The following is a 72089-nucleotide window of genomic DNA, read 5'->3' as shown; positions in this document are numbered from 1 at the left end:
ATTAGAGAGTATCACGAATCCCCTTGTGATCTGTATCTATGATTCACATCACATTTAACAAAGCCATACGCCTTCCTAACACCTGAAATGTTCCTCACCAGCTAAAACTGCTTCCCAGTTAAACAAATGATTCATGATTATTACGTAATATCAAAACCCTCCCTTATCCAGCCTATACCGGTGATTCGATCTGTATTATGTCTGTGTGCAGTGTTCTCTACAGTAGAGAGAACAATACACCTCACAAAAATCATTGACTGTCTGCTGCCTCAAGTGAAAGTGACTTCTGATGCACCTTCAGGGAACGTGAAGGCAAAACAAGGCACAGACTGGTAATCCTCTTGGCCAAGTGGGGGCCTCCAGCGGGCCGACTTCCACTCCCACTCCCACTCCCACCCCCTCCTTCCCCTCTCCCCCCCGGCAGCACTGACAGGCCTCCCCGTCCAGGAACAGAAAAGCCATCTGGTGTTTGTTTGGGACAGTTCACAGGCAGGATGTTCTGTGTGTGTACGTGTGTGTCAGCAATCATGCCCGTATGAATGTTTGTATGTGTCACTCAGCGTCATCGGGTTTCGCACGCTTGAACTGGCATTTGTCTGTGAAAATCCAATAAACAGGAGCAGCAGGTAAGTGACAAATATGTGAGAAGTAAAAAACACACTGAGGGTTTACCTCAGTGTCACCGGGTGTCTTCCCAAACTCTGGATGACTTCATTTCCTAAGGTGATGTGTGATCCAGGTGTGTCCATGATGTGTGGGAGCCTATAGGTCCCTATCTGTAAGCATGTACTTATGAATGTGTGTGTATTAATTAAACAGACAATAGAAGGTTGCCCATCACCCCTTGAACACAAGAGGTCAGATTGTAGCTGTAGGGTTAATCTGTGACTAAAGTCCAAATATCACATTAACCTAGTTCACCACACACACACACACAGCTGTTCACAGGCATCTGTTATTATTGCAGTGATTATCGATGCACCCTGCCTCCACCTGACTCACAGTGACTAATAGTTGCTCTCACAACTAAAACCGCTGAAATTCACATGTGTCATACAGGTGTGCCGTGACTGAGACACAGGAGATGCTTTTGAGGGAGAAAAAATAATAAATAAATCACGGCAGAAATGCAGACTGAGACCTTCACATGACTTACCAAGCAGCGCACAGGCAAGAAGGAGCGCACCGGTTGCCATTGTATGTTGCCCCGCAGATTCACTTCCAGTATGAGGGAGACGATGCCTGGCCGGGGGTTTTGACAGTGTGCTTGACCGCTTGTCCTGAATAGGAAAGAAGAGGAGGATCTACGAATCCCGGACGACAAAAGCTGCCGGGGGGCTTGTCTTTAAGAGTCAAATCCACAGCCAGTGTCCGACTCTCCTCCCCCGGTGTCCTCCTGCTTCACAAAGCCTCCGGTGCCGCTTCCCCCCTCGCTTTCACCCTCACCTATCTGCTTTTTTTTTTTTTTTTTTTTTATCGCTGACGACGTGTGCGTGTGCCAGGCGCCTGGGCGACCCAACCCACTCCCCGTTTACTACGCATCCGAGACTGCGGAGGCGACTCACGCTCGCAGCCTCCTCGGCGAAAAGACAAAAAGTCCTGCGTGACTTGCGCGTTATTTGGATACCTGATTAAACACAGGGCCAAGCGTGTACAGCGGATCTGCACGGAGCCAAGCTGCAAATAAAGTCCTCGTAAAAATGTTCCTATCCAGCTCTTCCACTGATGAGAGAGAGAGAGAGAGAGAGAGAGAGAGCGAGAGAGGGAGCAAATCGCAGTCCGAGCAGGCTCCGGCTTTCTCCACGGCAAATCCCGGAGACTATAATCAATCTCCCACTATCGCTCCGCAGAAACCCCAATGGGCGGGCGCTCTAGATGAAGCAGACAAGGCTTTGTGCTCTGACACAATAAATCTGATGAATCAATAAATACTTTCACTTCACAGCTTTGGCTCCTCAGTTGTGCCACTACTACTGAGCCAGTGTACTAAATCATGAATAGCACTAAAATAAATCTACAAACAAAAACGGTTTAATCGTCAAAAAAAAAAGCTTGAGCACGAGTCCAAACACTCCTGCTTAATTCTGTTTTGGCAGTTTTCTGTGATCTGATCCCTGATTCCAGGAAAAGAAACAGTCCAGCGTTTCTACCTCCAAGGTTATTTTCCTGTTTCCTGCTTGGCAAAGCACTTTGTTTGACCGGCAGTTTGAAAACTTCACAGCGTGCTGCCTGCCTGCCTGCCTGCCTGCCCCCACCCCCGCCTCACAGAGACCACGCCCCGGCCGTGTGGGACACCAGCCACTGTAGGGAGAGGCCATATTTGCATTTCTGAATTTAAATTCTAGGCCAGGAAGTAGATGGTTTGAATAGGTTAAACGAAGTGGAGGGTAATTAAGCCTGAAAAGGTGGCAATTTTCTCTGCTTTTTATTTGCAGGCTAGAGTTTAACCACCTTTTGAAGCTGAATCATGATGCCACAAAATCACATTATACTGTATAGCCTAGCTATTAAGTACATAATGATAGGGTCTTTCTAAGAAAAGAGACACTAATCATTGTATAAAATACTAGGCTTTTCATTCCTGGTGTTTACTTGTCTTGCGCTGATCACAAAAGTCACCCTCTCATGCATAATTTACCCAGCAGTCTCTGTGTGTTATAGACAGAAATTTTATATCACCACCCCCCCACCTCCACCAGCACCACCCCCCACCCCCCACACTTCCATAGACACAACAGGCAATACACATAATGAGCTGTCACTCTGCTTGGGAAACACTTTTTCCTTTCTCAACGTGTTCAGGGGATGAAAGTTGCAAATTCCATCCCTCTTTTATTCACATCATAAGCAAGCATTACTTTGACATACAAGTATGCTCAGATTTATCGATTTGCACGACTCCGCTGCGTTATTAGGAGGATCTCAAAATAGACAGAGTGAATGGGAGTTTGCCGAGAAACAGAAAATAGCACAGTGAGATAATACAGCTTTGGTGCGAAGCTGTGAAAGATTGCTGCTTTTGGGAAAGGACGGGAAATATAGAATCCAAAAAGCTTAGTGAAACCCAAAGCTTTCTCCTGTGTAATCCATAAATAAATGAGCAGGCCTTCGCATGTGCATATAAAAAGTAATTGCGATGGACCCATCTGGTGTTCACTTTTTCATCTGGGAATTGCAAGTTTCGAACACTGCCTGAATGCAACATGAATACCATTTTTTTCTTTTCTGGAAGCAGTAAAAATGATTCTTCTCCGTTTGCTGCGCTCACGGATTTCAACTCAGATAAAACTTCCTGAACAAACGGTGAAATGGGTCTAGGCCCTGAGGCACCATGAGTAATGTTTACAGAATACAGTCCATTAATTAACCATAACTTCACATCTGAATTACAATTTACCAAACAATTTAGTGAAAAACACTGTCCCTCCTTCTGTCTAAAACTGTGTCATGGTATTAAGAGAAAAGACAGACAGCTTTTGGCATGTTTGTATAGAGAAAACAAAGGCTTTAGCACACATTGCTGCCAACAAAAAGTAAGCCAGAATGGGACTAGACACTGTTATAGAGCATATTGGCTATTGGTTCAGCCTCTTCAAAGGTCTATCCGGGTTCGACGCTGCAGAATTAATACACGGGCAAACAGAGCTGGCTAGGTAGGCCATGTGCATTACACCTGGTCTACATATTGCTGCACCTAAATTTAGCTCAGTTCTCCACAGACTCCTCCTTGCATGGCCCAGTGATGGCACAGTTTTCACAAGCGGGCAGCTAAAAGTCTCCAATAACATTGGCGATCGGATCACCTTTGGCTCCTCACGCCAGTTTTGGCGACTATCCACGAGTATGTTTGCTTCAAGGGTTGGGGGGAGGATTCAGAGGAATGTTTGCAAATATAGTGGGTGATGGGGATCACAATAGGTCTCCATGGAAACAGAGAAGTCTGCTTTGTGTGTACTTCATAACAGAGTCCATCACCCAGATGAAATCTTGGTAGCCACAGCATTCCTCTGATGCACTGTCTTAGACTTAATTTTTGAAATTCTTAATATTTTAGTACCCTTACGGCACTATCTGTTGAGCTGGTGTCAGCAAGGTTACACAGGAGAGCTGAGAGAAGCTCTATGCGGAGAGAGAGAAAGATTTGTTCGCTTATTTCATCATTCACACAGTCTCAAGTGAATTTGTGAGTCTTATTAAACAGAGGAGGCAATTCACACAAAAACATATACACACACAGATGGATACATTCATTAAAACATGCAGACCAAACCAAAAAAAAGCATCGAGGGAAGTTTCTAATTGAGACGGCGCACTTACATGTGAAAACATACTATTCAATACACACACTGCACACACACATGCAGCCACTTTGTTAATGAATCCTGACTGTAAGATGGCGCACGCAGATTATGCAATGAGTCCTGTTAAATAAATGATCTCTGAAACAAATGAGAAATGTATAAATAAGTCAACAAAAGCTCTTTGTTCTGATGGAGTCAGAAAGCAAGAGGAAAAAGCGTTTGAAACTACTTCTGACCATATTCATACTAAGAGGCTTCTCCAAGAGGAGTGAGCCAGGCAGGGAGGGATGTGGAAATAAACCAGATGGGTAAAGATAAACAGAAAACAGATGAAGCATAACTTTTCATTGTCAAGTGAAACTTATGTTGCCATATGTGAATTAAACATGAGTGCAAGTGAGGTTGATGAAAAAGAAGTGGGCATATGGACACATTCACAATCAAATAACATTATTCATAATCCAAAACACGTGACAGGCTATCATGCCCTGATCTGGATAAGGTCACAGATTTCAGGTCTGTCTAAAAACAATAGTATTGTGCCCATATGAACATTGAAGCAGGTTTTAGTTGCTATAATCATTCCATCTGTTCATACTGACCGTTAAAAGATCCCTTCCTGATGTGCTTTCAATGGGAGTGATGGGGGGAAAAAAATCCACAGTCTTTGTTTGGTGCAAAAATATACTCATAAGTAGATTTGAAGTTAGTATGAGGCTTCAGTTATCCAAATTAAACAAATCAAGTGGATATCTTCTAAAGTTACAGTCTTTTTAATACAAAATTCCCTCTTTGTGTTTCCCTGGACAGTGTTTTCTTGCTGAGCTACAGTGGAAGGATGGTTACAAAAAGAGGGAATTTTGTTCTAAAAAGGCAGTAACTTTGGATGATATCCACTTGATTTGGCTAATTTGGACAGCTGGAATCTTATAGTTGCTTCAGATAAACTTTTGAATACATTTTTTGCACAATAGGATTATGGATTTTGTCCCCATCACTTCCATTGAAAGCACATTAAGAAGGGATCTTTTAATGACTAGTATGAAAAGAAAGACTGATTATAGCTAGTAAAATCCTGCCTAAGTGTTCATTTGGGCACCTGGCTATTGTTTTAAGACTGACTTGAATACTGTCCTTTAACTAGTATTTGTCAGGGGGTCATAAGTGCATGTAGAGAGTATAGTGACAGGTACCGACCTGACATATTGACAGCAGCCAGAAGGCAACGCTCCAGCTGGAACCAACCAGATTCAACAGTGCCATTATTCTATCGAGGATTTAATGTGTGCTGAGTCACTAACACAGTCAAAGTAATACAGTCCAATTTCTCACGCCACACTTCACATCGGCTCAGAAGATTACACCCCGCATTGCCAGATAACCTGTGATTATTTACAGCTGAGACCGGTGCAGTCAGAGATGTAATTTTGCCTTCATATAATAAACAAAGTGCCAAACACAAGCTAAAAATCAAGCTCAGTTCTCCAAAACTTACATTACTACACAACAAACTGACTCTCTACAGTATATATGTTCACAGCCACTGTAACAAGGTTTTATTTTACATTGCATTAGCCTGCCAGGAGCACAAATCACTACATTTTCCAGAAGATTAATTATTCATCATGGGGGCTTTTAATGTAGGGTATTAATATGAAATAACTGTCAAGCTACCATTTTTTTTGCCTTCTTTCTGTCTGTCTCCTTTTCCATCCTTCATCTCTGACAGACTTTTTCTCTCCCTTTCTTTGTCATTTTGTGTCGCATGCTACTCAGACCCCATGTCTGTTTTTCTTTCCACTTGAAAGCTCTGATTGCCATGATTGCTTGATAATTATATGTACCGGTATTTATGTGTGTGTGTGTATGTGAATGTGTGTGTGTGTGTGTGTGTGTGTGTGTGTGTTCTTGAATATGTGTTAGTTTTTCTATGTGAATGTCATTTTTGTTCCCAATATATAAAAATACACTGCATTAGATGTTTATATGCATGTAAGCATGTAGGCTCTCAATAACACACAGGTACCGCAGTAATTACTATGCTACAGAGAAGGTGTCTAATCTTTTCTTTGTGCATTTGCAGATAGTTGAGATGGCTAACATATGTTTATTTAAATCCCCTTTGTTTTCAAATTACAGCAGCGCTGACGCTGCAACAGGACCGAACACTACATGTAATTTTCATTATCATTAGCTGACAGGTGGCTGCAAGAAATATCCTATATTTATTTCATTGCAAGTGATTACTCCAGCCGAAAGTGACAATTAAAGGCTTTTAAATAAAGTGAACAAATACGTGAACATTTGAGTAACAATAGATCCTTTCACCCAGCCTGGGTAAGCTTACTGTAGCTGTTATTACACTGTGTTACACCAGGTGTTCTTATACACCCATTGTTAGCAGCCGAGCCACCAGGCCACACTGAATAACAAAGCAGGTCACACTCAATTACGTTAAGTTAAGTTTCTGGCAGTACGATAATCCTCCTGTGTCATGAAGAAGGACGGCTGTCTACACTTGTTTCTTTCCTTGAAATGCAGCAGAAATAATAATTTTCTGGGATTTTCATTAAAATAATTCTAGTGAGGTTCATGCCTGAGGGTTGCATCCATCTACTTTCTGCTCTCCGTCTGTCTGTCTTTGTTTTTCTCTCTTATCTTGATTATGTGGGTGTTGCCCAACGTGCACAGCTGAATGTCATACATTATTCATTTGTACTGTAGTGTACTGGTCAGAGTGACACACACACACACACACTGTAGCTCATGATGACAAAGGTATTAAGGTAAGCTTAGAAACACTGTAAGATTGCTCAACTTTACGCCCCAAAACGCTGACCACATTACACAATATGCACGTTTCGTCATCATCGCTCACAGGTACAGGCTCGCCCTTTTTTGCTGTTGGGTAACAACAACTACAAAGCAGATGCTATCTATCATCTTCAGGCTGAAAAAACATTGCTTTTCATGGTCACACTTACTGAAGGTTTTAGTTTGTGTTGCACAACAAGGTGGGAAAAAAAATCGGACATGACTCATAGCTAGAAAAGGAAGTATGTGGGGGAAAAGAAAGGCTTTTGGAGGCACAGTTAATACACCACCAGATTACTGAATCACAGCATTATCCAAGCTGGTAACAAAAGAGAGTCACCACATGTGAAATGTTATTAGTTGGAACATCAAATTAATGAAATTTCATTGCTGAGTGTGTTGATGTTTACTTGTATTCACCTATGTATATCCCTTATATATTCCCTATATGTTTCACTTGATAATTTCATTCATTTAATTAAAAACAGAAGGACTATGACATTACTGTGGTTGTGTACATAGTACAAGTTCATGTTACTGTTCCAGCAGTTGCTGGGATTTCTGTAACCACAAGGTTCAATTCCAACATTTCCGTCCCTCCTTCCTCAGATAAACAACCACAAACATGGATTTAGTTGAACTTAATGTCAACATATATTGTGTTGTTGTTGAATAACCAATAAAAACACTGCAGGAACCATAACTGAAAGATTATACTCTGTTTAGATCTGGCATAAGTCTGCAATTTAGTAATAATGTGCATGAAACAAAACTGTCTATTGGGTAAAACTACTACTTTTTTTGCACTATAATTTGCATATAACATACATTTTGCACATATTGTGAAGACTTATGGATATATATAGTATATATGCTGTTTATATGTGTCTATGTAATTGTGTATTCCTTGTAGATATAATACAGTTGTTCCTTTTTATTTCTTATTTAGTGCTACTTTTATTTACTTTGCTCTATTGTACTGCCAAATTGATTCTATTCTCATTTAAAATATTCTAATATTTATAAATATGTATGTATTGTCTATGTGTGCAGCACGGAGGGAGCTACAACTGAATTTCATTGTGAAATCCTGCATTGTATAATCACGATTAAAATGAACCTTGAACCTTGAAAAGGGTCGAACCTGATTAATGTCACCTTATGTGTGAAAGTGAAATAAGAAAGGATGGGTTTCAACTTGCGCACAAGTGGGGACTGTAAAATGCAAATTTACTTCTGTCTTATACAATGTGCTTGGAGGTCAGTTGTTTTTTCTCCACTTGCTTAATACTCTTCATCGTCGTGGAACATGCAGCTCTCAATCATACACTGGGGTGCTAGGCATAGAAACACACCAGACACATCTCCAGACAGACAAACTATAAACTCATCTTCATACTTATGTTCAAGGCTGGGAATCCAGCAGTGCATAGTACTTCTTGATTTAAAGGAATAGTTTAACATTTTGGGGAATATGCTTATTATCTACGGGAGTTAGATAAGAAGATCAAAACCACTCTCCTATCAGCACGCTGAATCTGAAGCTGGAGCCAGGAGTTTAGTTTAATATAACACAACGACAAACGGGGGAAACAGCTAGTTATTGAATCCATATAAAACCAAAATATAAAAACTACTTCAAAACATTTGCTTTTTACAGTTGGATAGAGCCACGCTACCTCTTTCCCCAGCAGTTTTCAGTCACTGTGCTAAGTCAAGCTAAGCCAAGTTTGCTTTAGCTTTATATTTTTAACATGAAGATATTGATCCTCTCTTTTCCCTGCAAGAAAGAGAATAAGCACATTTTTCCCCCAACATTTTGAACTATTCCTTTGCAGTGCCAGAGCCCATCACTGAGCAACTGTGTTGCATCATTCAATTCAGTCAAATCATATTCAATAATGAAATATACATGAAAATAAGACATCATATGAACTGAACTACAAACCCAAATTCATTGTTAATACACATGGGTATAAAGCATAGCAGTATTGACCTTATGGCTGCCAATGAGGAGTAATGTGGTTACTCTAATCAGCAATGACTTCTGTCCAAGTGTCCTTGAGCAAATCCCCTATCTATCTATCTATCTATCTATCTATCTATCTATCTATCTATCTATCTATCTATCTATCTATCTATCTATCTATCTATCTATCCGCAACCCCTTGTTATGTGTGCTTTATCTGAGCTCAAGCAAGTAAAATAAAATACAATACAAAGACAATAGAGGATTAAGTACCATTATTTTGATTTAGATCAAGGCAATCTGTGCATGGATCTTTAATCAAACCAGTCAGATGGGAGTTGAGAGTTTACAGATTTCTGAGCCTGCTGTGTGTGTGTTGTTTGGTAGAGGTAAAGCCCAGGGCTTCTTAAATGATCAGGTCAGGAGAAACATGAGCTGCCTGCCTACCTCGAGCTGAGTCATGCACTTCACTCTCTTAAACAAACACACTTGCATATTCATCTGAGCGAATGGACACACTCGCACAAAGACACACCCGCACGCACAGTTTAAGACACACATACACCTGCTATGAAAAGCACTGCCTCTGATCTCATGCACCATCTCATGCTATCACTCCTATGCAAAACACATCCCTGACATGTTTTCGAGCCTGCTCTCCTTTTTCATCACACATTCATATACACGTTTGTCCTTCAATATTGATAAATGGAGGTACGCAGTGCTGTATCTTTGCACTTCATGACTGCCTTGCTGGAGAAATGTTGTTCTTGAGAGGTATGGAATCTGCAAAATATCAGCATGTCAAAGGGATTTCACAGCCTGGAGAGAATGGCTGTAAAAGTAACCAACAAGCATGGACCTGCAGATAGACATGCATGCTCATACAAACATGTGCACAAAATCTAATCTTGCCCAAACAAACTCAGGCTCACGTGTTTTCAAAAAAGAATTCCGAATCTTTTATACTGGGAGTGCTTGTGTATTAGAGGACTCTGGCTTCTATGAATCATATCATACGATACTTTTAAGTCTTGACATTCTCATCTTATATCATGAAGCAAGAAATAATTCCTGTTTGTCTGTATTGATTTTTGGGTTCAACCTTTGGCACTGTGAGCTGTTGAAGAAAGTAATTATGGTTTGGAATGTTGTTTTAGAGCAAGACTTTCATCAGCAAATAATAAATTATCATTTTAAATCAATAGGATACTTAGAGCCAGTATCAAATCATGTAATATTAGTTCTAGCAGATTAACCGTTTCAGGGGATATTAATTCAAGGACTTGTAAATGCTACAGGAAGTGCAGGAATTAATCAGATTGGCGTTGACAGATTTGGCTTGGATTGCATGGCTAATGAGCATTAACTGTACCATGATTCAAAACAATTAACGGTTGATTAAGTTTTATCAGAAGAAAATATGTAAATTGGCTTTTACTCCTTTGGCAACAACAAACTGTATTATGCAATTAATTCCCAACACTGCAAATGCAATCATGAAGTTAAATGCACACATCTAGAATAACAAAAAAGACACTATATAGGCCTATTTGGCCCGTGTCCCTTGCCTGCACACTCAACTTTGTGTGCTGTGAGCAGCACACAAAGTAAAGATAACGCTGCAGCCGAGCTATCAGAATCCAGGACTTACTCTCACTCCCCTGGCACACCCTATCCCTGTTCTCCTTGGTCCACATTCTTCAAATGACTGCAAGAGAGAATTAGTTTTTCCTCCTTCTGAACCAGGCAGGGCTGTTAGTGAAAGGGTTTTAATTTATTTTGAAGTGGTAGCTGTTGGGAATGCCTCTCACCATTAAAACATGCTTGACACACAGAAATCAAAACAGCCTATTACCACATCAAAGGGGCAACCGCCCTCTTGCCATTTGTGTAAACTGAACCGCCAATTTTGATGACTAACAGCATTTTAGAAAGATGCTAATTTATGAATTTCCCTTTAGCTGTGTCAGGGTCATCCTATTGAGTATGCTCAAGATATGCAACAGCCATTATCCATTGGGGGAGGGATTGTTGCTTCATGCTTATACAGAGACGGGCGAATTTACATAGCATAGCAGGATGTGGAGCAAAAACCAAACCAAATCTCTCTATGAGTGAATTTTCTCAGTAAAGTATTGGAGTTTGTTCATCCTCTGAGGTGTTTATGCGACTGGTGTGTGGCTCGCTATACAGGTTCAGTTTCGTGTTGTCTGATATCATATAGTCTCCTGCACAGTGTGAGGCTCAGCCCCGGGATAAAGAAGCTGCTTACCAACAGAAATACCAATTACTGCACACTGCATCATGAGGCCTAATGGACCTGCTGTGGCAGAGAGACGCTCAGGATGAAATACTTGTAAGTTCTCTTACAGTAAAACCTGTATCTCTGCAACTTGTTGTAAGAAAACTACCAGTACAGTTATGAAGGACCTAATGTGGACACTGGGTCATAATAAAGCTTCATTGTGGTTTTCTTGTTCAGCTTACATACTGAAAGAACAGCGTCTGCCATTACAGTAAGTGACCGTAACCCAGATCTAAACTCGCTTCAGGTTTTTTGCTATCACACTTTCACACAGAAAAGCGTGACAAAAACACTAGCGGGCTACATGCTTTCCTCCAGGGGTTAGCCTTTCATGTTAGCTGTGTCTGTAGCAGATCGGCTATCTTTGCTGTAGATAGGTTATTAAATGCTAAGAAAATATTTGTATTATTAAAGTGTAAAAAAAAAAAAAACAAGCAGCATCACCTGTAACCTGTGAATACCTGAATGGCCTTTATACTGTGATCACCTTATTCAACACTCATTAGTCTGGTCATGTGTATGAAGTGTGATGTACTGGTGTGAAAAAGTTATGTAATATTGATAAAAAAATATACATAGTAAAAAGAAAGTCAAAATGTTGAATTGAAAAGGTGATTGATTCCAAAAAAATGGTTTAGGACAAAAAAGTTTTTGTGATTCTGGTTGTCAAAAGAATAAATAAAAAGATAAATCAACACTGAATTCACATTCTCTGTGTGGGTGAAACTGTCAGAAGTGCTGCATTTCTGCTCACTCCCCCAGTCTGTGATGTTTTCCATCAGCTTTGAAAAGGAGAGCCACCTGCTTTTATATCTCTGATTACATTGTTCATGGAGGTGCAAAGTGATTCAAACTTTCATTGCACCTGCAATTTTCTGCCTTACATGAATCAGAATAGATTTGCCTCCTAAAGGAGGAAGAAAAGAGAGGAAAGGCTGATTTATAATAGTACTCAAAATAATGTTCCCCCATCAGCATTGCATTAGTTGCATGCAATTAAAATCCTGCAAAACAGCACCAAATAGTCATATTGTGCCAGTGCTTGCTAGGTCATTTCCTAATTCATGGTTGCAAACCATGAATGACATAAAAAGAGTAGCTTCTCTGATGTAACAGATCAGTACTGTATGTAATTAGGCAGAGACTGGCACATGATGAATAAAAGAAAACGTCGCATAAAAGTATCATGGGACCTCTCATTACCTCCATTTTGACTTTGAGTCTGCGTGTTCTCTGGACTAGAAAAAGATGATATACCTACATGTAGACGTGGACCAGACCATCTCTCTGCCCTCGAGACCTATGTGTCACACCGTAAGACTCTGATGATGTGCGACAGGCCTGCCTGCCTCAGTGTCACTTCAACCAGCTGCTCAGAACAAGAGAAGCTGCAGGACTGAGAGAGTGAGAGAGAGGCAGTGACAGATATAGACTTAAAGTCCTTTAGTTTCATATTTCTGCATATACTACTATAAAAGATTTAACCAGAGATGGAATAGTTGCAAGTGTCACAGAAAATGTAGTGATTATTAGTGAAGTAATGATTATGAATTAGATATAATAGGGCTTAATGTCAGTTGTAACTGGTTATCATGAAAACATTTATTTTTCACTTTTACTGTTAATACTCCTAAGGAGTTGGTTACCATGGTAGCCACAGAGTGGCTTGATAGGGGGGATGGTAATCATATCCTTTATTTTAGATGAAATTATTATGTGCACATTAAACCTGCAGTGCTGAACTTTTACATATAAATGAACATCTGTCACATTAAAGCCCTTGCCAAACGAGTTCACACAATGCTGATTAAGCCTATCACCTCCAGATAAATCTCTCTGTATTTCAGTCTGTCAGCAGTGTTTTTGTAATTACTCTCACTGCCAGAAGGGGGAGACAAAAGTCCCACACTCCAGCTCTAAGCATCAATATATAATGTATATTTGCAGTATGAGGAAAGACTTTAACTAATTATAGCATTTCTATAGTACTCCTGATGGTGTAGATTAAGAAATGTAAATTGAGTTATTGACTTACAGTTTTTCTCGATTGCTAAGGCCCTGTCCACACCTGGCATTAAAATACATCTTATGTGATCCGATCACAACTGGACAGCTCTAAGTACAGGTGTGAATGCACCCAAGATGTATTGAGGATGCACTGAGATCCGATCACTCAGACCACATTCGGAGGTGGTTTGGGCCCCATATGGCCACATTCTTTTAACAGTGTGTATGTGAATATGTCCTGGGCCACATTGAAGGACTGCCTACTCAGCTGATGTCCTCTGCGTAAGCGGAAGTACGCACTTGTTCACGCACCAATGGCGTCATATTTAAGTGTGAAACTACAAGAAGAAGCTACAACAACAGGCAAAATGGAATCTCGTGGATGGAGTACACACAAAACACACTGTCTGATTTTTATTTGGGCCGAAGAGTTTTGATTTTGCCCGCACACCAAGGTCTTTGAAACTTCTTCTTCTTTTAATTTTTGGCAGACTAGGCACGGGAAGTGCCTTGCTGCCTTCCGCCGGTTAAAAGCAACACATTTGGTCTTTGCAAACAGAAATGATGTACGTCTTTATTTGCATATAGAGCAGGGAAGTGAGATCCGATCACAAGTGGTTACTCGAGACACATGTGGAGACGTATACTAATGCCAGCTGTGCACTGATGTACTTGGAGCTGTCTACCTGTGATTTGATCACCCAAGACGCGTGTTAATGCCAGGTGTGAACAGGGCCTAAGACAGACTTAATGAAACTGGGATCCACTTAATCTTCATCATCACCTTCTTAGCACAGCAGAAGTCTTCTCTTGGAAATGTGTTAACACTTTTTCATTGGTTTCACACATTTTTCCACACCCTTTTTCAAAACACTTAACATAGATCTCATAGAAAGACCCAAAACTCTATTGGATTAACTGTGTTACAATTTCTCTCATTTGCTTAAACACATTTTTACATTCAGTTACATTTTCAAAACAGTTCACACACAGGCCTAAACTGAAAATGACAAATCGCTGGCCAAAATGACAGATTTTGTTTGTAAAATGGGCTAACACTCACAAAACATGAAAAATATGCAACAAAAGCGAATATTTCTGTCAAACAACACAACTTGTGGTCAAATTAAAATATTCTTTCAATCAATCATCACACAACAGACAACAAAATACAAAAGACAGCTATCAGTATGAACCAGTTCAACATGATACTTTACATAGTTACAGTATGTGCCAAACAAGGCACATATTGTAAGTAACAATTGAGATGCCCTGTTGAAATACTGTAAAAAAAAAAAAAGAAAAAAAAAGAGACATTTTCTAAGAAAGTTTTCTTCATTCATTTTATTCTTGTGTGCAGCTCTTTCTGTGCCCACTGTTGCTGACATGTAGGACCTACAATAAGCACCTAGACTAGACAAACTCGGACATTCATTATGGTGCAGCTTTTGTACTGTATTCTTTCTTCACCAAAGAACCAATAAAGAATTTCACCCACACAGAAATGCTGAATACCGTAAATACAAATAAAATAAACATAAAAGCAACCAAAGGAAACTTATGGGTGGAAATATCCAAAAAACAAAATAAAGAAAACTTGTGAAAAAGAGGTAGTGGTGTGCTCGAGGACTGTGTTGATCATATAAAACTCAAGAAAAACGCAAGTGCTCTTGAAGATAAGGGTCATCACTTAAAAGGAAAAACAAACTTCAGGCACTCATGTGTGGAGCAAGAATGAAAAAATCTAGGATTAAGTTAAAAATTTTGTTCACCATGGCTACTTACAATAAAAAAAACCCAACCGGCTTCAACCATAAAGGGTACCCTGATGAAGACCTTCATTTTCCTTTTAAACAAAATAAAGAGTTGGAATACTCAGAACTTCACATTTAGTCCATTCGTTCCTTTCTGATGATTAGGCCACAGGTTTTCATCAACATCGCCTTGGATGTTTTAAAAACCTCCTTGCATGGCGTATCCATCCCAGACAGTCCTCTGCACCTATTGACAGGAAACCAGCATTCATTGCCTCCAGGAGGGACATCTGGTTATATGGCCGGTGATCGTATACCTTCTATATCCAAGCAGAGAAGAATTCCTCAGTAGGGTTCAGAAAAGGAGAGTATGCAGCGAGGAATTGCATCATCACATGGGGCTGTGCTGCAAACCATTCATTCATAAGGCAAGAGCGGTGAAGGCAGTATGTCCCAAATGATAATATACAGAGTCATGCCAGGCCTCAACAGCTCTTTGGGTGGAACCAGTCTTTGATTCAGTGCATCAAGAAATGTGATGAGGTGTTCTGTATTGTATAGGCCGATAGTTGGTATGTAGCACACCATCATTGGCGATGGCAGCACACATGATGATATTGGCCCCCCTCTGACCTGGCACTGTAACAATGGCCCTCTGCCCAATGATGTTCCTCCCTTGTCTCCTCACTTCAGAGAGGTTGAAGCAGGCTTCATCCACATATATGAATATGTAATGTGCCCCTTCAGCGTCAAACTCAATTATTCTCTAAGAAAAAGCAAATTCATAAAGCAAATCATTCCAGTTGCATGTAACTGTATGGTATGACAAGACATTACAATAACAAATCCTTACCTGCACATACTGGAGTCTTGCCTCCTTCACGATGTCAGAGTTTATTTGTAATGGCACTCTGTACAGCTGCTTCATTCCGACATGGTTGCGTGTAAGGACTCAATCAATAGTAGCCAAACTCACATGGTCTAAATGGTCTCTGATCTGCAATTACTGCTGCCTGGATTTCACACAGTCTGATCATATTGTTTGCCACAACGATATCTACAATGGCAGCCTCCTGTTCAGCACTAAAGATCTTTCCTCTGCCACCAGTGTGTGGTAGTATGTAAAGTAAATGCAAAAAGCATGTCAAAATTGACATTATGACAGTTATATAAATGGGATTGACGAAACAACTGTATTACTTCTGTTCTGCCAGCAGGGCAATACAGTAAAGCTGAAATACAGTAACACTGTGACTTACCTATTCTCATTCAGAAAAAGTCTGGCGATAGACGTCACAGTGCTCCGACTCAGAATGGACTGGACACTTTGTCCAGCCTCTCTAAAGGACAAGCCATGATTGATCATATGGTCAATAATTGTTGCTATTTTCTCCTCTTGCTCTTCCACCACACATGCAAACTCCTCCTCCTCATGCTCCTTTGCCATGGCCTCTTACTCTCCTTGCGTGTCTTTGGCTTCTTTGATCCATGCTTTCAAATAGCAACACACAGTTTCACACATGGTGCATTAGAAATTCATAATTATGCAAGTAATTTCTATCAGCTGTGAATAGATGTTTTCCTTTTGTTTACAGTTTTTTTTTCAATTACTAAGACACGGTTAATGAAACTGGGATCCACTGTCATAATGTCAATTTGGACATGCTTTTTGCATTTACTTTACAGACTACCACACACTGGTTGCATAGAAAATATCTTTAGTGCTGAACAGGAGGCTGCCATTGTAGATATGGTTGTAGCAAACAATGCAATCAGACTGTGTGAAAACCAGGCAGCAGTAATTGCAGACCAGGGAGCATTTAGAAATATCATCAGTGTGAGTTTGGCTACTACTGATCGAGTCAGAATGAAGCAGCTGTACAGAGTGAAGGAGGCAAGACCCCAGTATGTGCAGGTAAGGATTTGTTATTGTAATGTCTTGTCATACCGTACAGTTACATGCAACTGGAGTGATTTGCTTAATGAATTTGCTTTTTTCTTAGAGAATAATTGAGCTTGACGCTGAAGGGGCACATCACATATTCATATATGTGGATGAAGCCTGCTTCAACCTCTCTGAAGTGAGGAGACAAGGGAGGAACATCATTGGGCAGAGGGCCACTGTTACAGTGCCAGGTCAGAGGGGAGCCAATATCACCATGTGTGCTGCCATTTCCAATGATGCTGTCCTTTGCTACATACCAACTATCTGCCCATACAGTACAGCACTGAATGAAAGAGTGGTTCCATCCAAAGAGAGAGGGCTGTTGAGGCCTGGCATGACTCTCTATGTCATCATTTGGGACATACTGCCTTCACCGCTCTCGCCTTATGAATGAATGGTTTGCAGCACAGCCCCATATGATGATGCAATTCCTTGCTGCATACTCTCCTTTTCTGAACCCAACTCAGGAATTCTTCTCTGCTTGGATATGGAAGGTATATGATCACCAGTCATATAACCAGATGTCCCTCCTGGAGGCAATGAATGCTGGTTTCCTGTCAATAGGTGCAGAGGACTGTCAGGGATGGATACGCCATGCAAGGAGGTTTTTCCCTCAGTGTATTGTAAGAGAAAACATCCAAGGCGATGTTGATGAGAACCTGTGGCCTAAGTTCTGAGTATTTCAACTCTTTATTTTGTTTTTTGGAGATTCCTTCGGTTGCTTTTATGTTTATTTTATTTTTATTTACAGTATTCAGCATTTCTGAGTTTGAAAAGTATGGAAAAAAGAATGACATAGAAAAATCTGATGCATTACAATAAAAATCTTGTTTCTGAATATTTCTGAGTAGCTGAAATTCTTTATTGGTTCTTTGGTGAAGAAAGAATGCAGTACAAAAGCTGCACCATAATGAATGTCCGAGTTTGTCTAGTCTAGGTGCTTACTGTAGGTCTTACATGTCAGCAACAGTTCATGGGCACAGAAAGACCCGCACACAAGAATAAAATGAATGAAGAAAACTTTCTTAGAAAATGTCTTTGGTTTTTTGTTTCAACAGGGCATCTCAAAAAAGTGTAAAAAGTGGAGGTTCAGAGTGCAGCAGGGTTTGTTATCTCTAGTTAAATCATGTTTGGAGAAAGGAAAACAATTCATGCTGTGATACGCTTGTTTGCCTTGTTTGGCACTTACTGTAACTATGTAAAGTATCAACAAATGGCACAGGCATATAGCATAAATTAAGGTTGAACTGGTTCATATTGATAGCTGTCATTTGTATTTTGTTGTCTGTTGTGTAATGATTGATTGAAAGAATATATTAATTTGACCACAAGTTGTGTTGTTTGGTGGAAATATTTGCTTGTGTTGAATGTTTTTAGTGTTTTGTGACTATTAGAGCATTTTGCAAACAAAGTGTATCATTTTGGTCACCAACTTTCAGTTTAGGTCAGTGTGTGAACTGTTTTGAAAATGTAACTTCTGAATGGAAGAATGTGTTCAAGCAAATGAGAAAAACTGTTATACTCCTAAGGAGTTGGTTACCATGGTAGCAACATAGTGATTTGAAAGGGGGATGATAATCATATCCTCTATTTTAGTTGAAATCATTATATGCACATTAAGCATCTATATATAATGTATATTTGCTATATGAGGAAAGATTTGAATTAATCATAGCATTTCGACAGTACTCCTGGTGGTGTAGATTAAGAAATGTAAATGAAGCTATTGAGGTGGGGGAGAATGTTTGTGTTTATGTGAATGTGTGTATGGCCATATGAATGCTATACTGTGCATATGTATCATAATAAAGTGTGTGTGTGTGTGTGTGTGGTTGCAGATGTACACAAACATGAGTGTTGCAGATGTGTCAGGCCCTCGGTTGAACTGTACAGTGTTTGTCAGCTAATTAGCAACATGAGTTAGTGCGACAGCAGTTGTGGGAGCTCCTTACACGCAGAGAAAGGCTGATGGGAGCTGATGGGCGCAGCAGAGCATCGTTGCTGGTTACTGAGGAGGAGGAAGGGGAGGGAAGGGGGGGTGACAGCATCTAAACCACTGCTAATGAAGACATCCGCTGACTAGCACAGCCATCTTAGTCACAGGCGAGGCAGCCGTCAAAACTGGCATTGTGGCGTGAATAAACTGATCAGGCGTTGCGGCGCAGAGAACAAAAACATTTGGTGCCTGTGAACACACACACACTCACTCCATCATCTCACTCCAGTAGGAATGGTGGTGTCCTGGTGGCATTGAGCAGCTAGTCAAATGTGCAGAACTAAAATAAAAAGAAAGCAGCAAACACTGTCAGACTGGCTCTATTTGTTTGATGGATCTGTCTGATTTGAGTTGTCTTCATCTTAGTCTTTCCCACTCCACAGTATTTGCTTGCGTACAGTAATCCACAGCAGCTGGAATAGAGAGGCTGAGCAGCAAAGGGTAAAATTGAAAATCTTTATCTTTTTCACTTCTCTCATTGTGCTTATGTTGTTACCATGACAATTTGAAGGCTAGCTACAGTACTGGAAAAAGAACATACATTTCTTAACTGTGCATCACAGAGTTTTTTACAGTACATGTAGGTGTACATGAAGAAAGAAAGTAAAAGTCACACGTGGCTATGATTTTTGGATGCCTAAAAGTCAAAGTCAAAGTCAAAGTCACACACAAAAAACACACAATTGGTGTACCTTATACAAGTGGAATAAGGTGAAATAAGTAATATAGAAGACAATAGAGATGAGAGCAACATCATGCAGACATACCGCAAAAAAAAATGTGGAGGAAAATGCAAAGACACGCTTATGCAGGATTTTCATATTTGCTTTCAGACAACAACAACACTGTGACAGCTATTTCTTTACTGGTCTGATTTCTTTCCTCACACAGTGTGTAACAACAAGGTGTAGTGTGGTTAATGTCAAACTGACCATGACATTTCTCTCCTCTCTGCCTTTTAGGAAAACATGTTGGAATCTGGACCCTGATGGGCACTGGGTGTGAGGAAAGCCTTCAGTGGCACTGGCTGATATACTGGCTGATAAGCAGTTGGCGTGGCCTCTGCTGATAGACTTCCCTGATAGCTGGAGAGCTATATTTATTCCCGTGCTCTGAGATACCAATGAGTGAATGTTTTGGAAGCAGCTGACATTTTGCTCCGCTCTCATCCCTCAGCTAAGAGGCCTCCTCTCTGCAGGAGCTCTGTCTGTATCAAAATCAGATAACGTCAAACTGTACATAGACAGCGTTGAACCAGCTTAACTGTTGTTTTCTCATTTTCTCCGCCAGAAAAGTTCAATTCAACAGCTATAGCCAGAAATCACAGTTGTGCTAAATTAAAAAGTCTTGCTCCAGCTGACATACCGCAGTTCATACTACTTCTGTCTTCTGTTGTCTCCTTGGTGATGCTTGATTCAGATTGCCCTTTTCAGTATGTCATCGGCAAGCCAAATAGATGCATGAGTGATTCTAGTATGACTGAATGAAGTTATGATAGCAACCAGAGGATGCTCTACACACCACAAGAAAAAGCAGTCTCATATAGTAAAGGCACCTATAATCCTATAGAGAAACATCAAAAGTATGCTGGGGAATATGTTGCATTTAATCCCGAAATGAAAAATCTACTTCTTGTTTGTCAGTGGGATGGAAATGTCTCTGCTTGTCTTGTTAAACGTGGTCTCTAGAGACTAGGAGAGAAGGAATGACAAAGGAGAAATATGCCAAATCAAGATTCAGTTAAGAATTATTGTTTTATTCATGTGCCTACTGGCACAATATTCGCTTCCAACAAATAAATAAAAAAAAAAAAGAAAGAAAGGTACATTTCATTTTGACACATGAATCAATACATGCTTCACGATGCTGTTAAAAATGAAATCTGAACTTGTCATCATCCCCTCCATCTTGTGTCTATCTTCTGTCAGGGGAGCCACACAGCACACGGCAAACATGATTAAAGGTAGCAGCGACGGCACGTGCATGAAGATACACGCGCAAGTATGAAAAACATATCTTTAAGTTACAGGAGACACTCAGATACAGCAGCATTGGGGTGTTCATCTATGCGGTTCCAGTATGTGAGTGTACAGCTGTGAAAAAAAATAGGAGCTCTGAGTTTGTTTGAGAGCTCCCTTGACAGAGAGCAGAACGGGCTATTACTTCATATTGCACCATTTAAGCTGTTTTTATTTTGGACTCCCCAGCTCCTTCTACCAGCCGGTGCTGTCTCTAGGGATAGCAATCAGGCCTCAACAAGAAAAGGCAAACAGCTCTGAACAGAGAGTTGTATACACTATGTGTGTCTATATATTTGTGCGCAGGGGTGGGGTTGGATAAAGGAGGTAATTCTGTGTCTGTGTGTGTGTGTGTTTGCGTGAAGACACCATGGCTGCCACTCATGCTCAGTTTGCTTCTACTTTTCTCAAATGCTGCTATTCTAGATGACAACATTTTTTAAGGTGTCACCATCACACCATCACATGCTCTTAGACCTCATGCTGACTTCCACTCGCATCGCATGTCTCTGTCCAACTTTGTTGTCATTTTTCCCTCTCTATGCTCTCAGACGTACAGACTTGCTCACCAATCTCTGAGCACTGAGGGGGCTCATACCAACAAGTCAATGCAGAAAAAGATTATAGTCTTCTGGTTGGAGATGCTATCAGAATCTCAGATTGGATACTGCAATGACAAGCTCTGAAGCACTCTGACTCACCCTTCTCTATGTTAACCTGTTGACTACTGTATGTCTCTGTCCTTAAGGACAGCAATAGCTCCCTCTAGTGTTGACAGATGATGAGGCTGATGTGGAGAGAAAGTGAGAGAAAGAGAGGCAGATAGAGAGAGAGTAAAACCATGTAGCTTTTGGCTCAGATGAGGAACAGAAGGTATTTCTGTCAGGCCTGTGTCTTCTCCTTGTGAGAAAGGGGAATATCAAAGACAAGACAGGGCCATAGGGGACCAGAGAGGAGCGGAGGGTATAAGCAAAGAGATTCAGTGAGTTGAGGTGAGAGGGAGGAATAAAGTGCTTCAGAGAAGTCTTTCAGATTTCAGGAGAGGCCTTACGTAATTTGTGCAGATGGTAGTCTGAGTGTCTCTCTTCTCCCGTGTCATCCATACCTCTGCAAGGACACATTATCCTCTTGCTCAGGAGGGAGTTTCAGGGCTAACTTTGATCAGTTGTGCTGCATGTGTGTGTATGTGTATGTGTGTGTGTGTGTGTGTGTGTGTGTGTGTGTGTGTCTGTGTGTGTGTGTGTGTGGTCCTGATATTCCTCACATTGTGGGGACGTAAATCTGTTTACACAGTCATGCTGTGGGGACATAGAGCAAGTCCCCTTGATGTAAATCATTAATTTAAGGGTAAAGACTTGGTTTAAAATTAAGGTTAGTTTAGGGTTATGTTAGGGTTAAGGTAAGGATTAGGGTTAAGTATGTGGTGGTTAGGGTTAAGGTTAGGATAAGTCTCCAGGAAATGAATGTAAGTCAATGTAATGTCCTCTGAAGTCATGGAAACAACTCTGTGTGCGTGCGTCTGTGTGTACGTGTGTGTGTGAGAGAGAGAGAGTAGGCGTTACGCCACACCTTAAGGAGGCAAATTATTCTTAGATAGTACGGTGAAAGTCAGGATGTGCTGAATATTAGAAGGCCACAATATCCCTTTCTTACAGTGGATATTTTTAATTGTCATAGTAACAAGGTTTCAAAAATGTCTGTTGTTGTGACACTACATGGTGTCGCCAATGTGTGCTGGCCCTAAAAGACAGGTTCACAATTTTTCAGGTCTGTCTTAAAACAACAGTCAGGTGCCCGTATGAACCCTGAAACAGGTTTTGCTTGCCGTAATGATTCCTCTAGTTCACACACTCGAAAAAATGTTTTGGCTCAATGACAACAAAAAAAATAATGCAACAGTTTGCATCAAGCTTTTTGAGTTAGGACAACTTCCGATGAAATTATGTTGAACCAACAAACTACAGTGAGTTAGGGGAGCTTTTCCTCTACAGTCAAAGATATTTTTAATTACCATGTGCTTCATAATTGGCAGCATAAACACAAATTTTTAAGTTGATTATTCATAAAATTTGTTGTTCCAACTAGTTTTAAAAGGAATTTTTAAGTATTATGTACCTTATTACCATAATTGTGAACACAGGTTTTTAAGTGGACAAGTTGGTCAAGTCAGTCCAATTATACTTTCTTCAGTAGTTTTTAGCTTTTTGGGGTTTTTTCATGTAGTGGCTTAAAGAAATAAATTCATTTAACAACAAAATTGTTAGGCAATTAACCTTTTTTATTTTGCACTGCACTGCAATATCCATATTGTCTTTGGAAATCAAGCAGTAAGCATACTGAATTATGCTATCACAACAAAATTATAGGCCCAAAGTATTCAAAACCACAGTGCCAAAAAAAATGTTAACTCTGGTTTTAAAATCATTTTGTGAAACATTTTGTAAAACTACAGTAAAAAATCTGCAATCTAGCAGGTGATAACAAAGCTTATGAAGTATTAACTTTCAATGGCCCCCAATCTTCTTCAGGTACTGCAGTGTTTTTTTGGTTTTTGGATTTTTTTTTTTTTGCATAATATAGTAAAGACCTTTTAGCTCAAGGTTACAAAATTTCTGTCAAGAGTATGCTGTATGTGCAACAAATTTTGTCTTGACAGTTCACAAAAAAATTTCAAATGGTGTCTTCTGTCTCCTTTTCAGTATCAGTTTTGTAGCCTCTTCAGTGGACTTCAACATACAAAACAATATCATCTGATATTGCTGTGAAACAAGTGGAATCTTCAGAAAATACTGTTCTTCAGACTTTTCCACTGGATTTTAGTCCAACGGGTTCAAGGAAAAGTTGAAAATGCTTCAAAAGTACATTTAAGTTTCTAGGGATAGCCCAGATTCAGAGCATACATTATGCCCCTCAGTAAAGGACAGCAGCTTGGGATATCACTTCCCTCCAGGATTTTGGTTCCCTTGACCACAGTGTTGCTGTCTTGTGGTCATATCCTAGGGTGGAGCAATCACACATGATGGCAGTTTTCTTCACTTGCCTATCAAAGCCAGCCTCGAACTCCTCCGTGTCCGTATAAAACAAATTAAAAGATAGGTTAGCGTGTTTGAGATAAAGAGTTGGATTGTTTAGATTAACAATATTTTACACATCTTGATATCTTAAGTGTCTTAAGTGTCCACCCTGGATGGACTTTTGTGTGTTTTTTGGACTCTTTGTGTTTTTGTTCTTCTGACTTCCTGGGTTTTTGTTATCCTTCTGATGCCCTCAGACTTTTTCTGTTTTCTGTTTTTAGTTGGACTTTTTGAGGGACTCTTTCCCTTGTATTGCATGTGTTTCCTGGTTTTGGCTTTCTCTGTTCCCTTATGTGTTCTGCCTGTAGTTTTTGTGTCACCTGTTTGTTTACTTTAGTTCCTGTTTTATTTTTAAATATTTCCTCCTTGTGCCTGGTCACTTTACTTCTTGTGTTTGATTATTTCATGTGTCTCACCTGTGTCTTGTTGCCCTCACCTGTATTTCATTTGCAATCTCTCCCTGTGCATTTATAGTCCAGTTTTCAGTTCGGTCTTTGTCGAGTTGTCTGCTTCTGCCCTGCTTCTGCCCTGCTTCTGCCCTGCTTCTGCCCTGCTTCTGCCCTGCTTCTGCCCTGCTTCTGTTTGATGTTCCTGTGTCTTCTGCATTCTGGTTTGTTCCTGTGACTTTTTTCATTTTCATTAAAAATATCTGCATCGGATTTTCCCTGCTTACCATCCCTGCGTTTGGGTCTACCTGCTCCACTCACCCAGCTCCTTGACATTAAGAAAAAATGTAATGCAACCTTTAAGACAAGGAAAAACACAAACTTTAAGTTGTATCACAATATCACAGTAACCAAAATCCCAAATGATTTACAATACAAATATCATTGTACCACATCTCTTGCTACAGGTTTTATAGACACAAGAGCAACGCTGGAGGATTGAGCAAGAGACTGAGAAAAAAACCCCTGCAGCACACCACCCGCATCCTTCAGAACTACCCACAGTCCAAGGGCTCCTAAAGTTGGCCAACAGCAATTTGCCTACAGTGGAACTACAAGGCTATCTATGTGAAAACCAGCAGATTTTAAAAGTGTCTGTGGCTGAATTTCGATTACATAATGTAGTTAACAGTTACAGGAATATGAAATATGAAAAACATGTTTTTCCTCCCCACTTCCCAAATGAAAAGCCCTCTTTAGCTGAGTAGATTTCACAAATAAAACTTTATCATTTTAATCCACTGCTATGACTACCCTTGGTAGTGACAGATTCCATCAAGTTGTGTGTTAGCAGGTGTAACTAACTTCTGTGCATGAGTCCACTATTGGTCACGTTGCAATAGAGAACATGCCCAAAGACACTTCTTCAGTAGATTTTGTTTGTAAATTAAATGATACTCACCTTGAAAATGTCCTCTGTATACCTGTGTGATATTTGTTCAGCCTGCAGCTCCTGTAATACACAGTTTGAACTGTCTAATTATATCCAGGCATATTGAGTGGGTGGGGGATGGTACATGAAATACTGCACTCAAGGTGGGGAGAAATTAAGTAATCAAGCCAATTTCATTAAGTTACAACAACTTGAATTTTGTTTTAAATCAAAGAATGCAAAAATTTGAATTGAAATCACACACAATCTAAGGTTGATGTAATTACCAACATTATTATGTCAACACAACCAATTAAAATAATGTTTACAATTTAAAAAGGTTAACTAAATCATTAAATTCAAACTTTTATCTTGTAACTATTGAATTAAGTAGTGGGAAAAGGTCCCTTGAACTCACCATTAGAAGATCCACTCCAAATGTTATTACAATGCAAGTGATGGGGGACAAAATCCACAGTCGTCATTTTGTGCAAAAATGTGTTTAAAAGTTTATCTGAAGATAATATGAGGCTTCAGCAGTGTGAGTTAGTCAAATAAAATGAATATTTTCCACAGTTGCAGTCTTTTTAGAAAAAAAAAATCCTTCTTGTGTATTGACAGATGTAACAAAAAGAGGAGAATTTGGCACTAATATGACAGTAATTTTGAAAGACATGACTTCATTTGACTAATTTTAACAAGCTATTAGATACATGAACCGAAGTATTAGACTGATGGCACTAAATGATAAGTCAGGAAATCATCAAAGTTATTAGAATTCATCCTCTGGGCACCATGGATATCTGTGCCAAATTTCATGCTAATGTATACATGGTTTTACTAGACTTGCTGGAGTGAGACATTTTACAAAAAAAAAAACCCCAAAAACGAAACGAAACAAAAACAAAAAAAAATGTCAACTGCATGAAGGTGCTAGGAAAACAAAACCAAAACACACAGGTGCAACATGAATAATGACACGTGCCATTTAGGTGTGTCAATAAGCCAGAAAGACAGCATTCACAAACTATTATTAATGTTGCTTATTGTACCTGTGATTGACAAGTCTACAGGTATGCAAGCTGAAGTTACTGTTGCTTTCGGATGAGTAACATTCTTTCAGTTTCATTGCCTATAAACAGGTAGCTTTTGCTTTAACTCAGGTAATATACTGTTGTGATATTGCTGATTTACATTCAGTGTGGTGTACTTTTCATAGCAATGTTTCTATGTGCATGCTCCTGTCTGTTGTAGCTGTAGTTCAAGATGTTATGGAACTGTGCCCACACAGTTTTCATAAATCCGGTGCATTCATGGCACATGAAGGACAGAGCATCAAACTAATGCCAAATCAAATCTGGAATGAGATTATAGCAATGGAGATAACAAGCTCAAAGCATCCAGCTACATGCTGGGAAACTCAGAACCACAATGTCATCTAACACCTATTTTGGATATTTGGAGAGAGAAATATTAGGGATGTAGTGTTAGAAATCCCATTTTGCACTCCATGCACTGCATGCAACAGCGCCAATGTCACATCAAGAACTGATGATATGACTGTTAAATATATTAAAGCTCAGACTTTATTACTTTATTATGGCATGGCTGCCGTCGTACACACTAGTTTGTCCCTGTTACATCAAGTCTTTCCTGCATATACACAAGCATCGATTCGCCTCCCAAATTCGATGTTTCTTTGTTTGCTCTGACAGGCATTGCCATGGAAACACAAGGGAGTAGAATTACAGTAAAGTTAAGAGGAAGGCTGTAAGCAGTCCACCAGACTGTGAAGAGCTGGTATAATTCAAGACCAAAGACAGAGCTGCATCATGTCTCTGGGGCTGAGAAGACTACAGCCTGCCTTAGAGTTTCTCAGTGTACTTTTAGTCTCTCACATCTTTTTGAAAGCCACTGCTGGTTTTACCTTAAGTTGTACATAACTGGTATACACTCATCAGACAAGAGCCTTTCTCTGTATGGGAGTAATCTGGTGCCTAGGCCTGTTTCTTCCAAAGTGAGAGGGAGAAATGGATTCTATTCTAGTCTCTTACACAGATGGGGTGTTAAACATTGATAGGGCTGATGCAGAGAGAACGGGATAGAGAGAGAGAGAGAATCAGACTACTCTGTGCTTCCTTAGTTTTGATTTGATTACTCTCCAGCATCCAATTTTATTGAGTTGGAACATCTGTTAACATACAGGAATGATATTATGGGAGAGATTCAAAACCTCACATGCATTCACATGCAAACATATACAAGTACAAGGCAGCCAGTAAGTATTTGGACAGTGACACACTTTTGTTATTTGGCACATTTGATTTAAAGGTTCAAGTGTTGACTTTAATCTTTACTCTGAATATGCTTACACACGCATCAGACAAACCATTTAGGAATTGTAGCCCTCTTTATGCAGTCCCCCAACAACAGGGCACCAAAATTAAACAGGACAAATTAAAATATTTAAAATTAGTTGCACATCATTTGCATTCACTGACTCCCTGAAGTCTACGACTCACTGACATCGTCAGACATTTGGTATCTTTTCTGGTGATACCCTACCAGGCCTGTAATGCAGTCATTTTCACTTCTTGCTTGTATAGGTGGTATAGATTTACCTTTAGTCTGGTTTTCAGAATAGGAATTATTCAACTGGATCGAGATTATTGACTTGCCCAATCAAGAACCTTCCACTGGCCCTTAGAGGACAGGTTCACAATTTTTCCTTTCTTAATTTTTCCCAGTCTTTCCTAAGACAATAGTCAGGTGCCCAAATGAACACTGACACATTTTTCTCGCTGAAATTATTCCTCTTGTTCATACTGTCCATTATGTGATCCCTTCATAATACACTTTGAATGTAAGTGATGGAGGACAAAATCTACAGCCCTCTTTCTGTGCAAAAATGTATTTAAAAGTTTATTTGAAACTAATGCACTCAGATTAGTCAAATCAATTCAATATATTTCAAAGATACTGTCTTTTAGGTGCCAAATTCCCTCTTTTTACTATCCTTTGACTGCAGCTGAAAAGGAAAACACTGTCCGCTAAGACACAAATGGTTTCATGTCAAATCTACTGATCTACTGTGCTGGAGAGAGTGCCAAGACAGAGAAAAATGTTTCACTGTTATATTACTAATGGACAACACACACACACACATGGTCCTAGGTCACTTTTGGGGGACATTACATAGATTTATATGAATTTCCTGGAGACCGAACCTAACCTTAACCACTGACCACTACCTGCCCATCCTTAACCCTTACCCTGAGATTAATATAACCGTAACCTTAACCACTGACCCAAAAATCAGCTTTTTCTGCATTGGGGACACAGCTTTTGTCCCCAATTAGACAAGCCGTCCCCAATTATCTGGTCTTTAGTCTAAAACTTGTAAATTTGTCCTTGAAAGTAGCCTATGAAAGACCCCCGCCCACACACACACACGCACACAGTTTCCATGTCTGACTTCTATGATAATGCTCTGTCTGCACAAACACTAGACACACATTTCAGCAGATTGCAGACCACACAGTCATCCTGTACTTTGTGCAAAACCACAGAGCACTTCCTGGTTGATTCATCGCCGGGCTTCTTTATGTAGAAGACGGTTTCAAATCTTACCACATTTTGTGCCTAGCTGCTCCCCCAGTCATGCTATGTTGTGACTTCCTCCGATCACGTTGCTGCATAAAAATGAATCTGTCATTCAAAGTAGGTTGCTTTGGGAGTGTAAAGAGTGTAAAGACACAAAGTCGAGCTTCTGCCTAGCTCGACTGTTCATGGCAGACAGTAAGAAGCGGGTGATTATGCAAAGAAGTTTTAGCTATAAAATGAAATGGCTGTTTAATTTTAAAGGTTTAATGAATTTTATTAATTCACAGAGGCAAAATTATTCACAGCTGCACAGAGAGTAAAATATCCATTTACAAACAGATTCACTTAAACAAGAAATATTGGACTTTGCTAAAGACAATTATAAAATGAATAAAAAACAAGTGCAACTATTTAAATGATAAAACATCATTGCATATAATAGATGACACATATAATAATACGGTCTATTAGGTTCAGGTCTCTACAACGGGTTTGGTGTTCAGAGGGTATTGCTCTGCCCACAGAGATTGGCCCGACTTCTTTTCTGACCCCTTGTCACAGTATTTCTTCAGCACCAGCAACAGAATTATGAACAGTGAGAAGATGATAACACCAATGAAAGCTCCCATCCAGATATCTGACTTGCATCCTGTGTCAGAGAGGGCGTCCCCTGCAAAGTAGACAAAGAGACAAATGATTTCACATGATTTTCAGTTGCTGCTGTTTGCTGAGAGACACTGTATAGACATTGACTGTCAAATATCCTGACTTTTCTACTGCAACCATCCTCCACCCTTGGGACAGGGATTCTCTTCTACCTCACAAAAACACAGGCCACTATCTGCAGGAACTGGCTTCAAGACTGTAAGGTTGAATTGGTTGGGCAAAGGGTGACTAAATCTTAGTTGATCTCCCTTCCCAAACCTGTCTTGTAGGGTTGAGTTTCAGTAAGCTGTGAATATGGGGTGTTGTTTAGTTCCTGTCTCCTCCTGCTAAAACCATGTGACCTAGAACTTAGATTCAAGGCTAAAATCTTTGGTGACATGAAACAGGATGGTTAAATTGTGGGATCTGCTCACATTTAATTTCACTTCTACCTTTACAATGGACAGTTCTTTCTCTATAAAAAAGCACCAAGATAAAAAAGACACATTTTATTCAACTTTAGTTTATCCAGGCAAACCAATCAATGGGACTTAAGATCAAATTCCTGGTGTATAGTCAGACATGGAAGAAGTTGGGGAAAGGAGACAAAAGAGAGATTAGGGGGATTTGCAAAGGGCATAGACCAAAACACAAAGAAATCTGCAATACTTACAGAGACAGTAAAGCAGAACAAGTAGGACAGATGCACATTAGAAAGTAGAGATGGTAAAAGACATAAACCAGAAAAAACCCACTATGGCAAAAGACATGACTTTATCAATAGGGAAGTGTTTTTTTTGCTGTGTTGTTTTGCAAAACAACCTAGCAAAATGACATTGATGATAAGAATTGCACTTTATGTCTGTACAGTAAATTTTAAACTAACACTATGGCATCTGGTTAGCTTGTTTTAGCACTAAGTTTAGAAATAGGTGAAATGATCTTAGCTAGCCTGGCCCTGTTCAGTTGTAACAAAAACACACCTACTAGCACCTCTAAAGCTCACAACACATTATATCTATAACAAAAAGGTCCAGCACATAACCCCTCATAAAATAGAAAATTGTTGTGGTTTCACTTCTGTTTTTCTGCAGATTAAAGTTAAAGTAAGATAGCTCCATACTGCTGTACAGACAAAGGAATAGTATCAATCTTCTCATCTAAAAAAGCATGAAACCTTTCCCAAAATGTCAGACTATTCCTTTATACATTCATGCAAACTCACAGCCACATTCATAAAGCTGCCTATAGGGTGCTCTAAATGATGTGGTCATACCTGTAACATTTACAGACAGCCTGATGGAGCCAGCACTGTCTGAGGCCTTTTGCTGCCAGTGACTTTTATGATCCAGCTGGTACTGCTCCACCTGACACTGGTAGATCCCACTATCCCCCTCATGGGCCCTCTGAATTCCTAGGCAGAAGCTGCTACCAGTGGGCCTGGAGAGACGGAGTCTCCCCTGCAGATCTTGGAGTGCCTGGTTCTTTGGATACCTCAGCAGGCCTGTGTGATCAAGCTCCACCAGGGGGGCATTCACGGTGGCAGAATCGTAGAGCCAAGTGAGTTTGTAAAAAAAGGAAGGACTGAGTGCGCCTGAGAAGTTACACTTGAGCTCCACCTTGTCTCCCTCCTTAACAATCACCTGCTGCTCTTTCTTATCTAAATAAAGGTCATTGGCTGGAAAATGAGAGTGTGCAGAGAAGAGAAATCCAAGTTAATCAAAAACTTTGTTAAATTATTGACAAAATTGTATGCACTAAATGTGGATGATGAGATGTGTTATGTGTTTAATGAAATCAAACTTACCAGGCTCAATCAGTGTTAGCTCGGTAGATTTGGAGACTTGCGAGAGCTTATACCATTCACCACGAGGATCTTGTAGCCACTCTACCACCTCACATACATATGAGCCGCTGTCTGAGATCCGAGTTTGCCGAATAGTCAGCTCAAAACTAGGCCCCTCAGTGCGCCTCATGCTGATTCGCTGTCTGTCTACCTGGGGCCCAAACGTTACTAAAGAATCCCGGTCGGAGCTTACAAGGCTTGTATTCTTTGCCTTTTGCTGGAGTACCCAGGTGACAGCATAGCGAGAGGACGCAGAGTAAGCTGAGGTAATGGAGAATTTTATTTCTATGTCAGTGTTGATATTTCTTGTCAAGAGAGGGGTGGAGGTCAGAACGAGCTTGCTCACTGAAGGAGAGAGACAGATTTGAGACATACAATACATGGTGAGAAACAAAAAGAAATAGAAAACACAGTATGGCTTTCATCCAAAACAGCTTGAGCAAGATGATATGTAACCTTATAATGAAATCAAACTTACCAGGCTCAATCAGTGTTAGCTCGGTAGATTTGGAGACTTGCGAGAGCTTATACCATTCACCACGAGGATCTTGTAGCCACTCTACCACCTCACATACATATGAGCCGCTGTCTGAGATCCGAGTTTGCCGAATAGTCAGCTCAAAACTAGGCCCCTCAGTGCGCCTCATGCTGATTCGCTGTCTGTCTACCTGGGGCCCAAACGTTACTAAAGAATCCCGGTCGTAGCTTACAAGGCTTGTATTCTTTGCCTTTTGCTGGAGTACCCAGGTGACAGCATAGCGAAAGGATGCAGAGTGAGCTGAGGTAATGGAGCATTTTATTTCTATGTCAGTGTTGATATTTCTTGTCAAGAGAGGGGTGGAGGTCAGAACGAGCTGGCTCACTGAAGGAGAGAGACAGATTTGAGACATACAATACATGGTGAGAAACAAAAAGAAATAGAAAACACAGTATGGCTTTCATCCAAAACAGCTTGAGCAAGATGATATGTAACCTTATAAATATCAGTAGTACCTGGATTCTGCACCATGACAGCCAGCTGGTTGGATGGAGGCAGCTTCTTGTATGCATTCTCCATGAAGACAGACACTCCACACTGGTATTTTCCTGCCTCCCTGTGGCTCGCACCGTTGATAAGTAGATAGTGAGTGACTGCATCTTTTTCGTTTTTTACTTTCAGCTGGTAGCGATGCTGGTCTCCAGACCAGCTGATGGCACCATTATAGTGCAGAGTCAGAATGTTATCTAAGGTCGAGGCATCACGCTGTAGGCTCCAAGTCAGTGTGATTTGCAGGCGAGGCCCTTTGACGCGGCACATCAACTCCACATTTTCTCCTACAGTCACCATGTTTCTGCGACTTTTCAGATTCACTCTCACAAGCGACTCTGTGACACAAATACAAAAAAGTAAATAGTGATGACTGAAAAGCAGAAGCTGGGGGTGTTCAAAATAAACGAGAGATGTGCGTAAATGAGATTTCCTAAGTGCTGTCTGTCTCCTGTCTCAGTTCAGCTCACGCTCATTGTCTCACACATCATTTCTCAATACCATTTCCTTCTCAAAAACAAGAACAGTTTCATATGTCCATAATTATCAAGATATAGTCAAGTTTACCATTCAAGCATTAAATATCACATATTTCTATGTCCACATGCTTGTATTCACATAACACTTATAACTAAAAGCATTAAGCAATCGCTTTTAAGAAATAATATGCAAATTTATCCAATGAGGCACTCCAAAGATTATACTTTTGTGTTATTTCAACACATGCACAGTGACAAGACTTCAAGTCTAAAGCCGAGTAAGTGAACCCTGCAATATTCATTACACCCAATGGATGGAACAAAAAACATCTTTAAGATCTAGGTGGTTCTTAGAACTTTACTATAGTAGGGTTAAAAGTGTAAAGTTTGTGCTGAGGGTAATGCAAGGAAGGTTGATTAAAATCAAAAACATTTTTTCTCTGGGGAGCAAAATGCTTAACAATTTGTGCAATTTGGATGTCAGGAGAGGTGAACCCATGCAGCGTTAAAAGTGGAAAGGGTTCATCCTCTGTGGAGTATGAAGGGGATATTAATATATCTCACATGCAAATGGAAGTTTGGTACTTTTGGTGCTAAAGAGAAGATTAGGGTATCATCAAAACATTAGGAATGATCTTCTGAGAATCATGAATTTCAATGGTAATCTGGCCAGCAGATCTCATCTGTACTATGGACTGGATGGATGTTCAAATGGACAGACTGATTAGCATCCTGTTCCTTAGCACTTCCACAGGTTTGGCAAAAATTGATAAATGTGTGTTCCCATAGACTTTTCAAATACGGTGAAAATGGCGTTTTCTTTAAGAGTCATCAGACCATCTACTTGATGAGAAGGGTCCTGTTGTGTCAATATGCATATTTAACGCTTCATGCACCTTGAATAATTTGTACTGTATGAATTTGTCAACATGGACAGAGAGCAACATATCATACCTGTAGGAGCCACTGTCACAGTTGCAGTCTTTGATTGGCTTTTGGTCTTGCTATTGGCTTTCCATTCAGACACAGTACACTGGTAGACACCTGAATCAGTGACTGTGACCTCATCAAGCTCCAGGGTGAAGGTGTCAGTTGCTGGACGCATTGCCTTAACTTTGCGATTTACGAACTCTTCCGCTGAAACTATAACACCCTCCTGACTCAGACCGATGACATCGGTGAAGGTGGCTGTTGATGTTGATGTTAATTTGCGTTGCCAGTTGACGGAGAGCTGATCTTTGACCCCCTGCACTTTACAGGTGAGATTCAGCCTGTCACCTTCGTTAACACTCACAGTGCTTTGCATTTCAACTGAGAGCCCACTTTCTGTGATGAGACAAGACACAGGGTGAATCTATGTATAACAGACAGAGGGCATGAGTGTGTTGGACAACATAATATTAGATAATATAATAACTTCATTAATAGTAATAAAATTATTAATATTACTAATAACCTTGTGCTTTTTGAAACCTTCTTTACAGGAGATGAAATTAAAAATGAAAACCCAGAAAATAAACCCTTAATAAATGCCTGTGTATGTGTGTGTCAGTCAGTATGGGCTCACTTGCTGACTAACCTGTGGTTGAGATGCTGATCAGCTGGGAGCTGGAGTCCTGGGCTGCACCCTGTTTAAAGGCACCATCCTGGCCTCTTTCCTGAGGCCATGCTCTACAGACATACTCTCCCTGATCCTTGGTTCTGACAGGCTGCAATATAAGACGGTATTCTCCGTTCCTGATCCGGGCGGCCCTGAGTTCTCCGTCTTTTTCTCGACTACTGTACTCAGACCCAAAAGACAGAATGCCCGTAGGGCCGATGCGCGCCAGCTCAACACTTCCCCAGAGCCAAGCTACAGAGAAAAACCTTTCCTCCAGGTTCTGTGTGTCTACGTGACAGGATAGCGACAGCTCCTGCCCCTCCTGCAGAGTTGTCTGCTGTGCCGAAATTCTCACCACCAGAGACGCCGTGTCTAGCACCACCTCTACTCAAGGCAAAAAATAACACACACAGTGAGATAAAAATGCACCACACATCCTGTCAAGAAGCCACAACAGGAAGAGCAAAAATTAATGTGTTCTCAAGACTTATATTTTTGGTGCTATTTAACAGATAATATAAATGAAATGATTGATAATGATGCTTCTCCTAACCTTTGGCTTTGACATGCAGGGTAGTTTCCTCTGCATCCTTCTGTGTGATAGAGTACCAGGAGCGGTCTGGATCTTGGATCCACTCATCAGCCCGGCAGTATATCTTGCCTTCATCTGACAGCTCCACCTGAGTCATCTTCAGCCTGTATGTGGCCTCTCCCACTTTATCTAACATTATGAGTCCAGCTTGGTAACGCCCCTCAAACCCCTTGCCTGGACTCAGTGTGAAATCTCTGTCCAGAGAAATGATGGGCTGTGCGTCGTCCTCGTCAGCTTTACGGAGATACCAGGTGAGAGACAGATGGGTGTGCTGGACGGTGTTGCTGGAGGCTTGGCATGTTAAACTGAGAGCATCACCCTCATTATAGCTCAGTGAGGTGGAGTGAGGTGGTGATGAAACACTTAGGGAGTTGTCAATCACTACAGTACCACATCACAAACAGAGAAAAAGAAAGATGTAGCTTTACAATACATGAATCCAGATATATTGATAAATAGGTCTTAAGAGTAGAATGGTGATTGATTACCTTTGACGGTGGTCTTAACACTGTAGGTTCCATCATAAGTAGATTCCTCATTGACTGCAGTACAGTCATAATCCCCTTCATCATTTTTCTGTAGGCTTATTATTTTAAAGATGACAGAGTTTGGCGACACACGTGTCAGAGTAATTTCATTGCTTCTCACACGATCTTGATATATGGCATAGCCGAAATTTGGGTCATCGGTGCTGATGATGTTGATTTCGAAACTTGGCTTTTCAGGCTTGGAAATGCGAAATTGAAAGTTTTTTTCAGTGTTGTTATTGGTGAAGCCGCTCACATTGCAGGAGATGAAGAGTGGGGAGCCCACCACACGATACAGAGGACCAGCCTGAATTTCAGTAAGCACTCTGGCTTCTCCTGAGTGGAGCACAGATGAAACACAGATGTTGTTAGAAGTTTGTTTCAGTCATGTTACAAAGGTGCCATAACATTTAAGTTGTACTGTAGATTGCATGAAATATTAACTATTCACAGTATGTGTGAAGTATGTATTGTATAAGTAACCATGAGGACCAATACCTGCAAATAGTGGAAATGGTCTGTTACAAGGCATTAATTTCCATCCAAAAATTGCTGTTGCTTTTGTTTCAGTCTAATGATAAAATTATTTGTTTGTCTATATCAATTGAATTATTCCTTAAAATACAAGAACAAAACTAAAACATCAACTATGAAATGTTTCAATCAAATTTAATCACAGAAATCTTCAAAATTACTTATTTCTTTTCTGTTCTTAATTAAGCTTAATTCACAAAAGATTACACTTAACATTTTCTATTATTATAATATAATTATTATTATTATATAAATGATCATTTATATTATTTTGTACTTTTTTGTCCACAGTTATACCATTTTCATTCAGCATGACCTCTCACTGGAATCCAACTCAACTGCAGTAATTAATACTACTTACCACAGTACCAGAGTAGACCCAGACAGCAGAGCAGGTAAACCCTCCAAAAGGATCGCAGGGAACACTTCATCCTGAGACTGTTTCAGAAGAAGGAACACAGTGTTCACACCATAACAGCTGTGACCGCCTGTCTCTCTACATGAAGACAGAGTTAGCCTATTAGAGTGGCTCATGCTTCCTGTAGGTACACCAAGAGGAAGTCTGAAATGTTTCCTGCATTGTACACACAGCCAGTTAACACATTAGTGCATGTGTTACAGACCAAAAACAATTACTTAAAGTGATATGCGATATGCGCATGCGCGCGTGGTACTGCGTGGGTTTTTGAAGGGAAAAAGTAACATAAAACAACCTTGTTCTGACCTACATCAACAGCTAGTTAGTTATAACAGTTAGTTATACATCTGACTGAAAAATATACACAAAATGTAAATTAACAAACATTTATTTGGAAATAAGGTGGAATGCGCTCACTTTACCTCAGTGACACCTGAAGTTATGTGCAGTGAAATAACGTGATGCTGTCTGCTCCTTTCTGCAGCCGGCAGGTGATGTACACTCCATCAACATCCTCCTATGTCTGTAAGTGTTATGCCTTTAGAGCGGATTACATGTATTTATTTTATTTTATCTCAGAATAAAATATAACCTCTGTTTTTTACCGAACGCAGTTATTCATTGACTTGATCAATGCTTCCAATAAGCCGATCGTACAGGAAGGTCATGGAAGATAAGGGGCCTGTGGTTTAATTGCGTTTAGAGGAAGCAGCAGGGGTCCAAGTCTGACCTGTTTCGGCAACTGATCAAATATTGAAACATGAACATTTTTGTGATTCATTTTGATTAGGTTTGAAATTGTGTTGTGGATCAATGAGACAATAGTGCCACATGGTGGAGAAGATGATAAAATTGCCTGCACTGACTCTCACTGCAGCCTGCTCTAGTCCAATAATTGCAAAGGTAAATCCTCAAAAATGAAGTAACTGATAATAAAATAAGATATTTAGGAAATTAACGTGATGTCATCAAAAGGTCATATACAATATATACATTATAATACTTCAAACTACTTAAGAGAACTGTGCAAATATTTGTGCAGAAGAAACCCAGTAATCCGATGCAGCAACCAAGATGTGTGTACTATTTATAATATATGTATCGGTGTATACTGAATAATAAATGCTATATACGGCACATGATAAGATATTAAAGTATATAGTGATATATATAAAATATGTACATTATATATAATATACACACAACAATCAGAATTAACACAAAAATATGAAATATATTAGTAAAAATGAAAATAATACCACAAAATAGCATGGCATCATATTATATGTACATAAATATATATATATATACAAATTTGAAAATATTGTAGTAATATAGTTTTAAGTAACATAAAGCAATGTAATATACAGTATAGTGTTAGATATGTTACTACTACTCACACTTCAGTGGTAATAATAAAAATAGTGATATATTGTGGACAAGGAGCAGATGTATCATAGATAGCAATTTAAAAAATCTGCTACACAAATGATATTTTTCCAACTTTTCTCTAATCTTTGCTTGGGCAGTATAATTTCTTTCTTCAAGCCTCTGAAAAACTGCCTGAAAGGGGAATTACTTTGGAACTACACAACACAACTAAGACATATGGTACTTGTGCCAAGGGGTCACAAGTAGACACTACTTCACTTTAAAGTGTCATAAGACAAAGAGGTTGAGAACAACTGCATTAAGAGTTTAAGGGCCTCGCTCAGCGGCATCTGATAGGTGGTAATGAGGGAGGAGCATGTGCTACTCTTGGGGAAACAAACGGGCAACCGTCTGGTCTTGTTATTATGATAAATCTATCCCATTTAGAATTATGGAGTTATGTAAGATAATAAAACAGAAAAATAGTTTGTGTTGAAAGCATTTTGTGGAAACACAAGAACATATTAGTATACAATATTTAAAAATTTATTTGACATCAGACACTTAAATGACTTTTCTGTCCCAAGCAAGAGTAGATGCTGAGTGTCGTTATTGTTTGGTCTGTTGTATGAAACCTGGCAACTTGAGAAAAGAGGAAAATTGGGTTACTTAGGGGAAATTTACTCAGCACAAGAAGAGGAAGTGTCTAGACACAAGCATTGCTACATACGTGTTCTTCACAGAACAGGAATAGGAAGTATGAAGAGGACAGGAAAAAACAAATCCACATTTCAGAGCGACATAACAGTTGCAAGCATAAACCACAGGGTTTATTTTGTTCCTATTTACCAGTGCAGGTGCACCTAAAGTAGCTGCACGCTGTTCTTTGTAGTAGAGTGAGTCTCTGAAGAGCTTCTGGTGTGAAGATGAGTGACTCACTCGAGAAGACTACAGACTGTCCCTTGCCTCTTCTTGGAGATGACCCCAGCCCGGACGAGGAGAAAGGGAATGTGACGAGCTCGAGTGAGTTACGTTGGGAAGATGGAGGTCTTCCTGTGGAGCTGCAGAAAGGGATGGAGACCCTACGAGTGAACAGAGAATTGACTGATGTGATACTGTGTGTTCAAGGACATGACTTCCCTTGCCACAGAGCCATACTTGCTGCCGCCAGTCAATATTTCAGGTAAAAACAATCAAGCATTGTCGGACTCCATTATGATGAAACTGCTAGTTTTACTGAATGAATGTCTTTCTGTGTGTAGGGCAATGTTTTGCAGCGGTCTGAAGGAGAGTCACGAGGAGCGTGTTGAAATTAAAGGGTTGGACAGTGGGACGATGCGCTCTCTTTTGGAATATACCTACACCAGTCAAGCCCTCTTCACATTCTCAAATGTCCAGAGAATACTAGAGGCTGCCAGTCAATTCCAGGTAAAAACAGTATAGCTTTTAAATGACACAAACTTTTAAAAAGATACTTGATTAGTTCACTTTGCACGATAATCATCTGTGACACATTAAGTTCCTTGTCAGGCTGGAGCACATTATTAGTAGCAATCACAAACTTTTAATCTTAAAAATGGGTTGCAAGTAAAGACAAAAAGCTGTAATACCCTCAAAACATAAACCAACCAGTAAATAAAACGGTCTTAACTTGTTACAACTTTAGTTTAGTTGGGTGTGAAAGTGCATTATCAGCATGAGACTTGTAACGTTTTCTCATTTCGATTTAAGTATAACTACTAGAAGGATCATACTACCAAAATTTGTGGTTTAGAGACTTTAACCCAACAGCAACATTTTATTGTGTGTACAGTTTGGCTGATATTCATTGCATTTTGTGATTTATATTTGCTGTATAAACCAGCACAGAAATTCTCTCTGTCATACAAAAAAAACCCCAAACTATAAATATATGGACAAAAACGAAACAACATACCAGCACACATACAGTTTATATACATATGGATTAACATTTGTGCACATACACCCACATGTACATACCTAAACCTATGTTCAGATTTAAACATGCATATATTACATGTGATCACAAAGCTGTATACAAATATATCTGACTTTCAATAAGCTTCATTTCATATATCTTCAGTGGGGTCCATTAAGAGTCCTTATTATACTGTGCTCCAACCAACCCCCCAGTTTGATCACATACTAATCAAATGAAGCAACCTTGCCTATATAATCCATTCGTGAAAAGAAGGTTCTCCTCAACATAATCTGTCTTCCCCTCACTATTCTAGTCAAATCTGAAGCTCGACACTGTGCTCGACCTAATATAGTCTATAGTCTATGATTGAAATCATTGATTCAGTGACAGAATTATCAGTTAGCACACAGAAAGAATGACAGAAATCACTGTAGGACAGAATTAGAGACAAAAAGCATCAGAAATGTAGAAAATGTATTTATTTATATTCAAAAAGGCATATTATATTACATTGATAATTTTTATCAATATCATGGCACCACTATAGTGTAGGACTATATTGAAAATCACCAAATTGTTTCCAACCTTACATTAAACAGTTTTTCTCCTGTTCACTGAGACAAACAACATACTTTAAAAAAAGACCAGTCGCTATAAGAGGGAAGTGAAAGTTGCCCGCTTGTTTACAGTCAGGATCAGTTTTCCATACAGGCTTAAATTAACTACACAGCTGTGCTACATAACACATGAGACAGGTGTCTGTGTACTTCTATTTTTGTGAGAAGCAATTTAAGTTTAAGCATTCTGGTTGGTCCTCGCTTCTTTGATGCTAGAATTACAATCAGATTAAGATTTAGGGTGCAGTTTGAGATTAAGCATGGACTGTTAATGTATCTGTTCTGACCCCATTTTGGACCTACAAGAGAATTTTCATGTTGTCTTGTCAGTTTTTCAATGCGGCATACTAAAATGATTTTTTAAAAATTTATTTATTAAAGAACTTTATAGTAGAACTCATCAGTCTAAGAAATTTTGAAGGTTTATCTGTTCATCAACAAGGTCACAATCCCAATAGTGAGAAACTGTACATCTACATCAGAGTCCTTACTCCATTTTCAGCTAAAAAGAAATTGTAACGCATATGCTTGCTTGTTTCTTGTAGTTCCTGCGTGTGGTGGATGCATGTGCTGGCTTTCTGAGCAAATCACTGCACCTGGAGAGTTGCATTGGGATTCTGAATCTGGCTGAAAGTCATGCCCTGCTGGCTCTGAAGACCAGTGCTCAGGCCTACATCATTTCTCAGTTCTCCCAGGTAGTCCATCAGGAGGACTTCCTGGAGTTGCCAGCAGACTCGCTGGAGACTGTTCTGCAGAGGGACGATCTTGATGTGAAGTGTGAGGAGTGTGTTTTCGAGGCACTCATGCGCTGGGTCAGAGCCCGGCAGGACGAACGTTATCCTTTGCTGGCCAGGTTGCTTTCACATATACGACTGCCGTTATTGGAGCCAGCATACTTTGTAGAAAAAGTGGAGTCGGATGAACTGATTCGTCGCTGCAGTGAGGTTTTTCCTTTGCTGCAAGAGGCCCGCATCTATCACCTCTCTGGCAGGGAGGTCAGTATACAGGGAGGACCAAAATATGTCGGATATAAGTAGAGTTCTTTTACAAAATACTGGTCAGCTATTTTGGGAAACATTATACCTTGAATATATCTGAAAAACTGAGGCTGTATTTAAGATCTAAATGTGTGTCACTTTGTCCACGAGTAGAAAAAGATAAAACCACCTTTTTTGTGGCTACCTCATTTTGTGATCAAATTATCTACTGTATTTTATTGTTTTATAGTTTCATGTGCTTTGTATGTGTGTATCATGTTTTATAGGTGGTCTCTGAACGAACCAAACCCCGTGTGCGGCACTTTTTATCTGAGGTGTTCCTGATTATTGGAGGCTGCACTAAAGATGAACGCTTCATTTCCACTGTCACTTGTTTGGACCCTCTCAGACGCAGCAGGCTGGAGGTCGCTAGGCTGCCAATGACAGAGTTGGAGGATGAGTCTCTAAACAGAAAATGGGTGGAGTTTTCTTGCATTACCTTCCGCAATGAAGTGTATATATCTGGTAAGAGATGCTGTTTCACACTTTCAGAAAACGGCTTAGTTACTGTAATATGTGGGGGACCCCTTATAGCGCAGATGAAAGTGAAACAGTTGCTCAACTACTGAATGATCAGACTGCCAAATTGGTTTTTACATTGAAGATTTACAGAATTCCTCTATAAAGCACTTTCTAGATGAGATATTGAAATAAATGTGGCTTCTTTTATTCAAATGTAATGTTGTTCTACTCAGTAAACCCACTGAACAAAACAACAGGAGGATGTGACATCATCTGCAGGAGTTGTGGTTTTTACATTTCCCAACTCAGGAACTGACACCTCAGTTATGGTGGTTTCTGTAACGGTTCAGCAACATGTACACTGTGCAAATTAAAACTGGGTTGTGAGATTTTACATTTTTAATCAGAATGATAATTTTGTCAGGCAGATTCTGTGACACATTAACCTAGTTTTTAGTCTGTAGGTGACTGCTCTCTCTAATGCTCCTGTTATTTTAGGAGGTAAAGAGACACAGCATGATGTTTGGAAATATAATGGTGCCCTGGACAAGTGGATTCAGATAGAGTCCTTGACAACTGGCCGCTGGAGACACAAGATGGCAGTCCATGGGGGGAAGGTGTACGCACTGGGTGGATTTGATGGAGTTCAGAGACTCACTAGCGTAGAGGCCTATGATCCCTTTCACAATCGCTGGACACAGGTAAACATACAAATATTTTATATAATAGTGGCACTTATGTGTAACTTTGCACCAAATAATTGTTAAAGAAGATATAATTAAGCTATATCATTTTTACATTGACTCTGCAGTTCCCCTCAGCTCTGTGGAGAGACTGTAAGCTACCTGCCTTTAGCATCAGATGGCAGACAGACAAAATTGGTGACTAGCTGATGCACATAGTGGAGCATTTAGCAGCTAGACATTCCCTCAGGAGTTGGTAGAGCCTAAAATAGAGCTAAAAGGAGAGTGAATATAAGAATTTTCATTCATCAATTGGCCAGACACATGACTCCATATGAAGGCTAATGTTGGTCTGTCTGTGTCTGCTAGATGTGTGAATGGGAAACTGTTTGCTAACATGGTTGCCACATCAAGTTTATAAGGAGAGTTTGTGTTTTCAGCTTGGTTCTGCTGCCCCCAACTGACCTAAAAATCAATTAATGCATGTTTAAAGGGGAAATGATGTGCTTTTTATGGTTGTCTATTATTTATAAACTGTTATGATGTCGGATATCTATGTTAAACATGGTCAAAGTTCCAAAACTTGAGGTTAATGTATTTAGACATGCTCCCTGCAAGTCAAATGCTAAGGCTTCAACCTGCCCTGACGGCTTTGTTTGCAATGATGCATGCCCAAAAACGGGTGTCCATTCCGTAGCCTTGCTTGCTAAGGTTGTTGCTAAGGTTATTCCATGTGTTGTTTGTATTGTCCACTCTCATATTTCGGATTGGATTCTGTCTCAAATTTGTATAGATGTATTTAAGAAGTTGACATTTCAAGTAAAGAACGAGAAAAAGTACTGAAATCCTACTATACTACTACTATACTATACTACTATAGTTTGTTTCATGGTTTGTTGACGTTGCCCCCTGAGTGGCCAGAAGTCAGCCATGACACAGCTTCCAGCTAACCAATCAGAGTGGGCTCATCTGGAGGGTCGCCTTAAAGAGACAGGAGCCTATTTGATGCAGAGGCTGAACTGAGAGGCTGTGCAGAGAGTTAGTATAAGATAAATAAGGAGTTTTTGGAACTGTAAATCATGTAAAGATATTCCAGTAGAGCCCCAGATTAAAACTATAGACCTGGAAGTGTGCATGATATGTCCCTTTAAAGATATCATTTGGTCTTCTAAAGGTCATATACCCCTCAGCCAAAAGTTCAGTCTTTCTCAAAACTGGAAGTTATGTCCTCCTCAGACATTGGATTGGGCCCATACCATACTCATTAATTTTGTGCTATTATTGTGTACATGAGGTGTTATGTAATGTACATCCAATGCTCCATAGAGCATACTGCTTTTAAACACTATACTTCACATATTTACCTCTATGTTTCTTTGACTGTACTTCACATCATGCCTTACTGTCATTTTGGCTGTGCTTATTGCAGGTGGCACCTCTTGCGGTAGGTGTGAGCTCCTTTGCTGCTGCAAACTTTGACAGATGGATCTATGTGATTGGTGGTGGGCCGAATGGAAAGCTGGCAACTGATAAAGTTCAGTGCTGGGAGCCTGGAACAGAGTGCTGGGAACTACGGGCGCCCATTCCCATCGAAACCAAATGCACTAATGCAGTCACCTTCAAGAACTGCATCTATATAGTTGGTAAGTTAGTGGCTTTAAATTTGGACAATGTTTCTGTGTTTACCTTTGAGAATACATGAGAAGAGTTTCATCCCAAATTGAGAGACAGGCTTTAAAATAAACAAGAGTAATGACATATTTAGTGAAGAATAGATATGTTTATTTTTTGGGAAACTTATTATTTCCAATTCTTTGTCTGCTCCCAGGCGGCGCCATGCACGCCATGTACTGCTACTCCCCTCTGTCAGACTCCTGGTCACTTGTGACCCGTCTTGGGGAGAGGGCAAGCTGTGCCATTGCTGCCTGTAGCAACAAACTCTTCATCACTGGGGGCCGGGATAACAAGAACCAAGTCATCTCCACAGTGATGTGCTGGGATGTTGACCGAGGAGTGTTGACAGAGGAGTGTGTTTTACCTATGGGAGTGTCGCACCATGGCAGTGTGACACTGATGAAGTCCTACACACATATACACAGGATAGTACCTACTCCAGAGTGCCAATGACACAGGCTCCAGCAAACAGGACATTATTGTTGCTGAGAAGGCAACAATAACACATGGAAAGAAAAAAAGTGTTTAAAATAAATGCTTTTACCTGCATTACAATGCTCAATTCATGTGAGTGGACACTTTAAAATATTAGTCAATCATTGAGTTAAGACTAATATAAAGACATGAAACAATATCATAGTGAAGCAATAATGTTGTAATTATTTCATAAATATGTTTGAAAGGAAATTAAATGGAGTACTTACAAAAATGGTTAACAAATAAAGACTGAAACATCAGCTAAATCATGCAGTCATTCAACACTAGAGATAGTCCTTTCTTCTAACCCATCAACAAAACCACAATGTAAGACCCGATCCAGTATCCCAATCCCTCACCTATTTATACTTTAACAGTATGATACTATACTCTGAGGAAGGCTTTATGCCGAAATATGTCAACATATTTGTCAGCCTATTGATTATGAATAAATTAATGTAAAGGACTGATACATGAAGTGATTCTTTTTACTGTTTTTTTTTTTACTATGGAGTGCTGCCTTTTTTCCTGACTTTGTTCTGGAGAACATTGTGTGATACTATATTATTGGAGCAATATCGTTTAAACTTGATTTGATACTGATAAAAATTAATGTAGAGCAATAACTGAGTGTCGAATTACACATCAGTTAACATGCTGTTTCTTGGTTTTTACAGTTTACTATGGTAGACATTGACATTAAATCAAACATGCTAAACAAAGAAATGTTGCTGTCAGAATGGAATATGAGGAACCAAACCAAAAGCCCTGACACCTGGGGCTTTTGATTCACAACACAAACACTCACACACACACACACACACACACACACACACACACACACACACACACACACACACACACACACACACACACACACACACACACACACACAGCTGTGTTTTCATCACTTCAGAGGACATAACACTGACTTACATTCATTTCCTGGAGACTTTCAACCTTAACCATAACCATCACATACCTAACCCTAAATGAGGAATTCCCGGTAAACACACACACACACATACACACACACATATCAGACCCTGGTCACTTTTTGGGACATTATATAGACGTACATTAATTTCCTGGAGACTTACCCTAACACTAACCATAACCACTACTTGCATAATCCTAACCCTTACCCTAACCTTAACCACTGACTCAAAAATACGCTTTTTCCCAATTGGGGACTCTGCTTTTGTCCCCAGTTGGACAAGCTGTCCCCAATTAACTGGTCCAAAGTCTGAAATTTGTCCCCAAAAGTAGCCTATGACAGACCACACACACACAACAGTCTTTTTGTCTGTTACTGCTCTTTACTGCTGAGCTTGATCTTGTCTGTCTTCCTGTGAACACTGCCATCAAGTGGTGAACATAACTCAAGAGTTTCGTTTTATTCAAATTGCTTTCAGTCAACCAAACAGACCACAGAAAACACAAGTTTCAGTGTAGGAGACACAACCATGATTGTTTATTTTCGGTGGTGTCTTGAAGTCCTGAAACATTTCCATGAACACATATCTCACATTCCTGTAGCCCGCAGAATGAGAAGAGGAATATTCTGTATAAATACCAAGGTCAATGTCCGGTATTTTCAAACTAAATCATATGCTATGACCACTCCAGTAAAAAAAAGTAATTAAAAGTGTGAGACTAAATATGAAATTTCTTAAAAAGGAAATGAATAAACAAAACTATGCCACATCTTTATAGTAACAAATGTAGCCTTTTAACGCAGACTGACAAGAGAAGGATTTGAGGTCAATGTGGAAAAGTATGGAGATAAAAACACTCGAGTTAGCAAATATTTGTTGTAATTCCTATATATTCCATGATATCCAAGATTATTGACTTATTTGATTTGTTCTCTTACAAAGTTTCAATGTAAACTAAAGGTCTTATTGTGAAGAATCACCATGCAAACTCCATCCGCTGCTGACCATAAAAAACCAGAAACTCAGGTGTTGCGTACCTGCGCGTCTGTACGAGTAACTTTCGCTTTGGGAAGTTTTCCGACGTTTATCCACCAAACACACCCTTTGGTTAACCTGCGGGTACTCTTTGTTTCAGACCTGCCCGAACCTGTTCCAGGAAAAAGAACCCATGAGCTTTTCGACTTATTTTATCTGGAAGTTGTTAACCTGTTTGTTCCTGTAACACCTGCGAAGACCAGAAGGGAAGTACGGCGGCTACGTACAAGTGATTTTTCTGCTATGGCTCATCGACATGTATTGGCCTATTTTTTCTGTGTTTTCGCCCTAGGTGAGTTTCTTAGTTGTGCTTGTTTTTTTAAGCTTTGCAGTGCGGACATAAAAACTACAGTACAGCAGGTTAAAACCTAGGAGACTGACTCAGGCCTGACAGGATATGACATGTTAATGATTTACCTCAGTTGTACGATTCAAGTTGTGAGTATTAATCTTATCATATTTTCAGTTAATGCTGTTCCATTTATAGCCTAGCTTACCAGAGGGACAAGGTGAGAGATATATCCCAAAACGACATTTATTTGTATGCAGATTTCACTGATTTATTACACCTGTAATTACACCTGTACAATCAAATAATTCAACAACTCTGCAATAATGTCACACTATCTTTAAGTTTGTTAGTCCAACAAACCCAAAGAGATTCAATTTACTATCACATAAGAAAAGCAACAAATTATTGGCTGGAACTAGGGAATGTTAAATGTTTGAATCAGTAATTGATTACTATTACAAAATAGTTGCAGGTTATTTTTCTGTCAAACAGCTAATCGATTAATCGACTACCTGTTGCAGCTCCACAGAGATGTATTCTTGAAAAAAAATAGGACTGAATTATATCAAAGGATTTGACAATGTAAATAAAACATTGAAGGTCTATTATTTACTTGCTTTTTCTGGAGCTTCTAACCCTGTTACATGGTCTTCATCAGAGGATGGAGTTGTCATCATGTGACCATGGAACTTCTGTCATGTGATAGCAGGTGGTCCTTTCTCTGGTGTCAGATGTGAATTTTGATGGCAGCTGAACAATCTCCATGACAACCGTGCAACTCCATCCGCTGCTGCACACAAAACATAGTTGAAAGCAAGTTGTTACCATGTCCTTTAATCTTGAATCCTGAATATTCCTACAATTCTCCATTTTCTGTGTTAGTTACAGGACAGTCTCCACAATATGCACTCAAGGGGCGGGAGGTCAAACTAATGCCATCCATCCCTGAACATCCTGATGATATTCTGTGGAAACATAAAGGCCACAAAGCGGTAGAGTATGATGGCATGCAGCAGATGGTGTTCGGCACTTATGAAAACAGGGTGACTCTTGACTGGAGTACTGCAGAGCTCACTATCACACATCTCACATATGAAGACAGTGGAGACTATGAGGTGGAAATAACCAAGGATAGAATGATTCATCGTTCAAATCACAAATTAGAGGTCATGGGTAAGTTTTTTACTTTTGAACTTTTTCAACCCTTTACATATTAAAGTAGATATACAGTAAGTCAGTCAGTGTTATGAACGTTGATACCTGCATTCCCTTTAAGTTGATGTGTTGCCATAGTAACTCAGTAAAACTTCATAGCTTTCAAGGAATTGTTGTTTAAGTTAATAAAAAAACCAACACAACACAAAACAATATCCGGTTCAGTAGTAGACTCACAACTGTCACTGCCACTGCCAATATGAAGTATTGAATCCTTTCATGTTTTATGTTTTACAACTTTGCATTGACACTAAACAGAAAACAGACTTTTTATTGTAAGAGTTTCAGTTCTGCAATGTAAGACATTGTGCATAAAACAAACTGTTGCTCGGGCATTTTTCCAGTTGCAACATTATGGTAGAGTGACAATGAGAAAGCTGTTAAAAAAAAACCTTCACATAGTCTGTGGGTTAGTGTTTCTCAGAAGATGTGGGAGACTATGAAACAAAGTGGTTAATGGCTCTATGTTCTGATGAGACAGAAACCATGTTATATGTTGTCAAACACCACACATCAGAAGCATGGTGGCGGTAGGTAGAGTGAAAATAAATGCAGCAAAATACTGAGAAATCTTGAGGAAAACCTGTTGCAGCTGGCAAGGTAATCGTGACTTGTCAGAAGATTTATTCTCTAGCAATCCAGTTCAGAGTTTGTAATAAATTTTGAGCTCAAGCAACAAAGAATGGGGGGAAACTGCACTGGCCAGATGTGCAAGGCTGATAGAAACCTTTTCACTCAGAGTCAAGGCTGTTATGCTGCTTACACTAAATAATGTGGACCTAAGAGGTGGCAAATACATGTGTTTTACTGTCAACTCAGTTTAGATCACTTGTTTAGGATTTGTTTTTACTTTCAAGAGTTGAATGTAAACCTCAATAGCTTTTCTAAGCTTTGAAAGGGTGTGTGTTTCAAATTGATAATTTCAACACAGTTAAAAGTTTACTGTTTTTGATAATGCATTTCCATGTGTGTAGTGAGGATATTAAGTTATCAAACCAGTATTATCACTTATTAAGTCACCTATAAAATGGATTTTATAGTTGGCATGCTGGTTTTAGTAGCCCTCCAGAAAATATTGGTCAGTTGTATGATCAGTGCCAAAGCAGGAATTAGTGTGACTTTCTTATATTGCAGTAGAAAATGAGTTGATATGGATGGATGAACAAAGCAACTGACTTTGACGTGTCCTGTGTCTTGCACTAGTAGTCAGTGTTTGTTTCTTTTAACCGTTCTTTCCCTCACATTGACCAAGTGTGATGGTCTAACCCTAACCACACTGTTAAAAATTAATTTGTCATGGCCTGTATGTTCCCCTGACCTTTAAACCAAGTAGTTATACTTTGCTAAACCTAATTATGCCTTAAATGTAGAGGCAGTGGATCAGAAGACAACAAGTGTCATTTTGTAATAATGAAGATTTATGGATAGGAATTAATAATGATAATAATGATGATGATATCCCTGCCATTGTTATTTTATTTCTCTTACTGAATTCTGTTTTATTTTATTCTTTTCATACATCTTCTATGGAATACTAAATCAAATTTTTAGTAGTTTTATTAACATTTTATCTTGTCTTGCAATGCTAATTCTTGCTAAGCACTTTTTGCCTTTTATACCCTTTACCATGCTTTAAGTGTTAATGCAGGAATGTAATGTATGATGTTGTATAAACAATTTATTTCCATTTATGTTTTCGTATATAGACAAAGTTGCCAAGCCCACCATATCCTGTGAGATGATCGACGGCAGCGGCTCAGACAAACTTGGAATCCAGGCAACACTAATGTGCTCTGCAGAGCCCAGTCACCCTCAGTCGTTAATGAAGTTAGAGTGGAGCTCACGGCCTGGCCAGCCAGTGCAGCCTGGCCCAAACATAACAATATCTCTGGGGGATGGATATGATGATGAAGAATACAGTTGTAGTGTGAGCAACCCTCTGAGTAAAGAAAGAGCTACATTCATTGCAAAGGATTGCTACCCTGGTAAGATTTCACTGTAGATTTTGTCATTTCAAGCAAATATACCTTCAGAAAACTACAGTAATTTACATTGGATTATGGCTCCAACTAATGTTTCCATTATTAATTCATCTGATGAGTATTTTCTTGATTAATCGCTTTGTCTATAAAATTTAAAAAAGAAAATAGTGTAAAACACCTGTTATGATTTCTAAGAGTCCAAGGTGACATCTTCAAATCACTTGTTTTGTCTTAACAACAGTTTAAAATCCAAAGATATTCAGTTTACAATCATGTATGACACAGAAAAGCTTCATATCCTCACATTTGAGAAGCTGCAATCAGCAAATTTTGGGCATTTTTTCTTAAAAATGACTAAAACAATAATTCGATTAGTCGCTGTTTAATTTTCTGTTGATCAACTAATCAATTAATCAACTAATAAGAAACCCATACCTGCACTTCTGCATTGACAGTAACATTGAATGCGAAGCTGAGATTTTGATCTTTCAAAGATTTCTTTTTTTTACAGTGATAACATTAATGAAAATAGAAAATTAAACACACAGATGATGTGTACCTTATCAATAATAATGGAATAAATGTATTGTATGTATGTATTGTATATTATCATAAATCTAGACTGAAATGTCCAGGGTTACGGTACAACAGTACGTGAATGTTGTTATAGTGATGTAATGTTGTGTACTAAGAGGTTGCTGTAAGTTTGACTTTTGTATTTCTGTGCAGACAAAAGTTCATCTACAGGACTGATTATCGGCCTCGTCATCTTGTTTTCAATTATTGCTCTACTCCTGTTCCTGGGCTTCATATTCCGTAGAAAACTTGCTAAAGGTACAGTGTCTGTGTGTTCTCAGAGGTTTACTGAATATAACAATAATGCATGGAGCCATTTCTATCCTGGACAAGGTTCTTTGCCATTTAGAGATCCCATGTTCCTACAGGACTACCAGCAGTGTGTAGACAAAAGCATTTATGTGCAGACATTTTGTATAAAACTAAAACATACTGTTTCTTTTCGTCTTTCCCTGTCCTCTTGCTCTTCCAGCATGCTGTGAAAAAGGAAAAAGAGGTGATTTAGAACAGTCACCAGGAGAACGGAGAATGGAAGGTACGATACTCTGTTTTCATTGGTCAGTCTCAGATGTAGGGCTGCAAGTAACGATTTTTTTTTTATCATCAATTCACCTGACCATTTTATTGAGATTAATTCACAGGTTTACAAAATGCCAGAAAATAACAAAATGCCCATCACAAGTTGTCTTCAGATTTGCTTGTTTTGTCAGACTAACTGACCAAAACCCCAAAACATTTGATTTATAATGAATTATTTGTAATTTATTATATTGAGGATTCATAATGGGTATTGATGCATTATGTCATTCAAAATGATGCAGTCCATGGCTTTCATGTGAAAAATTTGTCAATTTCTTTGTCAGGGTCAGATAACAAGGCATCTGAGATTGAGGAAAATCAGCCATTCCTTGACAGAGCACCCACACTTCCCTCTAAACAGCTACTTCGCTCATTGGTCCAAACGGAGCCTAATGACTCTGCTAGTGAACACAAAGAAGCCAAATACTCAGATCCAGACACTGAAAAAGGTAAAGGATGCTGAATGTTATACTTTCTGATTTGGGTTGTTTTATGTTCCTGTTTTAGGCTATAGGCAGGTTTATAACAACTTTCACTTTTGCTAAGAAACATGTAAATATGTGCTATCACAGTGGCAAAAACATGGGCAAGCAAATAAGGAATATATTTCTAATAATGGATAAAGAACATTTTGCATTGTCATTTTCTCTCTGAATGTCATTTATCTGCTGTTAAGCCCTGATCAGGAGTGCAAAAAACAAAATTTGTATCAAATAATTTTAAATGATAATAATAAAACCTTCACTGTATGTAAATATTTGGCTTGTGGATGCCTCACATTGCCTTTTAGGACTAACATAAATATCAAGAATTGTGCTTATGAGTAGAGAATAGAGTGATGAAATTTAGATAATTTCAGGGAATGACATGTGACACAAATCATAACTGACTGAAACTATTACGGAATGAATCAGTAATCATTTTATGTTTAATTCCTATCTTCTTTTTTTTCTTTTACAGCACAAGAAGTATCTGATCGGTTGACACAAAAAGGTTACACCAACACAAATGTTGTTATTATAACTGTTACATGGTATAAAGGGTGCAGCCAATTAATTTTACTGGTTTTAACTGTTCACTCTTTCCAGGGTCTGTCATGGAAATTAGAAAGCGTTTTGAGGCAGACAATGGTGGACAGATTTTCCCCTCAAAATTTCCAGCAGACACACAGAAAGGTTATTGTTAGCTAATGCTGCAACTAATACTTATTTTCATATCACTTAATCTTTTGATTATTTTCTCCTTTTATAGATTAATCAATTAATCATTGTATCTCTAACATGTAAAAAAATCAATTAACAATTAGATAAGCCAGACAAAAGCAGCAAGTACTCACTGGTTATGAAACCAGTGAATATTTGTCATTTTTGCTTTATAAATGACTAAAATATAAGTCCATAATTAAAAGTGATAATCATCCATTTTATGTTGATCAACTATTGATTTAAGTAAGTTCAACACTACTTACCTGGACTGTTTGACTCTCAACTTCTGCTTCTGTATGATTTCATCTCTAATAGCATTCTTTTTCTGTAATTTATTTTCTTCTTTGTGTTTCATGTTTAGGGAAGAATGCAGACAAACCTCTTTTCTCTCCTGGTCCTGAGCCTCCCTCACATCTGGATGTGAATACTGAGCCTGTCCATCATGCTAGCAAGGACAAAGAAGCTGATGCAGATGTAGTCAGAGAACCCACAGAGAATGAGCCCCCACGATGTGATTCGTCGAACTCTGAGGAGGCAAATAAACCAGACTACAGTGAGGACATGCAGTGTGATGTGCAATCACCCACTTCTCCCAAACAGACAGGTTTGGAAACTACATGTCTGAGTTAGAATCAGAATAATCACAGAGAAAAAAAAACATTCAGGGAAACACAGCAGAAACTAACCCACAATAAAGAGACATTCCAGACATCCCAAAAAATTATATTACTAAATCATTCACAAACACAAAATTCACAACTATTAATTAACACTATGCTGATGATTCTCAGGTCTTCACTTTTAAAACCCAGCAATGAGTGCGGCTGGTCTCACATTCTACTCTGTTTATCAAATGTTAAGTAATGGATATGAGAGAACATCCGAGAGATAAATTATTCAAATCCCAAATCATCTCATATGACCCCCAAAATTCTGTCTTGCGTGGTGCCTGTAATCTTGGTGTGTGTAACCGTCCTTTGCATTCCTGTCATTTCTGTCTTTTGCTGACTTTGAAATGATAATTCATGTGTTCATATCGACTTGGCTAGATCACTGCAACTATTCTATTCTAAGACCATCTCCTGCCTCCGTCTACAAAATGCTGCTGCCAGGCAGTTAACCTAATCTGTGGGCAGTCACTGGCTACTTTTTGAAATTTAGGATTGACTTTAAAACTTTACTGATTACTCTCAGAGCCCTTAATCTCTGACATGCTGATACAAATTATGTTTATAATAATTTTTATTACTTTGTAAATGTATCTCATTCAAATGGCTTTGCTACTTGTTTGGATAACTAGACTGGATAACAAACAACTAAGTTGTCAAAAATATATGTGTGTATTTATATGATGAAGTATTTTGAGCATGTATGCCTTTCACTGTACAGTATAGCAGTCTGATTTGAAACTGAGGATCAGTACAGTGCCACTGGATGAAACCAAGACATCTAAGTTAGTTTGTGCATACTTGATAATATCAGATACACATTACAAAGGGTGTAGCAGCAGGAGTTACAATTATTTACTGATTATTCTAGACCATGGCAGATAAGAAAAATCTTTCCAGTATGTCCTGGGTCTTAGAAGAAAGAATTAAAGTCAACCAGTTATTACCCTTTAAAAATGACTGCACAATTAGGATTTATTTGATTCACTTTATTGTTCATTTTAATGCAGACCATGGTTCACTTGAAAGATGGCTTCTTAGCTTTGCTTGTTTTTAAAACCTCCCTGGAGTAAGACTGATTAATTTTAAACCAAAGCTGCCTATGAACAATTTAATCACTTTGCAGATTGTTAACAGACTGTTGCAGTGTTTTATTTGCAATTTCTTATACTTTTTATTGTCTGTTTTAGAGCCAGAAAAGGAGGCAGATGAGGATGAGGAAGAAAAGTCTGTTCCTGCCAGTGGTGTCCCTCCTCCTTCTCCTCAGCCTCGTCCCTCTTTGATCCAAAGCTCTCCACATATGTCACCTGAGGACATCACTGTTAACCTCAAGGAAGATTCCAACTCAGATCAGGTCACTGGAGAAACTGCAGAGAAAAATCACATGGAGTCTAACTCAGCAGATGACTCTAGTGAGGAGAAACAGTCGTCCACCATTTCTGACCAGAAAGGCTCAGAAACAACTGCACATGAGCAAGATTCACACTTGGCACAGGGAGAAACTGACAAAAGAGAAGATAACCAGCAAGAAACTGACAAACCAGTTTCTGAAGATGAAAAAGAATCTGATGGTGTAGGTGATCAGGAATCAATAGATAAGGCACAGAATCAGTCTGTAGCTACCTCCCAGCAGCCTCAGAGTGCCACACTGACAACACCAGACAACAGTAACAACAATACCTGTCAAGAGTCTCTGGACACTGCCCAGGCAGAGCCAGAACAAGAGAACAAGACCACACATGACTCAGATGAGTCTGAGAGACAGCCAGACAGCAGCACAGCAGAGAGAAAAAAAAGTGAGTGTCAATCTGTTGAAGAGAAAAAAGAGGTCCAGTGTGGCCCAAAAGAAGGAAGCCAGGCAACATGAGCCTGAATAACAAAGAAAAGGTGAAGTTGTTGAATAGCTTCCCTAAAAGCCGATAGTGAAAGTGAAGTTGTAAAAGTGACATAACACACAGGAGACAAAAGAGAAAATTCCATGCAAAGATGTAATGATAAAGAGTTATAAGACAGTATAACATCCAAAGAAAATCCAAAGAAAGTTGTTTTATTAGATATTCCACTTCAAAATTCAGATGGAAAGATTTTTATAACAAAGCAAGATGGGAACCAACGTAAAACAAGCAAATGAGCCAAGAAAATAATGGTTTACAGTAGATGAAAAGTGAAGCTTGCCCTGCTTGTTAAAAAAAAAGTAACAATATAAAAGGCTCACTGTCTCCTTTAACCTTAATCCTACCAACTTGGGTACTTGCAGACCCCAGAGGTATACTTTTTGTCATATCTCACAGGTGTTTTATTCTGTTGTTGCAATTGTTCATGACTTTGTCAATCAATTTGTTCCTAATGAATTCATTCATTGTTTTCTGTGTCTGTTTTAATTAATGCTTTTTAAAAAATACTAATGTATCGGGGTCCTGGGAGACCCCAGTCAAAAGCCAATTCCGTCTATGCAGTTTTCATAGATAGAACTATTTATTGAGTTCATGTTTGCCATGGATCCTAATTTAAAGTATCACACACTGTCAGAGGGATAGGGGACATTCTGTCAGTCATTTTGAAGGCTTTTTGGAAAGATTGTACTTGAGATAAAAGCTACAATTTGTATCAAATAAAAGAATAAATTTTCATTTTACACTATATGCCAACTAACAATCTGTTAATCTGTTTTTTTCAGATGACATTAATCGCATAACTAATAATGTTTTGAGAAGAAATAAGTTAACATTTCCCTATGATGGTTGTTTCTTACAGTAGTTTATTCTTGGGGTCCACAGGGCACCCTGTCGGTGGTTTTTGTATATTAAATATGTTGCTAGGATGAGGGTTAAGTCAGTCATACCAGTATGCTATCTTCATAACTAAAGAAAACAAAACTAAAGAAAGATTAAAAAACAAAAGAGTCAGCCAGCTTATACACAATGAACAGTCCAGTCCTTATCTTTACATTGTAGAATACAGAACGCAGTGAGATTTAGATAATTTCAGGGAATGGCATGTGAAACAAATCATAATTGATTGAAACTATTGCGGACTGAACCAGTAATCATTTTATGTTTAATTCCTATCTTTTTTTCTGGTTTTAACTGTTCGCTCTTTCCAGGTTACGTCATGAAAGTTAAAGAACGTTTTGAGGCAAACAATGGTGGACAGACTACCCCCAAAAGACCACCAGCAGACACAAGGAAAGGTAATTTTTGTTAGCTAACGCTGCAACTAATACTTATTTTCATACCAGTTACTCTTTTGATTATTTTCTCCATGTGATTCCTCGAACTCTGAGGAGGCAAATAAACCAGACAGTGAGGACATGCAGTATGATATGCAATCATCCACTGCTCCTGAACAAATAGGTTTGGAAACTACATCGTCTGAGTTAGATTCAGAATAGTAACAGGGAAAAAAAGCATTCACGAAAACACAGCAGAAACTAACCCGCAATGAAAAGACATTCTAGTTTCTGAACATGAAATGATAAATTAGATATGCAGAATTTAGGGTTGGGTGATATGACAGTGTATACTATGGTAGGATAGAGACTTGTCACTTTACTTTACTGTTTATAGCAAGATAGTCATTGCTGTAATATCACAAGGTGTATTTGGTCATTGCAGATAATGCTGCAACTCAATGAACAATACTGTTGTATCAGTATGATGAAGCACCTTGATTTGTCAGGTATTTATTTTGCTGGATTAGCCAAAAAAGTCAGGAAATTGCCAATATTGTGATATATATTGCTCTATCACTGTAAAAGTACATATCCTTGTGTAATATCCATATTATACATAGTGCTGTAATGTTAGAGTTTATTAACTGACAGATATATATTATGCTGATTGATTTTGATCGTATGAAATGGACTTGTAGGTCCTTCTGCTTCCTTTTTCAAAGGAACAAATGTGTGTCAGTCAGTCATTTAAAGCATACCTGCAGTTGTTATCGGCTCCTTGTCTTTGGTTTATTTCCTTGATCTTTACAATATGCTATAATTAGACTGTGTTGAAGAAGCCCAGTGATTCCATAGTTTTTTAGCAATTATAGACCTTTTTTTCTGATTTTCTGCTTTTATCAAAATTTTGAAAACAATATTTTTAAGTAATTTATTTCTTTTAAAAGAAGGCTGAAGGTCTGAAGGTCACTAGCAATCTACTTTTTAAATGCAAATCTTTTATGATCTGATTGTGGCTTTTAGTCAAAGTATATCCTGCTATTTTAATCACTCAACTAGATAAATATGTTGGAATTTCAGACTTGATTTGTTTTGATGAACAACAGAAGTTTCTCTGTTGTTAGACAAAATCTTCTCTTTCCCATCTCCTGCCCTGTGGTGTTCAACAGGGATCAATCCCAGGTTCTCTATTGTTTTCAAATTATATTACTGAATCATTCACAAACACAAAATTCAACCATTAATTAACACTATGCTGATGATTCTCAGGTCTTCACTTTTAAAACCCAGCAATGAGTGTGACTGGTCTCACATTCTACTCTGTTTATCAAATGTTAAGTAATGGATATGAGAGAACATCCGAGAGATAAATTATTCAAATCCCAAATCATCTCATATGACCCCCAAAATTCTGTCTAGCATGGTGCCTGTAATCTTGGTGTGTGTAACCGTCCTCTGCATTCCTGTCATTTCTGTCTTTTGCTGACTTTGAAATGGTAATTCATGTGTTCATATCGACTTGGCTAGATCACTGCAACTATTCTATTCTAAGACCATCTCCTGCCTCCGTCTACAAAATGCTGCTGCCAGGCAGTTAACCTAATCTGTGGGCAGTCACTGGCTACTTTTTTGAAATTTAGGATTGACTTTAAAACTTTACTGATTACTCTCAGAGCCCTTAATCTCTGACATGCTGATACAAATTATGTTTATAATAATTTTTATTACTTTGTAAATGTATCTCATTCAAATGGCTTTGCAGCTTGTTTGGATAACTAGACTGGATAACAAACAACTAAGTTGTCGAAAATATATGTGTGTATTTATATGATGAAGTATTTTGAGCATGTATGCCTTTCACTGTACAGTATAGCAGTCTGATTTGAAACTGAGGATCAGTACAGTGCCACTGGATGAAACCAAGACATCTAAGTTAGTTTGCACATACTTGATAATATCAGATACACATTACAAAGGGTGTAGCAGCAGGAGTTACAATTATTTACTGATTATTCTAGACCATGGCAGATAAGAAAAATCTTTCCAGTATGTCCTGGGTCTTAGAAGAAAGAATTAAAGTCAACCAGTTATTACCCTTTAAAAATGACTGCACAATTAGGATTTATTTGATTCACTTTATTGTTCATTTTAATGCAGACCATGGTTCACTTGAAAGATGGCTTCTTAGATTTGCTCATTTTTAAAACCTCCCTGGAGTAAGACTGATTAATTTTAAACCAAAGCTGCCTATGAACAATTTAATCACTTTGCAAATTCTTAGTAGACTGATGCAGTGTTTTATTTGCAATTTCTTATACTTTTTATTGTCTGTTTTAGAGCCAGAAAAGGAGGCAGATGAGGATGAGGAAGAAAAGTCTGTTCCTGCCAGTGGTGTCCCTCCTTCTTCTCCTCAGCCTCATCCCTCTTTGACCCAAAGCTCTCCACATATGTCACCTGAGGACATCACTGTTAACCTCAAGGAAGATTCCAACTCAGATCAGGTCACCGGAGAAACTGCAGAGAAAAATCACATGGAGTCTAACTCAGCAGAAGAATCTGATGGTGTAGGTGATCAGGAATCAATAGATAAGGCACAGAATCAGTCTGTAGCTACCTCCCAGCAGCCTCAGAGTGCCACACTGACAACACCAGACAACACCAGACAACAGTAACACCAATACCTGTCAAGAGTCTCTAGACACTTCCCAGGCAGAGCCAGAACAAGAGGGCAAGACCACACATGACTCAGATGAGTCTGAGAGACAGCCAGACAGAAGCACAGCAGAGGAAGACAAAGATGAGTGTCAATCTGTTGAAGAGAAAAAAGAGGTCCAGTGTGGCCCAAAAGAAGGAAGCCAGGCAACATGAGCCAGGAAAGTAATAGTTTACATTAGGTAAAAAGTGAAGTGCACTACTTGTTCAAAAAAAAAAAAAAGTAACAATATAAAAGGCTCACTGTCTCCTTTAACCTTAATCCTACCAACTTAGGTACTTGCAGACCCCAGAGGTATACTTTTTGTCATATCTCACAGGTGTTTTATTCTATTATTGCAATTGTTCATGACTTTGTCAGTCAATTTGTTCCTAATGAATTCATTCATTGTTTTCTGTTTCTGTTTTAATTAATGCTTTTTAAAAAATACTAATGTATCAGGGTCCTGGGAGACCCCAGTCAAAAGCCAATTCCGTCTATGCAGTTTTCATAGATAGAACTATTTATTGAGTTCATGTTTGCTATGGGTCCTAATTTAAAGTACCACACACTGTCAGAGGGATAGGGGACATTCTGTCAGTCATTTTGAAGGCTTTGTAGAATGATTGTACTTGGGATAAAAGCTGCAATTTGTATCAAAGATTAGTTTATATTTTCATTTTACACAATATGCAAATTAACTGTAACTTTCCTAAAATAATAATAATAATCTGTTTGTTTTTTCAGATGACATTAATAGCATAACTAATAATGTTTTGACAAGAAAAAAAGTTAACATTTTGCTATAATGGTTGTTTCTCACAGTAGTGTATTCTTGGGGTCCCCAGGGCCCCCCGTCGGTGCTTTTTGTATGTTAAATATGTTGCGGCAAGGATGAGGGTTAAGCCAGCCATACCAGTATGCTATCTTCATAACTGAAGAAAACAAAACTAAAGAAAGATTAAACAAACAAAAGAGTCAGCCAAATTATACACAGTGAACAGTCAGTCTCAGAGAGACATTATGCATGCATTATGTATGTATGACCCTACAGAGATGACACTTTATAGTTTGAAGGAAGGGACTGCCAGAGAAGACTTTTTCTTGATTTATCTCTTGTTTCTTGTGCATCATTTTTCATTGTTTGTTTGTTTTTCACAAAAGGTAAACTCTTAAATCATTTTAAGTGCACAAATCATACAAATGCGTTGCTCTGACCTTTGACCTAACATATTAGGAAGACACTACATTGACAATAGAAATGAACACTAATCTTATAAAGCTGAAACTATGACTTTTGACTTTACTCATAATGAATACGCTAAAGTGCAAAAATAACTTAAAAAACAGATCTTTGTTGTTTATTAGAATCAAAAACCTTCATTGAAGGTGATTTAGGAGAATATCAGCATTAGCATCAGATTCTTGTGGATTCATAAAGGACTGAAAAATATACTATGTGATATTATGATGCTGTATACTGCTGCATTATAAAAGTAACCCCCATACACACTTTTAAAAAGATCAAATGAGGGTTCACTGTCAGATGTGTTTTCTTCTATGTGTTTAAAACAAGGCTTCTTGCACTCATTAATCTTGAGGCTGGCTTATTTCTGCTAATTAACTGCTGTGATAATAATTCCAATTTCTCAGAGTTCAGGGTGTATTTTTAATTATTCATTTGTCTCACTGTACTTTTTGCTGATGTTTTGGGTATTGTTTATTGCACTGACCAGTAAATTCATTTCTAGTGTGATTGTGATTTGTAAGCAGTTTATTTCCTCTTCAATATCGGTTTGTTATACACTAAAAGCTCAGATTTCAGTTTCTTTAAATTGTTTATAGAAATATCTTAGTAATAGTACCAGAATCTTTATTGAAGGTTGCAGGGTTTGCCTTAAAATTCCTGAAGAAAGCTGAGAAATGGAGCCAGAAAATGTACAGAAGAAACCATGCATCAAGAGAAAAATGATTATTGAAATGAAATATAATACATTTGCAATGAAATAGGAGGAAAATAATCTAATAAACTGGTGTTGTGTTTGACAGTTTAACACAGCAAATCTAATCCATAACCTGCACACAGAAAAAAAATACAGCAAGTAACTGTAAGAACATTTTTGTGTCAGTAGGGGGCAGTGTTTATCAGCCCTTACCTCCAGTCATGGGTTGATTTTTATGCTGGGATGTGAATTTATTTATTTATTTTTTCTTGTAAGACATTAACACAGACATGGTTGAAGGACATTCTTAGCTATAAAGACAGACTTGACAAATAAAAAGATGAAAAATGTGATGGTGAAATGTGGCTTTACAGGAATTTCTTGCAGATAACCTATCATAAGTCAAGAACACACAAGTATGTGATATTGCTTTGAGTTCAGAGCAAGGTGTTGATAAGTTGTACAAATGCTGCAGTATGTAGGTATGTTTGGGCTGTGTGTGAGACGTTCAAAGAAGTTGTTGGTGCAGTTGAAAGAAATGTGTGTCTTACTGGGCAGTTGCATAACATTTTGACATGCACAATCTAATGTATGTATGTCTACACAATTGAATTCAATGACGATCAGTGTAGCTGTTACAGTAAACACCAGTCAAACCAACAGAAGTCCTCAGTGATGTAAATGAATATAAAGCAGGTTCACCCATGGCTGGATGACAAGCTGGAGTAGATTTCTAAGGGTACTGGTCAGGCCATGTGAGAAAGTCATGCATGATTAGTTTAACCTCTGAGTCACAGAAGACTCTGTGATCTGCTACCACCTGACCTGTGGGTTCAGGGCACAAGCAGAGAATGAACGCTATCATATTTCCGTGGTCACAGCAAATACCAAGGGGATATTAGAGTATTGAATTATTTGTGGGGATCAGGGTTTTGCCTCTTCAGATGAGGGTCACAATGTGGTTTCACTGAGACATTGTTAATGTGTCGAAGGCAGCAGGAGAGCTTACATCCTGGCTCTGATTCCCCCAGCGGAGTCCTGCTTTGTTTCTTCAAGCCAACATATTTTTATAGAAGAATCCCAGCTCTAGCATGATGATTACTGTACAGCAAAAAGGCTTTTTGAGTTTTTCCAGGATTTCGAAAAATGTAACACTGGCATGCCGGCCCATATATACATGCAACTGGCCTCGGGCACGCTTTTAAAGAATATGGCTGCCAATATTTTTCTTAACGAATTGATCCTACTCACAAGTATTGTGTATCCAAAGCCTGATATGTTTCATTCCTCCTGCGCTGTAGACCTCCGTTGTTGTCCAAAAGCTATTAAAAACACGTCACCATTGCACTGGGTGACATGTTCCTTCATCATGAAGAGTTTTGGGCACGGTAGTTTATTGAGAAACAGCTCCAAAGACTAATAGCAGCAATCATGTTTTGAGTCTCCAGAGAGGAGTTCTGTCAAAGGCAGACGCTACTGCGCATGCACAAGAACGCCGTTCCATTTACAGAGCTTCACTAGCTTGTTGTGCTACATATCACAACCTCTTGACTTTGTGCTACATTGTAAATTTCTCAAAGAACTTCAGTGCAAAGGGAACCACCTTCCCGAGCATGCGCAATGGCGTCTGCCTTACACGGAACTACTCCGGAGACTGAAAATGTGATCCCTGTTATTAGTCTTTGGAGCAGTTTCTAAACAAACTACTGTCCGTGTTGAAGGAACATGTCACCCAGTACAGCGGTGAGGCTCATTGACATGTTTTTAATAGCTTTTGGACAACAATGGAGGTCTGCGGCACAGAGGAATATATCAGACTTTGGATACACACACATTACTTGTAAGTAAGATCAGTTCATTGTTGGTTTGGCTCTGCGCATTATATTTGTCGATAATTAGAAAAGTCTAGACAATCGCCAGCCTTATCCTTTTATGTAAGAGTAGTTGTTTGCTTTTCCACATTGTATAGTTACATTACACTGGAGTGTAATGTTCCTTCATATACAAGTCCAATTACTTTTCCCCTCTGATAGTTTGGGTCCTTTTTGGCCCTGTTGCACTAGGAGAGAGGGGAAAAAAGAAGAATGGGCCACCCTCCAGAACGGCCTTTTATACCAGGTTGATTAGCATGCTGGGTTGTTTAAATTGCCTCCTGGAGGGCTGACGTGAAATCGAACAATATCCTCTGACTTTAAAGGCTAGCCCCATAGCTTCTCATTTATTTTTATGCAGAGTTAGGACAGAGCCTTGGCACTGCTCCACTGAGGAAGCTGAGCCCTGGGAGGCCAGATCTGGGTAGGTCAGGACAAATCAATTAATATCAGCTCAATAAAAGTTCTTGGCTCTGTCTGGGCCATACTTAAGTGTGTAACTAGGGCGTCCACTATAATTATGTGGATAAATTTTTTTGTGTGGTTGAGACACTATAATGAAATAATATCCCCTTCCTATTTCTATAAAAAACCCCTATTAAGTCATGATTTGTCTTTGGATTCTGCTTTTACCGTATGAGAAGTAATGACAGAGCATTGTTTGTCACTGTTATTATTGCACTGTATTAAACAAGGTTTCCCTCTTGGGTAATGATGTTTATGACTGTATATTTGGGTCCAACTCAATGTGTATGCTCTTATTTTTCTGCTAACATTGGGTCATGTAAAATTCAACTCCGCCCAAGGGAGGAAGATTATTATACCCACGGCAGTACCTAAAACAGTGGAAACATGTATTAATATACCACTTATATTCCTATAAATGCTACAAATGGGACAGATAAAATAGGTGTAGGGTAGATTGAAAGTTGTTTGACTGTCCTCTCTGAACCAAAAATGATCTCAGTAGTCAGGAGTAGTTAAAGTAACTACAAATATATCTCAGCGTCTTTGTGATCTTGATAAATGAGGCCCTGCTGTTTGTGGGGGGGAAACCTGATGTGATCATTATAAAGATTTATACAGCTATAATGTTGTCATTACTTCACTAATATGCAATTTAATTTGAGGATGTTATGTACTGTTTGGTTGTGCTTGAACAATAATTCAACCATATTAAACACTGCACTGTTGCCATGTGCATATTTGGTGACCACATTATAAACACTAGTTATTAGACCTCCCTGCTGAAGAAAGGTGTGCACAGTGGCAGCAATGTTTGTGTGAGTCTCATGGTGGATTCCTTAACATCAGGACAGCTTAAAGTTAATTACAGCCCTTTGTGGCCTGGCTGGAGTTTGGAGCTCAGTCACAGCTTTCTCTGTCACATAATGTCTTGACAATAATTTACCTCTAAAACATAAATTATTCATATTGTTAATATGTAAATAATTTCCACTGTATGGCCAGGAAGAAACTTATCCACAAGTTTCTCTTGAACATTTGCATTGGAGACAGCTTTCATCTTTGTGGTAGGGACACAGAACATGGCCTAACTTGTGTGTGTATTTTATCTAAACAGTATGGACAAACATCTTTTGTAAAACATTAGAAAACATTATTTTGACTTAAGTAATATACTGTATGTTATTAGCCATGCTAACAGCTGACAGTATGGGTCGGCCTGTCCACCACTTTTGTCCAGACTTAAATATCTCAACAACTATTTGATGGATTGCCATGAAATCTTGTACAGACATTCATGGTCCCCAGAAGATGACTCCTAATGATTTTGTTGACCCCTTGACAATTCTTCTAGCGCCACCAGCAGGTCAAATTTTTCACGATCTTTTAAAGCAGAGAGGTGAAATGGTGAGGCTGTGGAACCACTGGCAATTGAGGTAGGCAGATATAAAGGTATTCCTGAAGAGCAACGTTTATGTGATCTTGGTGTTGTCAAGCAGCCAGCCCCGTCAAGGATGGATTTCATTTTGTATTCCATTGCCCTTTGCACTGTGTACTTGAGGAGTTGTTGGTTTGAAAAGATCCCATTAAAAATCCCTGATTTGTTTTGATTGTCCGAAGCTGGTATGTTGAGTCGGCTTTTTAATATGGAGATTTTTGTTTTAGCATGATTTATAGGAGAGGCTTGGCTGCTAAGGCAGAGAACACTCCATCATAACAGGACATTTCTTCCATGTAAACTAAATGTTCTTTTTGAATCTGTGGAACTGTCCATCTTGATCTGTCATGTGGTCATCCTGTTTATTATTGTCTAGTGTCTTGTAAGCTCATATGGGCTGGGCACCAGAAAGGACACTTAATTAAACAAATAAATCAAAATAAACATAATATTACAACATCTACAATATGGCTGGGCACACATTTGTGCAGATCTTCATGATTTCCAGAGAATGTATGACTTTAGTAATCCCCTGCCTTTTCATCCAGCGCCACCATGAGGTTGACATTTGTGGTTCCGAGTTAAATATTTCTACAACTATTGAATGGATTGCAATGATGTTTGATATAGACATTCATGTCCACCTTAGGATGATAACGATGATCCTTTAACCCTTCATTAAGCACCATCATCAGGTTAAAATGTGTCCAGTACTGTGGTTTATGACCAAACGCCTGCAAAACTAATGTCCATTAGCAAACTAAAACACTAAAATGGTGAACATGGTAAACATTATAGCCTACCTGCAAAACATCAGCATGTTAGCATTGTAACTGTAAGCATGTCAACATGCTGACATTAGCATTTAACTCAGAGCACTGCTGAGCCTTTAAATTCAGCCTCACAATGCTGCTAGTAGGGCTGTAGATGCTCAGTCTTGTCCTAGTGCTATTTGTCAGGAAAATCAGTGATCTGATACCACCTGACCTGTGGGTTCAGGGCACAAGCAGAGAATGAACACTATTACATTTCTCTTAATGATAAAGTTCCTGCAGAGCATGGACATCTCGAGACAGAAAAAAATAGATGGATGTCACGTTAATACGTTTAAACAAGTATGACTCCTCATCTAGTTTCACACTCTTTTTGTGTCAAACAATGAGCACCATATGATGGTATTTGTCAAAGATGAGCTGTTGAATACTCTTGACTTTGCATAGGCAAAGCTGTCACAAAAGTTTGTTTTCCATTTGCTCACATTTTTAAACTAGCCTACTCTGTAACCATTTCTAATTAACTTTGGAGTGGCAAAGCATGCATTGCCCTTTTCAGCGACTGGATATATATCCCCTCAGTACCATGGACAGACAGTTTCTGAGAACAAGTCGAGGGAATCACTTTGTTTTTGTTTTCTGTTGTCATGTGCATGTGTTTCTGTAAATACTTTTCTCAAGAGTCAAGTCTTTCAGTTCAGAGATTTGTCAGTTCTTTATTTGAACAAGCTGCCTGTCAGTGTGCCACGCTGACGTATCTGTGCTTGTGCACTTTCAGAACCTGACATAATTCTCTTGTGGCAAAATGGAAAACACTTGCAGCACACTGCCTGCTTCGTATTGTCTGATGGGAAGATTAAAGCCAATCCAAACAAAATTCACTCTCTCTAAGTTGGTCGATGCCGAGACCACCAGAGGGGAACAGCTCGCTCAACTATGTCATCAGATCGCATTATCATTGATCTCAGTCTCCCGCTCCCTTCCTCTGTCTGTCTTTGCCTTCCTGAGTCTGCGCTGTGCTTTTCAGTAACATTTTACATGTTTTACAGGTGCCTCCCATCTCCTGAGAGAGATAAGAAATCATGATCACTTCACCACAATAACATACTACATGAGCGCACTGAGATGTTCTTTTAACTGTTTTTGTCACATAATATAATCACTTTTATTTGACTCTAATACTTAACAGACTGTTGGTAATGGCAGGAAAATAATGTGTCGGGACCACAGCTCTAGATAATTGTTGCCAGTGTGATGGTGTATTCATGGCTGCTTTGTCTTCACACTGAAAAGATGGCATGGCTCCCTGCCACCATCACAGAGCCCCCTGTAGGGTATTCTGTGACAGCAAGTATCAAGTGGCGTTGTTCACAGCAATTATTAAAAACATTTTATGATAATTACAAGAGCCTTCTGTATGAGCATAGCTGTCAGTTTGAGAACTTAACTAAGGGTTCACTGTAAAAGGCACAAGTTACTTCTCACACTTGCGGAAACATAAATAAATGCAGTGTGATCACAAATGAGGAAACGTGAAGATTTTTGCCATACTACGGTGCAGATGGTAGAAACTAAAGCTTTGACATGGAGGTCACCCACATTTAAACTGTGCCTCAGTTAATTGTTTAATCTTAGTCCTCTCTAACCAAATGGAATTGAACAATTAAGATCTAACCCAAAAGAGAGGGTAATTATCAATGTAATATTCTTTTCTGTCAAAGCCTACGTCCTAATACAATAAATTGAGTCTTCAGATGAAAAAATATTGAAAATATTAAATGATAATAGAGTTAAATGTGGTTCTTTTAGTAAAATGGATCCAGAATTTTTGGGACAATTGTGGCTACTTAGGCTTTTTATGAAAATGAGATGTTACCAAAACAAGATGTACAACACTCTGTCTGGCTCTGTTGTGGTCGATGTGGAGTCTGAACATTTCCAAATGCTCTCCATATGTCTGGCAACTCCACTGACCCCTCTTACTTCAACATGCTAGTGTGGATGTGTTCCACGCTCGGCCAACGCGCTGTGGTGTTGTTGTTTCACTTTACACAAGTATCACAGCAGTAAAAAATTCCAGTGAAACCTAACAAGGGGAGATGGATCTACTTCTGTGGCAGGTCTAAATCTGTAGTAGGAGAAGGTTGCCACTGATTCAAATATTATTGCCAGCAGAGCAGAGTTTTTATGTACTCCATAATGATGCATACAGTAGGTGTATGGAAAAACACTCCTGCTGTTAAAGCATACTCTGTGAGACAGAGAGTTACTGTTTGTGAAAGCGAGCGTTACAGCCAAATGTTATAATTGTTTATTTGTGTCAGCTCAGCTTGACGGCAATGTGTCACTTCTGTTTCCCAGATCTGTGAGGGAATGATTCATGCGGACAGCACCACAGATTGAGCTGGTGATTACCCAAAATAGCCCTGGCATGTAGCATTGTACAAGATCTACATTAATACATAGAGGATTGCATATATGTTATCGTAGGTGCAAAATGTTTGTTCATGTGTGTATGTGCACGTAAAACATGTCCGCTAGTGCATGCAAATTCCTGCCTTCATGTGCATGTAGTCTGGGACCTGGTGAGTTTCTTTCCACCCATGGTGGGCCTCTCTGAGCCAGATGGATGGTCTCAGCCAGTGTCAGGAGGTGACAGCTGGCTGGCCTGGCCTCTCCTGGCCAAGGGTCTGGATCCTGTCCTCTGACAGCTCTTGACAGCTCCTGATGGGTGACACGTCTACCACTCCCCCCCACCCATGAGCTTGCATCATGGAAACTCCTGGTTTGCTGAGAAATCAATGATGTCTCACGGCGTGCTTTAATGAAATGTAAATGATATGAGCCACACCCTGGTGAGATGACGCCTGAACTCATAAGTGCTCTAAAGGAAGTAGCCACCCTACTGATGATTGAATAATTAGGTCGTTTCAATGGCTGTAAAACATGTTTTACAGAGGAAAAGAGTAATAGCTGTTCCACTCCAAACTGAAATAAGACAACAGGTCATATGCTTCATATTGAAAAGCTATAAGAACTCATGTACCATGTCAAAAACCTCATTAGGTTAGCTACACATACTGTCACAAATTCTCTCATGAAAGTCATAAATTAGACTAAGCCAGTGCTACTTCTTTCACTTCACATAACACCCTTCTCCCCCCATCTGGCTCTCTCGTTCTCTTGCTCTCAGTCTTAAATGGCCTCAACACTAAAGTCAACTCGTTAGAGAGGCTGGAGGTCTGAGCTGCAGTAACCTGGGGAGTGGTGTTGGAACTAGCGACTGTGTGCAGGGACTTTGTAATGTGTGACTCATTATTTTCAGCTTCCATGTAGCAAACTTCAGCGGGACAGAGATGGGGCTATGCTAAACCGAGCCTGCTGGGCTCTGTGTTAATGAGACAACTCTGCAGGGATGAGAGGAACACACACAGAGTAACTCAGGAGACGTCTGCTGGCCTCCCAAAGGTAATTCCCTTAAATGAAAAGCAGACTGCATGCTAGTCGTTGTTGCATCAAGGGGGTAAGGATGAATAGTGACGGGGTTGTATTTCAACACACCTCCCCATGCTCTTATTACGGGGCTGAGATGAGCAGAGGCAGGGGTACCTTGTTCAGACATTCCCCGCTGATGTTCCTTTTTACCCAATTATCCTTGACTGGAATGACTTGTGTAACACTGGCTGTGTCACGCAGCTTTGGAATGGATGTTTTATCCTATCAAGGCCTTTTCATTTTTCAGATTAAGAGTTTCTCTTGCTTCCAACCAAGGACGCCAACATGACTGCAGTACTCTACATCTGGGAGACATTAGGACACATGGAAGAGGCTCATTTAAGGCTCTTGTTAGCTCACCTGGCGCTTTAAGTAGGACCATTAATATTGATCTGCTTAAAATGTGAACAACCTAGGTTCACACATGTCCATTCGACGAGAAAGACACAGAGTCCCTCAGTGTGCACTAGCATGTCAATTCCAGACTTGCATCAGCCATCGCTATCAAACTGGCCCAAGCTAATAGGCTTTCCAGATGTTCTCCCTTGTATTTCATTGAATCCAACACCTCTGCAGGCCACTGTCCAGCCATAAATCACAGGCCGCGTGCTGCATGAGAAGAACGAGGGGATGTGGCTTGATGCATAAGTCACATGCTTGATTCATGAGCTCACTGAGAATATCTTCAGGACACAAGCGAAACAATTAGCTGTTACCTTAACCCCAAGGCCACAAAGTCTCTTAAAGGGGTTTTAGTATCCCCTTTATAAGCTCTGAAGCCCCAGCTCAAAGCCGTGGGGACAGCAGAGCTTTATAAGAGTGATTTGGTTTTATGTGGTATTCTTGGATGACAGTCCACCACGAGTCACTGTGCAGTGTTAGAAACAGTTCACGGCTTTATTTGGTTCTGCATGCGAGCTTCACTTCCAACTGTCTGAGATTAGTCGGGTCGAACAGATGTCTGATAAAATGTTCTGCTCTCATCCATCTAATGTAAATGTACTGTGTGACCAAGGTTGTTATTAATCTCTGTACTGCATCAGCCAATGTTTTCCTTCCAATAGCTGAGCCAGAATAAGGTCTTGGTAAGAATTACATCTGTATCAATATTCAACATTTATCCATAAACACACATGCATCCATTTTTTGCACCCAATTAAATTCCCCAACGTGTAGTTTGTTTATCCCCCTGAGCCATGCTAACTAATGAGCATTTCAACCTTGAGCTGCATTGAGTTTTTATTGTATAGACCCTTCATTTATCTGAAATATTATGAATCTATATACAGAACAAATCACACAAATTCAAAATGGTTATATTTCACTTTAAGTCAACTCTCCAACTGCCTTTCGGTTGCTGAGGCCTTTGGGAAATCTTGCCATTTTAAATCTTTCTCCTTCCTGATAGGATGTCGCCTCTATCCCACTTTTATAAATGGCCTTTGGCGGGCCTGAAGTCTTTTAATGTGCAATCCATCTGCTCTTTGGCTCGTACAGAGGAAATGAGCAGATCCATAATCTGTACCTGCGCTGGCAAGGTGAGCTGACGTAGTGACGAGAATGATTGATCTGGTGTGTTAAGCTTTATCTTTCGAGGAGATTTTTGTTTGGTGTAGATATCTCAGTGGAATGATTGGGTGAAAAAAAAAGCCGTAAAGCTGTTCACTATCTGAGCTCTCCAATATCGTGAATCATCAAACATCAAAAAGAGGAAAGAAATGCTGCTACAGACACGGAAATTTATGACCCGTTACTCGCACACTGTTAGACATTTCCCAAATAGTTCCCCGCCCTTCACAAGTGATGGTGTGTGAATTTGAAGTTCTGTTTAACTGTGTGAGTATTTTTCACGCCCAGGTTTTAACCTGTGTATAATAAAGGGCCTCTGGATTATACTGTTCCTCTAAATTAAGTCTACAAACTTGCTGAAAGACTTTCCTATTTTTGTGGCAACAATCTAAGACTCAGTAAGGAAAGTGTATATGTAAATGGTAAGAGTTTTGATGAAAGTTTTGATGTATTGAGTCATGCCTCCTTCTCCCAAATCCCTGATGCTCCACAGGTGGCATAATGTTCTCATAGTTCTTTGTAACTAGCAAATTTCAAAACCATGATTTGTGAAATCAAATGGCACCATTAAATTTAAGGAATGTCTCAATAAAGACCTTAGTAATTTGTAGAAATCTTTAGTGCTGTCCACTGAAAAGAGTTCCAATATGTAAACAGGAAGTTACTGTACATTATTAACACAGTATTATGGGTCCCACTGCTTATCTTGGCAAGACACACTCTACTCTGCCTCTGATTGGCTAGTACTTGCCTTCGTTGGTTGGGTTGGTCAGGTTTATGCTTGAGGAGTGAGACTGGTTAGGGTTAGGGTAAGAATATCAGGGTAAGCCAATCAGAGGCAGAGTAGGGTGGGTCTTGCCAAGAAAAACAGTGGGATCCATAATAACGCATCATTAACTGCTAATCCTTTGTAATAAATTCATTTTATTTATATATTTTACACATACATGGGGAAATATACTGTATGTGTCTCAGAGTTAATAGTAATCCTCCAGTTTAGAGTGAAAATCATGCTAACGTAGCTGATGTCATTAGCTCAAATGTTATTGGGATTTGGTATTTGAAGTATGTTGTATGTTATTTTGTGAAAAGTAATTTTAAATCTTTAAAATCTTTTTTTTAACCTTTTTATCAAGTCAGTTAT

The 72089-nt window shown here is 39.2% G+C and overlaps 4 protein-coding genes across 5 annotated transcripts in view; 2 read left to right on the top strand and 2 right to left on the bottom strand.

The window, feature by feature from the left end:
* Positions 1-2211, bottom strand: part of igsf3 (immunoglobulin superfamily, member 3) — a 71613-nt gene extending 69402 nt beyond the window's left edge. The window contains exon 1 of the mRNA XM_067603713.1: positions 1157-2211. Within this exon, the coding sequence (XP_067459814.1) occupies positions 1157-1196 (40 nt within the window). The 5' untranslated portion in view covers positions 1197-2211. The remainder of the gene's footprint in view (positions 1-1156) is intronic.
* Positions 2212-29373: 27162 nt separating this feature from the next.
* On the bottom strand, positions 29374-36948 carry LOC137192780 (immunoglobulin superfamily member 2-like). Of its 2 annotated transcripts, XM_067603711.1 has the most exons (10): positions 36718-36946; positions 35784-36158; positions 35257-35676; positions 34683-35087; positions 34058-34429; positions 32591-32962; positions 32076-32459; positions 31559-31942; positions 31028-31429; positions 29374-29776 (listed from the first exon to the last, which is right to left on the bottom strand). In XM_067603711.1, the coding sequence occupies exons 1-10, from the start codon at positions 36785-36787 to the stop codon at positions 29580-29582; spliced, it is 3381 nt and encodes a 1126-aa protein (XP_067459812.1). In that variant the 5' UTR covers positions 36788-36946; the 3' UTR covers positions 29374-29579. The 2 variants fall into 2 exon arrangements, with proteins under 2 accessions (XP_067459812.1, XP_067459813.1); XM_067603712.1 differs by lacking the exon at positions 31028-31429 and having other exon boundaries at positions 36718-36948.
* Positions 36949-38871: 1923 nt separating this feature from the next.
* Positions 38872-45503, top strand: klhl6 (kelch-like family member 6). Its single transcript, XM_067603710.1, has 7 exons — positions 38872-39328; positions 39408-39573; positions 41250-41699; positions 41969-42206; positions 42702-42904; positions 44316-44529; positions 44715-45503. Exons 1-7 carry the CDS (start codon positions 39072-39074, stop codon positions 45011-45013), a joined length of 1827 nt encoding a protein of 608 aa, XP_067459811.1. The 5' UTR covers positions 38872-39071; the 3' UTR covers positions 45014-45503.
* Positions 45504-46972: 1469 nt separating this feature from the next.
* LOC137192778 (dentin matrix acidic phosphoprotein 1-like) lies at positions 46973-61147 on the top strand. The gene is made up of 12 exons (XM_067603709.1): positions 46973-47302; positions 48185-48475; positions 50224-50502; positions 51229-51333; positions 51548-51610; positions 51939-52103; positions 52615-52647; positions 52743-52829; positions 53221-53463; positions 54718-55323; positions 56631-56717; positions 59037-61147. Exons 1-12 carry the CDS (start codon positions 47254-47256, stop codon positions 59369-59371), a joined length of 2343 nt encoding a protein of 780 aa, XP_067459810.1. The 5' UTR covers positions 46973-47253; the 3' UTR covers positions 59372-61147.
* The last annotated feature ends 10942 nt before the right edge of the window (positions 61148-72089 follow it).

Source organism: Thunnus thynnus, chromosome 11, assembly GCF_963924715.1.
Source record: "Thunnus thynnus chromosome 11, fThuThy2.1, whole genome shotgun sequence".
Classification (NCBI taxonomy): domain Eukaryota; kingdom Metazoa; phylum Chordata; class Actinopteri; order Scombriformes; family Scombridae; genus Thunnus; species Thunnus thynnus.
Note: the sequence above shows the minus strand (reverse complement) of the source record. Positions and strands in the feature narration are given on the sequence as shown.

Excerpts from the sequence above, each read along its gene's own strand:
- LOC137192778 (XM_067603709.1), top strand. The coding sequence starts at position 47,254 with ATGGCTCATCGACATGTATTGGCCTATTTTTTCTGTGTTTTCGCCCTA. Across the intron at positions 51,611-51,938 it reads AGGAGAACGGAGAATGGAAG|GGTCAGATAACAAGGCATCT; the intron begins GTACGATACTCT and ends TTTCTTTGTCAG. Across the intron at positions 52,104-52,614 it reads AGATCCAGACACTGAAAAAG|CACAAGAAGTATCTGATCGG; the intron begins GTAAAGGATGCT and ends TTTCTTTTACAG.
- LOC137192780 (XM_067603711.1), bottom strand. The coding sequence starts at position 36,787 with ATGAAGTGTTCCCTGCGATCCTTTTGGAGGGTTTACCTGCTCTGCTGT. Across the intron at positions 34,430-34,682 it reads GATCAGCATCTCAACCACAG|AAAGTGGGCTCTCAGTTGAA; the intron begins GTTAGTCAGCAA and ends GTCTCATCACAG. Across the intron at positions 32,963-34,057 it reads TGTGACAGTGGCTCCTACAG|AGTCGCTTGTGAGAGTGAAT; the intron begins GTATGATATGTT and ends TTTGTGTCACAG.
- klhl6 (XM_067603710.1), top strand. The coding sequence starts at position 39,072 with ATGAGTGACTCACTCGAGAAGACTACAGACTGTCCCTTGCCTCTTCTT. Across the intron at positions 39,574-41,249 it reads AGGCTGCCAGTCAATTCCAG|TTCCTGCGTGTGGTGGATGC; the intron begins GTAAAAACAGTA and ends TGTTTCTTGTAG. Across the intron at positions 42,905-44,315 it reads TTCACAATCGCTGGACACAG|GTGGCACCTCTTGCGGTAGG; the intron begins GTAAACATACAA and ends TGCTTATTGCAG.